Raw genomic sequence first — 72,089 nt, forward strand, 5'->3', positions numbered from 1 at the left:
ATAATTTGTTGAAACTCTAACTGGTGACTTGACAATAAAAACTACTATTCTCTAATCTACACTATTGACTAAGATCTTTATATTAAAATATTTTTAGGTGACCTGTGAATTAATACAGCATTGTGTATTGTCATACTATTTTTCAAAAACTTGAAGCAGTTTGAATGTTCTTATTACTGGTTATTCATCATTAGTACAGTAATAAGTCCAAGTCAAGTATATGAATAATCAAACTTTAATATTTTCATACTTAGAGAATAATTCATATAGGGAAAAAGTTATCCGATGTTTTGTAGTTGACAATTTTAATTAGATGTTTGTAAATTTCGAGAATTCACTGTTACCACTTGTAGCATCATTTTTATTTCGAAAACCACGAGTGATACTCGTTAATACCAAACCTATGGACAAATATTTGCTTCTTCCAAGTTGATGCAAACACTGATTTGTTTAAGTTTCACTTGAGGAAAATTTCGAATGACAAGACATATAACTGGGTATATACAGGTACGAAAATGAAAAAGTTACATGTTCACAAGTTCTATGGATGAGATTGATCAATCTAGACTGATGAAGAAGACAAAATTTGCCCGTTGGTCTATTTTTCTCTTTTGTGAATCCCCTTTTACCTCATAAATGTACGTAGTGTGGATCATTTATACCGTTCTATATCTTAAATCAAGTTAGATAACACAACTCTATAAACAACTACAAATAAACTAAGTAGTCCGTTTTGTATTAATGCCCCTGATTTTACGCAGTAAGAGAATATAGATTGTGAAACAAAATCGACTGGATGATTTTTGACATAAAACTTAAAGCATTAAACTTAGATTTTAGGTAACTTAAATGTTTGATATTTTCCTTTGGGACTTTCGAAATAGAATATTTTAGTAAAAATTCAAAGTTATCCTTAATTGAATCAAATAACTGCACACAACCTACCACAAATTATGGAAATGAATTTGAATGCCAACACTGAAATCTCTTCACATAACTGCACTGATTCTGAAAGTAAGAGAACTGTATAAACACTGACACTTATGTGACTGGCACACAGAAAAAAACTGTAGGTGGAAGATGAATAGAAGTCAAGAAAATATTTATTAGAACGTTTCCGGTTCGGAGTTCAATCAGTTGAGACACGTATTACACAGGCACAACTAATCCCTACTCCTGAGACCCTGAGAGAAAGTTAGAGGCGGCAAAATATGACAGTATAAATCCATGGAGCCACTAAATGTTGGATTGAGCTGTGTTACATGATACACATTATCTAGTTGAGGTTTAAGTGGCAATCGAAATCTATGGTTGTATACTTTAAGTGAAGTGGATGGAGTTTCCAATGAATAATATATACTCGGTCTTTATACCCCACTAAATACTGAGTTTCTGTAATATCACACTACTATCTCCGTGATTACATTAGCCGTATCTTCGACATATACTTATTTATTTCAGATCCTGTGTTGTTAATGTGTGATTGACGCAACGAATTGTCAATTGAACTATAGAAGCAACGGTTCATCTAACAAATAATAATACACTCGAACTTTCATATAAATATATCCTCTGGAATAAATCGATTGAGATAATTACATCTACACAGAAACTCAATATCAAAGAAACAACACCGTTGATGGATCTTGATAAATCCCTGTATGGTGAATTTCCATGTGATTGGGTGGCCTAGAGATTAAGATATTGAGGTTTCAACCAACCAATGGGTTGGGGAGATGGTTCAGTTTCATTAGAATCATGAACCTGTTTCAGGTCTAAACCTCCAAAACAAAATATTTAACTCGATAATTTAGTTACACTTATTGGTTAGAACAGTCAAACTATTGATTTTGCAAATTATATGCATACAAAGAACGATTGATTAACTAGTGTCGGTTCAATACATTCACCTTGAAATTTTGACCGAACGTTTGAAACGACATAAGTAACACTGCAAGTTTTGTTGTGGTCTTGATCATTTGTGAATTAGAGGTTAGTGTATGAATAACTCTTCATCTACAGTCTTGTATTTTTCTTCGCATCGAGTTGTCATTTATGTCCCGTTGAAAGAGTAGTAAATGTAAGCTTATTGCGTAGTCATAACAAACATAAATACAATTAAGTGTCACAATTTTATTTAAATTATTACCATATCGCTTCACCTGCCTTGATTAACAGGGCTGGGTGGTATCACCAGCCGTCACACAGACAGTATGTTTGAAAACCACGTACACAACCACCTACTTGTGAATGAATTCTGATATTGCCAGATCTATAATATTTAAGAAATAAGTGTGTATGTGTTGTGTTCCCATTGAAAATGTTTAGTTTTATGAAATCATGGAGACACCAATCTGTATAAGTTAGTTTAATTTTGTCATCACTTTCAGTCCACTGTCTCATTTATGCTATTAAGTAATGTGGATTGAATAAAGTCGGAAGGCTGCTGTATTCGTCTGATGTACTATGAGAAAAAGTCTCATGAACATTTTAGTTCCAAACTAACTTGACCTTATCTTCCAACAAAGGGTATGAAGAAATCAGGTGTTGTAGTGAACACGAACACCAGTGAGAACAATCGAATGTATTCAACACAAAATTATAGGATTTGTTAGTAAATCTAACAATGAAAAAGTTAATGATTAATTTGCAAAATGTCCATCAGGTGTCTCATAATGACTCAGACTTCATTCTTCCTGCATTTTCATACAAATTACATTCTGTTTCCATTCTTTACTGTTCGATCCTCTTGTCTCTCTGCTGCCAGACATTCTGTTCACGAGTAACGTCATATACTACTTATGCCGATATAAGTAGCACACACCAGTGTAATTTTCAGAAAGAAAAAACAATGCTTTATATTGAGCATTAAAATTAATTGCTTGCTAGTTTTCGTAGGCCGGTTCAAGCTTCGATATCACATAAATCCGATATATGCAGGTTGTAGAAAGTATGAGAAACGATTTCGTCTTTCATACAGAACATTATAACACACAATTGAATTACGTATGTTAGTAAGTTATATACAGTATTCAGTTTTGGAATAAATAGACTTGATAAGAATGTCAGGATATTGAATTTAACAGTGAACTAATTCATATATAGTACATATTCAACGTTGTCAAAATACTAAACTATAACTGTTAGGTTTGTGTAACAGTTTCATTTTACTAAGAAGAACAACGAGAATATTGAAGGACTGATTATTGACTTGCTTATTTAGTTAGTATTCTATGAAATTCTGTTTCTTTTTCTCTTCAAGATTAATTTTACACTTCTATTTATTTATTTGTGGTGTAACAAATTTTCTAGAGAACTGTCCAACAATTCACTGTTTGAGATAAATACTGTAAAATGAATACTTGGCAAGAATTGAATCAAAAGAATTTAATAAACTAACCTATAGACTTTATTTATTGCTTGTTTTTATTCAATGAATATAATTCTGTAGAAATATACAATTAGAAAATTAAATAGTTGAAATCACGAATCAATTGAAGCTAGACCGCCATGGAAAACGTGAAAGCACTGGACGGCCGTTTCGTCCTAGTATGGGACTCCTCAGCAGTGCGCGTCCACGATCCTGCACTCCGCGGGACTCGAACCCAGGACCTACTGGTTTCGCGCGCGAGCACTTGACCACTGAGCCGGCATCCAACGGTGTTAATGACGAACTTCAACCAATCCCCGAAGTTGCGCCACCGTACACCATTGTTTTCAATGAGTTTATATCTCACAACAGTGGAGTTCAACCAGGTCTGATAGGTTCTGGGTTCGAATCTCGCGGAGGGCGGGATCATGGATGCTCACTGCTGAGTAGTCCCATACTAGGACGAAATGGCCGTCCAGTGTTTCCAGGTTTTCCATGGTGGTCTAGTTTCAATTGATTCATGATTTCAACTATTGAAATTTGTAAAAATCTTCACAAAACCCATTCTGATAATTAGAAAATTCCTTTTTATATCTGTTACTCTTCATGGAGCATTGGTTGTTTTGAAATTACATCTAGTCAACTATTTCTAAACTCATACTACAGTTGAGTATTTCAGTAGTTACAATATAATATCATGAGTAATTTTCTTTTCTTTTCTTTTTTTTCTTACTTCTCATCAGACATAATTAATAAATTTATTCCATAGAATTAGAAAATAATTATATTTTAGTTAGAAGAGGAGTTAATAAAGAGCAAAAAGCAATTATAAAATGTAAATTACTTTTAATAAAATGAAATAAAATATATTTTGATAAATGATATTCATACATGTGAAAGTGAAATTATTCAAGGAAACATATCATATTTAACCATGTATTATATGTATATAATTGCATCATAGCTAAAACTGTAAAAGAAGAAAGAAAGAAAGAAGGAAGGAAACAGAAACATGAATTCTTACTCATGCTGAAACATTGAACACATTCATATATACCTGTTCAATGAGATTTATTACATCGTTGAAAATAGATTTGGAGAAAGTAAAATAAGGTCTATGTATGTATGTGTGTGTGTGTGTAAAACAAGTAATAAAACAAAATAAAATAGAAATATTGACATTGTTTAATTTGCTAGAAAGAGATTGAGAGAGAGAAAGAAAGAAAGAAAGAAAGAAGAAGACAAAAGAATCATGTATATTTGAAGAATAACGAAAAAAGGACAATGAGATTCTGTGCTGAAACAATACAAGTTTCATAGAGTAATTATGAATAATTCATCATACACATGAAGAAATAAGTTAAGATGATTGATCTTATAATGTACACAGAAATAATAATAATAACAATAATAATAATAATAATAATAATAATCAAGAGGTAAATTTGATTCACATTATGTTGTTGTTAATGAGTAATACTGAACACCTTTATATAAAGACATGATGAAATTTCATTTACCTGGAATTTAAAGAGCAAAAAAGAGCAATTGGAAAACACAAGCATTACATATGAGTAGTTATTAGTGGTTAGATAAAAACTTTAAAAAATGCCCATTGACTAACTACATAGGATAGAAATAGTGGACACATTAGAAAATTTAAACTCTTAATTTTAACACTAGGTGATCACTAAATTATAGATGACTGAGTGGTGACTGGTCACGACGAGACTGAGTTATTGACTTAAACCTCAGAATGATTTGAAATCAAAGATAAAACAGAAAATAGGTTTTTACAGGTAATAAAATAACCTGCTTTTATACGAATCACTACCATAAAATAAATACAACAAATTGTCATAAGCAATTAGAGGGAGTCGGGTTGTTGATCACTTACTAAAATCAGTTAATGTTTAGATATTAGGATTAATTATAGACCGTCATATCAGATTGGTAATCAATATCCTATTTTTTTTAGTCAATAGAGCTAAACAAATTTTACCTCGATCGAGTTTGAATGTGGTTATAAATCCGAATGACTCGACATTGAGTGCATTGTGTCTTGATGCGTTAGAGTAATGAACTCTCGTCGTGACAGTCGGTGATGTGAGTCTGAATCCAATGAGAAATTAATTTATTCAATACTATAAATACGCCTTGCTGATTAGTACCCACCTACTACTAGGAAACCTCGGCTTAAGTCCATTTACTAATTTATTATTATTTTATGTAATAGCTACAGGAACTCTAAAAATATCAAGATAAAGTGACTTTATTGAATATTGTATTTATCCATCAAACGGTTAATTTAAGGAGTTTCTATCGAATTTTCAATAATACAAGCGATGAGAAATGAAGGATTGAAACAGTGTGATTACGATTATGAAGACAAGGTTTTTCGTATTAACCACAAGCAAGTATAGTATAGTTATTAAACAGATATATAACCAAGACTATATTCAAAAGCAATAATAAGGTGAATAAATAATGCAAATAACTGTCTAATTTGATCAGTAGTTTTATTCTTTAAGACAATGTTAATAAGGCGTAACTATTGTCTGTGAAGATCAGTTAAGCACATGAATCTCAACAACTGAGAAGTATTATTAGCTTTTATTCAAGTAACGGTTGTAGTTCAGATCTAACTAACTAAATATATATATATATATAATTAAGATCAGAGTACTATCAGGGCTATTGGATTAACTGAATATTCCAACAACAGAATATGTCAGAACAACATAACATAAAAACATTGATTTCCGATAAACAAACAGTTTTTTAACATATAAATTCTAGTCCTACTTACCTATCAATGTTCCATGGAATAAAAAACTTAATCAACTGGCATTCTACATTTTGTTTTGTCAATAATATTTTATAAAAGTCCAATCAGTCAAGTAAATAACGCTTCATTATAAATGACCTGATTGTGTTATGATAGTTCCAATTATCAATGCATTTTTTAAAATACTTAGACAATTTACTTTCCTCCCTCAAAAAGGATAATATACAGGTCTGATGTTTCTTAATCACTTTGTTTATATAATTAACTTTGAATATGTTGTCAACTTGAAGGTCAAAACATCGCCTTAATGTAGACTTTGCTCATATTGAATTTTTATTCAGCGAGGCTTACATTAAAGCTGTTAGAAACCTTAATGTTATACAGTCAATTCTTAAGAACATTGATCATATTTAAATGTGAAAATAAAAAGTACTAACCACTTGATAAGCATAATAAAGATGATCCAATGTAACGAAACTCGTTATTAAATGAAGGACGATACACTCAATAGACGTATCTTTATTTATTGGAAGAATGAAACACATAACAACGGTAATTATTGAATATAAATAAACTTCTTTGTTGTGCAATGGAGCTGGGACATGACATAATTGCGCGACGATCAAACGACACTAAGAAAAAACGAAAAAGAAAGTATAAGACATGAAAGTGACATATGTTAAAATATGTATGTATTCATTTATTTAAACACAGGAAAATTGGCACAAGGGGGCACCAAATACATATGAGCCACACAATAAAAAGTAGTACTTAATATTGATTCATGTGAGGGTTGTAATATTGCCCGGGTGCGCGAACCAAAGCAGGGCTAAAATATGCGAATTAAGATGAAATTAAAACTATAATAGGATTAATCAAACTATTAAAAGTTTCACTTGTATCTTCCCATTGTTATTTAAGACTGCAATTGATCAGTCTCATGTTGGAAGATACAAGTAAAACAACACCAAGTGAGTTTAAACTTCACCTTATTGCACAAGAAGGTGGCTATCAGGACTCAGTATCTGAGTGGATAACGCGATGGCGTTTGAAGCGAATGGTACTGGGTTCGAGTCCCGAGGTGAACATCAACTCTGGGATGCAGGTACATCCAGCTGACGAGTCGCGAATAGGACGAAACGCGCATCCTGGATTCCACTGCTAGCCACTATCCATCTTTGCTTATTAAAACGAGAGTTTAGATTTACCAAATCAATCACAAGGACGTTAATAAATAAAGATATATATCTGCATATCGAAAGTTATTCAACGATATTTCTAAGACACTACTCCTGATAGTGAGCATCATTTGTGAAAAATTACATTTTATTTATTGTGTTAACTTCTGGGGAAACAGGTTTATCATGATACACTACATCGACTGATCACTGAGTAGTATCCAATGTTATGCATGTTTATTACGCAGTGGAGATCAAACTTTACTGATGAAATTGAAATGTGGCCACTTGTTAGCGGGACATAGATTGGATTAAAGTATTTCCCGTGCAGGATTGTGTTGGGGCACGCTGAGTGGCTATTTCTTAACTAATCAGAGCTAGAGGGTACTTAGAGAAGATTCTAAGATTTTTCTTATTGCGATTCCTACCTCTATTCAACCTTGCTATTTAGAGTATAACTACGTTGCTGTTCAACGGTGTTCCGACTTGGGGATTTGTCGAATGAAATAGTGTCCAAGAATACTAAACAATAACAGTAGATGGGTCGTGATAAGAGAAACCATAACACTACTAGACCAAGTGATTCAAAATGGAGTATTTTAATTCAGTAGGAAACTATGCATCTAGATTTCGTGTCATCTGAAACTCTTCAGTAAAATGTACCTACAATCTTAAGGGAGCTAATGTTCCGAATAGCTCAATGGCGATGCTTCACACTATAAAGCTATGTGATGACTGTCGGAGTCTTACAGAAAGTAGTAGTTCACCCGATAATGCAGGTGTACCTTTTTGAAAAGGGACGAGAAGAATGAAACATGGATCGAGTATTCTCGCTGATTACTTTTAGCCACCCAACAAAATCTAGTTATTCTGTTTTAGGTCTGAAACTAGGACTAGTCCTTCACTTTATCCGGGAGTTGTGTTTGGTATTCAATAAGCAATGACCTGAAGATTTGAGAAATAATATTCAGGCTTATTTCTAGGCATGTGTTAAAATACTCATATATATGCATAAATATACTCGAAGAACAACATGATTTCTTGTTTAAAGCATTATTCAGATTGATTAGACGTAACACAGGCTTGCCGGCTCGATCACAAATAGGTCTAAAGTGTATTATATTTATTTCGGTTTCGGTAGTTGAATAGTACCATACAGGTAGAACTATAAAAAGGAGTTAAGAGCTCTAATAGATAAGTCCCTTCTTTGGTATGGCATTGCATTATAGCCTGATAAAAAAGCTTAGGTCATCCAAGACAATAGTAACAGTATAGAGATTTTTGAATAAAACAACTGATATAGTTGTGTGATAAACGTTGGATTACACGTGCATCAAAACACAATATTGTATGATGAATAAAACAATACTGAGCGTTAATAGAAAAACAGACTTCTAAACACAATTTAAATCCACGAAGTTGCGCCACTGTACACCATTGTCTTCAGTGAGCCGATATCTCACAACAGACCTGATTGAACTCCACTGGTAACAGCTTCTCTCTAGAACTCCAGGAGTATCTCCTGAAGTCAGTCACTAGTGACTGACCAGGTCTGTTGTGAGATATCAGCTCATTGAAGACAATGGTGTACGGTGGCGCAACTTCACGGATTGTTTGAAGTTAGACATTAACACTGTTGGATGCCGGCTCAGTGGTCTAGTGGTTAAGTGCTCGCGCGTGAAACCGGTAGGTCCTGGGTTCGAGTCCCGCGGGGTGTGGGATCGTGGATGCGCACAGCTGAGGAGTCCCATACTAGGACGAAACGGCCGTCCAGTGCTTTCACGTTTTCCATGGTGGTCTAGCTTCAATTGACTCATGATTTCGACCAGTGAAATTTCTAAATTCTCCACAAAACCCATTCTGACAATTTAAATCGTACATAAATCAAAGATGATGTTAGGCATATAAAAAAAATCAACAGTTAAAAACTGATATGTCATGATAAACAACACAACTCAAGATAATGACAACAACTACTACTGTGTAAAATTGAAAAAGAAAGTAGATATTATGCTTTACTTAAGTTAACTAAACGCCCAAAACTCCGACTTATGAGTTTGATCAGTAAAGTTTGTGTATGTATATCTATAAACATAGAGATGTGTATAAATGTTGTCTTATTTCATAAGAATAATATCAGTAGATGAGCAAAATTATAGTTCACATTATAAAAAAACATTAATTACGTAAATGTTAAATAATCAATCTAACCCCATAGTGATATATATTAAACGCGCGTTGTTGAAAAATCCCAGAAAGTCACTAAGTATATAGTCTGAATTTTAATACTATATTTTAACATCTTTTTTTCATCTACATAATTTAATGATCTTGACAACAATAAAATAAATGATCAACATTATGAAACCATTATACAAAAACAATAATACTTACTGTTACATTTGAAGCAATTGTTCCACAACAAAATAAAAATGTACGTGTATTTTTTTCCAATAAATTTGATGGTGAATAATAAGCCCATATATATGAACTAAATATAAGTAGTCCTGCAGGTATAAGAGGTCTAACTACACCCCATAATCCAAGACCACGATGCCATGGTTGTTTATTTGGACAAGTTCTTATAATATTCCATAATGTAATTGGTATATGAACAAAGTAAAGTGAAGCTATTCAAAATTCATTAATAAAAATAGAAATGAGAGTAAACTAATTTAAGGTTTATTATATTTAAAAATAGAATTACACTTTCTAAAAATATATGAATTTTACAATAGTAAACATTTATCACAATTGAAGAAAACATAGATTTCATTCTTTTTTTCTTTCAAGTTCATTGATTTTTCGAACTTTTCACAAATATGTTTTTAATTAGTAGTTTGGGGTTGTGGAGTCTGATAAACATCATTGAAATCATGCACAGATCAATGTTAGGCCACCATTAAAAATCAGGAAGTACTGAATGGCTGTTTCATTTTATTATGAGACTCTTCAACAATACGCACCCACAATTCAACACGCGGGATTTGGACAACAACGACTAACTACAGGAGAGCTCCTGTTATACTCCGGCCATGAAGAAGAAAATGCACCACATACACAAGGAGTTGCATTGATGGTGTCCAAACAAGCACAAAATGCACTTATAGGATGAGAATCTCATGGACCAAGGATCATCAAAGCCTCAGTCAAAACAAAGAAAGAAGGCATTTCAATGAACATCATCCAATGCTATGCGCCTACCAACGACTACAATGAAGACGCTAAAGATCAATTCTACAATAGGCTGCAGTCAATCGTCGGGAAGTGCCCAACAAAGGACCTGACCATTCTGATGGGAGATTTCAACGCCAAGGTTGGAACGGACAACACTGGATATGAAGACATCATGGGACGACAAGGACTGGGAGAAAGAAACGAAAATGGTGAGAGATTTGCAAATCTATGTGCCTTCAATAAGCTGGTCATAGGCGGCATCATATTTCCACATAAACGCATACACAAAACCAAATGGACTTCACCGGATCACTCTACACAAAACCAAATCGACCATATTTGCATCAACAAAACGTTCAGGAGGACTATAGAGGACGTGAGAACCAAGAGAGGAGCTGATATAGCATCAGATCATCACTTGCTGGTCGCCAAGATGAAGTTGAAATTCAAGAAACACTGGACAACGGGGCGGACAATATCACAAAAGTTCAATACGGCCTTTCTTCAGGATACTAACAAACTCAACAAATTCAAAATAGTCCTCAGCAACAAGTTCAAGGCCTTTCATGATCTACTCAATGGAGAAGGAACTACTGTGGAGAGCAACTGGGAGGGGATCAAAGAGACAATCACTTCAACATGTCATGAGGTCCTGGGCCACAAGAAGCACCATCACAAGGAATGGATCACTGTTGATACACTGGATAAGATTCAAGAAAGGAGGAACAAGAAAGCAGCAATCAATACCAGCCGAACAAGAGCAGAAAAAGCCAAGGCACAAGCTGAGTACACAGAAGTAAACAAACAGGTGAAGAGGAGCATCAGAACCGACAAACGTAAATATGTGGAAGATTTAGCAACGACGGCGGAAAATGCTGCAAGAGAAGGAAACATGAGACAATTGTATGACACGACAAAGAAACTCTCTGGAAATCGCCGCAAACCAGAACGACCAGTGAAAAGCAAAGAAGGCAAGGTAATCACCAACATTGAAGAGCAACAAAACAGGTGGGTAGAACACTTCAAAGAACTCTTGAATCGACCAGCTCCACTGAACCCACCCAACATCGAAGCAGCACCCACGGACTTCCCAATCAATGTTAGCCCACCGACAATTGAAGAAATCAGCATGGCCATCAGGCAAATCAAGAGTGGCAAAGCAGCAGGACCGGACAACATCCCAGCAGAGGCACTAAAAGCAGACGTAGCGGCAACTGCAAGGATACTCTACATTCTCTTCAGCAAGATTTGGGATGAAGAACAAGTACCAAAAGGCTGGAAAGAAGGACTTCTGATCAAAATACCGAAGAAAGGCGTTCTCAGCAAGTGTGATAACTACAGGGGCATCACTGTTCTCTCAATACCAGGAAAAGTCTTCAACAGGGTATTGTTAAACAGGATGAAGGACTGTGTGAACGCCCAACTTCGTGACCAACAGGCAGGATTCCGTAAGGATAGATCGTGTACAGACCAAATCTTAACTCTAAGTATCATAGTGGGACAATCAATTGAATGGAATTCATCACTACATCAACTTCATTGACTACGAAAAGGCATTTGATAGCGTGGACAGAACAACACTATGGAAACTTCTTCGACATTACGGCGTGCCTCAGAAGATAGTCAATATCATACAGAACTCATATGATGGATTACACTGCAAAATTGTGCATGGAGGACAGTTGACAAAGTCGTTCGAAGTGAAGACCGGTGTTAGGCAAGGTTGGCTACTCTCACCCTTTCTCTTTCTCCTGGTGATCGACTGGATCATGAAGACGTCAACGTCTGAAGGGAAGCGCGGGATACAATGGACATCTAAGATGCAGTTGGATGATCTAGACTTCGCAGACCATCTGGCCCTTCTATCCCAAACGCAACAACAGATGCAGGAGAAGACGAACAGTGTGGCAGCAGCCTCAACAACAGTAGGTCTCAATATACACAAAGGGAAAAGCAGGATTCTCCGATACAACACAGAATGCACCAATCCAATCACAATAGACGGAGAAGATTTGGAAGATGTAAAAACCTTTACGTATTTGGGCAGCATCAGTGACGAACAGGGTGGATCTGATGCAGATGTGAAGGCGCGGATTGGTAAAGCAAGAGCAGCATATTTACAACTGAGGAACATCTGGAACTCAAAGCAACTGTCAACCAACACCAAGGTCAGGATTTTCAATACAAATGTTAAGACAGTTCTACTATATGGGGCAGAAACCTGGAGAACTACGAAAGCCATCATCCAGAAAATACAGGTGTTCATTAACAATTGTCTACGCAAAATACTTCAGATCCATTGGCCGGACACTATTAGCAACAACCTACTGTGGGAGAGAACAAACCAGATCCCAACGGAGGAAGAAATCAGGAAGAAGCGCTGGAAGTGGATAGGACACACATTGAGGAAAGCACCCAACTGTGTCACAAGGCAAGCCCTCACATGGAATTCTGCAGGCCAAAGGAGAAGAGGAAGACCAAAGAACACATTACGCAGAGAAATGGAGATAGACATGAGAAAAATGAACAAGAATTGGATGGAATTAGAAAAGGCCCAGGACAGAGTGGATTGGAGAATGCTGGTCGGCGGCCTTTGCTCCTTTAGGAGTAATAGGCGTAAGTAAGTAAGTAAGTTTATTCAATTTTTTCAAGTTAAATGTAATTATGCTGTATTTCGTTGGTAGGTTCCGTAAACAGTTATTTCGTCCACTTGATTTTTCACTTATCAGATCTTCTAAACTTTGCGTATGTGTATTGATGTAACCCAGTTTCACAGTCTACCAGTTCTAGATAGTCCCTATCTTTATGTCTGCTCCCACCCTTACGTTCTCTGCACCACTCTTCAAATGACCTTATATGTAGGGGAGTGTTATATAAATAAGAAGCAACCACCAAGAAATAAAAACAAAAGAGTGATCAAAGTTATTGATTTTGATTACGCAATCTCATATTGTCTCTTAACCCGATTAATACGGATCTAAGCAGCTAATGAGAATCCAAGACGTCCAATTAGGCATGATTTATCGATCCACCATTTCGATGCGTAGAATTTTCTAACTTGAAACACAGGGATTTAGGTGAATAATTATTTACACGCATATGTAATGAATCACTTACATAGTAAATTCTTCATTGACTTGATATGTACCGAACATGCTTTCACCTCTGACCTTAAGTCTTACAATCACTACGTAGCCACGACATGAACACATTTTTGATTTATCATTAAGTTTACTTGAACCTAATAGCCTGAATAATTTCTACACAAAAGTAGAGGTTACTAGCAGAGTGATCCAGAAGGCAAGCTTCTTGATAGTACAAACCAATCAAACGAATGTAATCACGACCCATCTTATTAATATGTCCAATGGTAAACAAACTCAAAGCCCATTATTTGAAAAGTTGGAAAATTATTCGTTAGGTGATGATTATTACTTTTTACTTAATAACTGCTTGTTGTATTTGGAGCTCGTAAATTTCATTTGTTGATATTTTTAACGCTGAACCAAGCAGTCTTTTTAAGTATACAAGCACTTTATGCGAATGACGTTACATTAGATATTTCTTGGCTACGTCTCTGACTATCAAGCTCGATTACTGCACGGATCCTAAAAAGGAAGTCTGTACCATTAGACGTGAATTAAGCCAACATTTGATAACTTCGCAGACTGATTTCATGTTTTGGTTTGATCGTCTCTAGCTTTCAAATCAATCCTATTCCCATGAAATATGTTAGGCACATATCAATGACTACAGTTTGTGAAAATTTATGGCTTTTTCAATTGATTTATCATCTGTACCCAATACTTTTGCCTAACCTTATCAATCCAAGGCTGAATTTTAATAGTAAAAAAAAATACTAATCTTTCAAAAAGTAAGTTACATGTTTGAAAAATGATCTATTATATCGGTTAAGACAGCCAGATAGTATTAATAGCACTGAAATATACATTGTGATTCAAAGCTGGGTAAGAATATGCACTTGATTAACAAGTTACACAATAAAATTCACCATTTTTCAAAAAGCTACAAAAGCAAATAATTCAAGCATTTCTCGGTATTAAGGAGAAAGAATATATATGTAAAATCTCAGCGATTTTCAAATTTAAATGGAGGCTGTTATATATTACAAGTCATCCTAGAAACTAATCGTAAAATTTAGATATGGAATTTCGATTTTAATCACTCGGTCGTCGATTAGGAAACTAATTAACTGCCGTTTAAGTAATTCAAGACCATTTTAAAACTTAGTTATGGGAATAATACACGAACAAACAACTGACTACTCAATTACACTGGATATCACAAATATGCTGATTGATGATGAACATACCTTCTAATCAAAGAATCAACTAGCAAATAGAACTTATACATCATAACTAGAAATATTCTACTAGTAATAGGTCTCTGAAAACTTGAAACTAACTGTTCGATTAAGCCGAAATTCTATAAAATAGATACATAATTAGCTAAGTAAAATCAATTCGTAGAAATCAAGTTGCACGTTCAAAAAAATATATAAATTTTTACATTTGTGTGTAAACTTGGCCAAAATAAAATTCATCTATATCTAATGTAAAGTTTGCACAGAATGAACAATAAATAAAAAACAAGGTCATACACACAGATCAGTGAGTGTACATGAATATTGGAACTAGGCTATTAAGCTTGTTTACTACCGCATAAACATAAACCCGTGAGTGACCACGTTCCAATGTTGTGTACGATATTCATATTTATGAACAGCTGTCTTGAAATATATATATAAACGAAATTAATTTTTAACGCTACTTACAAAAGAGTGTGAACTTGAAAATAGCTGCACTTGACCAACCAAATAAAAGTGGCTTCATAAAAATAGTAGGTGATCGCCAATAGGCGAGTAAGAAGACCAGAGCAACCATCTAAAATTTGAAAAGACAATAATAATAACAACACGTAATAGAATATTCTTTTCCTGTCCTCAAATTTTACATGTGTATCATAGTTCTCTAACTAACTCAATTGAAATAAACAAATAAATCGATTAACTGAATAAATAGATATGATCTTAATTCAAACGAATATATACACAGCAACTATGCCGAACGTTTGTAAATTCAGGCTGAAATACCGATAAACAAATTCTGTTTTTAATTCAGTTTACTTATTGATAGCGTTCCAGAAATTTCAGTCTAGTTAGAGTGATAGGTGGTAAAAAGACTCGATTTCGAATTACAGTAACATATGACTTAGATTACTGAAGTATGGTTGTGAACACAATTAAACACTATATTTTTTAAAATGATCTTATGATCGATAAGACTGATCAGTCATGATAGTGGGACATTCACGAAAAAGATTGATCTAAAAAATTCATATTAATGTGAACAAGCAAAATTTAAAATGTTCACAATTATTACAATCACATGTAGTATATTCAAATTTAACTGGATCATTATGTCGATCAGAAAATATCCAAACCAACCAACTAGTAGAAGTCTTACTAACCATGTACAAGTACTCAGTTTGTAGCTCTATACTATGTATATGAGTTATAGATACCATGTGGTTACTATGATCGAATTAAGAGGACCACGGAACCAACTTGTGACATGCTGGTTAGAAATCAAGTGTTTAAGGCACTGTAACTAAACGAACAAACATATCTATGATTACATAACCCATAACCAGTTGAATAATCTATAAACGTACATAATACAATTTAAAATGATATAAAATAGATGTACAAAAGGTTTAGCTAACGAAAATTTCAAGTTCACCGGGAAAACTTTTAATTTAGCAAAGAAGAATAAGGGCAATTTTAGTGAAGAAAATTTTCACTTCGATGACATCATTGTACAGTTGAATTTATAGTTTATTTATTTACTAAAATAGTAGTCTACAGTGATATAAGTGTTATGTAGTCCTATAAAATTAAAGTTATATCTTGTCATAGATTGTTCATACAGATCAAATCATTGAAAGTAATTCACGTAATAACCCATCAAATAATTAAAAATATATATATTAAGATGAAGATGGTCTATGAATGAGTGATAATTGTTCACTCAATAAATATCAAGAACACAATAACTAAATGTAATAATAACTAATTAATGTTTGCCAAGAAAATAATTTAAAAGGAGCCAAAAAAAAGATAAAAAGGAAGATTAAGACCACGGTAAAATAGGGGACTGAATACACTGTTTTTGTATACAAAAATTACATTTGAATTTGTGGATATCTAAACCCTTTGCCAAAAGCATAAGTTTTCAATATGTATTCCCATCAAATCAATCCTTTTAAATATATGGATGATTATGAAAGAAGGTTCTGGTGAACCAGTATGGTCAGAATTAACTAGAAGTTTTGAGATTGATTTTTTCTGTCCTTTCAATAGCCAAAAATGTGTTTCAAAAGAGCTTGTTTTATGTGGTCAATATGATCTGCTTCAAAATAGGAAATAAATTGATGAATGTACATTGGTTTGGTTCAAAACAGAAGCTTGTCTTTCACACAAGTGCGAATCGAAGGCCGACTAGAAAGAGACAAAGTCTACCTGAATAGAATGTTTTTTTTTCAGAGATCTCGAAAGTCTGTTGCCCAGAATCTCTGGTGTATGATCTTCAAACTGAATATTCATGAAGAGGATCTTTCTTAGTGTTAGAGACACGCTTTCATATTTTTGTTTTTGCTTCGGATTTTTCTCAATGAATCTGGATAGATATCTGTTTTTGGCAAGTATGTGCCGTAGTCTATCAAGTTTGATGTCAATTATATCATTTGCATAGACTTGTCTAACTTTCGTAAATAGAAAGTGGACCAGGTTTCTGTTTTGATTTAATGGGATCGAACTTTGAAAATTCGTGTACGAGCTACTCCAGGTAAACTTTTCATATAGATTTTTGTAATAGACTATCTAGTCTCTTTTTCTAACAAAGCAACCAGGTAGTGGAACTTTGGATTAAACTCGGATTCCACTTTGAAAATAAATAACTGACGACAACGATTGAACTTTTCTAGGATGTTGAAATCAACATTTTTGTCACAAGTAATGAAAGCACCATATAAATATCTTTTTTATGGACAGAAACTGTTGTCTGTTGTTTTGAGTATGTTTTCAGGATTAGGAACAAAACAGTCAGCTAGATGTGAGCAGTTGTGACCTCATCATTACGCTGTTGGTTTTGCATATAAAGCTCATAACTAAATGTCAACTGGACGTTGAAAGTGAATCAGAGTAGTAATTCCTTCAAATGGCATGTTGGAACACTGATATCGAGGCTTTTGTTTCCAATATAATTACATAGTAGGCAGATTGTTTCCGTGAGAGGCCCATTTGTAATAATAGAAGAAATATCCAATAAAATTACTTTTTTTTAGTTTCGTTGACATCGGGCATTGAATAAGTAAAGTCAAACAGATCAGCAGTGATTTGTTTGTTGAGTTAATTTTTGACTGATCATACAATCCCAGTCAGCCATTTAGCAATAGTATTAAATAGTGAGTTATTCATATTTAATGTAGGACGTTAAAGAATATCTTTCTTACGAACTTTAAAAGTCATACAATCGTAGAATAACGGACTCAAATGGTTTACGTTATTCATAGAGGTTTCCACAGATAACTGATTTACTTTTCATCCTAAGGATTTCGGTTAATTTTTGCTCTACTTGCTCCGCAAAATCTTCTTGAATATTTTTTCTTTAAGAAATTCGTTGGTATCAGTTTAAATGAAAGGGTGCCTCTCAAGTTTAGTCTATTCGATTCGTGATGAAATGCCAGTATCCTTATTCACATTTAATTGGTTCTTTGAATAAGTTAATACATACATTTGTGCATGGGCATGCATGATTCTACTCAAAAACACATGGATTAATACCATAAGGAAATTACAATTATATAGGTATGAGAATTATGCGTTACCATTATTAAAGTTCAAATTTTGAACAGATATATTTATATTTTAAGGCTGTTCCTTTTAAAATCCAGTAATAATAACTAATCAGTATATTACTTCGCTGTTTTAAGAAGTAAACAGATAACGATTTTGAGGGTAGAAAATTTTACGTAAACAAATTTGCTTAGCGCACTTACCCATGAAAATGTACTTTTAGAATATTATTATTTTGTCACCAAACATCAAATTATTGTAATTAAATAATTAGTACATGTATACTTGGATTTATGAGTCGATTAAAGCTAGACCACCATGGAAAACCTGGAAGCACTGGACGGCCGTTTCGTCCTGGTATGGAACTCCTCAACAGTGCGCATCCACGATCCCGCACGAATGATTCAACCCAGGACCTATCGGTCTCGCGCGCGAACGCTTAACCTATAGACCACTGAGCCGGCATCCAACCGTGTTAATATCTAACTTCAACCAACCCACCATAGTCTTCAGTGAGTAACTTCCTCACAACAAAAACGGTTTAACTCCATTGTTCACGGCTTCTCATTAGAACTCCAAGAAACACCTCTTGAAGCCAGTCACTAGTGAGCACATGATGATTATGATCAGATTAAGGGTTTCTTGGAGATTGTAGTAATTTAATAGTTGAATTCACGAGTCACAATAGAAAACCTGGAAGTGGTCTAGAGGTTAGGCGCTCGCGCGTGAGACTGATAGATCCTGGGTTGAACCACGCATGCGGGATCGTGAATACGCATTATTGAAGAGTTCCATACCAGAACGAAACGGCCGTCCAGTGCTTCCAGGTTTTCCATGGTGGTCTAGCTTTAATCGACTCATGGATTCAACTACTAAATCACAATCTCCAGTCAGTCAGTTGGCTACAACGAAGGACCAGGCACATATGTGCATCGGTCCACGTTTCCATACCTCATTAGCATAAGATGAACACCGGATTCATAGAAGTAGTTGATTCAGTGGTGATAATATATAAAAACCACAATCTCCACAAACCCTTAATATTTGATCAAGGTCTACGACTACATGACTTAAATGAAAAATGAAATAAAAAACAAACATTAGAAACAATTATTGACAGCACGATCAATATTACGGTATGGTATTTTATTAATTGTGAATTTACACAACAGACCGGTAGGTATGCACATGAAGTATCTACTGTAGACTCAGTTCATACCGTTTACTTAGCTGTTAGTTTTTGAGAATATGCTATCTTAAATTACAACTTACAAAAATCAAATCAATGTTGATTAGGTTAAAATTCTTTTACAGTAAATTATCATTTCGTGTGAACATTATTTCTGGAATTTTAATAGATTTTTAAGATAGTTCGAGTTAATGATAAATACTCAGTTTAAATATTTTAATCATTTTTTTCACCGATATATAATCGAGGAAATTTTATGTCTTTCTGAGTGGTTACACAAAATCAACATCAAATAGCTTCATCTACAAAACTGGTGTTTTTACCCTAATGAGGAAGGGAAAAGAACTACAAGGAGTTAGTTTTTATTTCATGGTATTAAAATTGAAGTAACGCGAATGATTACCACAGTGGACGAACGTATCATATTTAATGACTAAACCATGTTGCAAAATAAATTGAGTTTACTCAAAGCTTTTCATTTTAATGTATCGTTATTGGAGAGAAAGTGATAACAATTTAACCGATGCTTTAACTTGTTAGTTGTAAAACACCCAGTAATTAAAAATCTATTAAATAGAGTGATGGGAGCTTACAAGTTGAAGCATTTTACTCCCAATGATCTGGTAGTAAAATCGAACTGCATTTCATCAACTTCAGCCTCAGTACCCAGCCAATACATATAAAAATGTAAATTAATGAGTACCCGGTAAATCAGAGACACGGTAAATAGATAAACATATGAAAACATATAGATTACTTACTATTTGACTTGTATCGAACGTCCAAGGTAGAAATAAGGTGCCCGTGATGTATTTTTCCCAATGGGATAGAAGAAAAGTGATAATTAATACCCACTGCCCCATAAACATTTCTCTCACAGTATAAATATTACCTAGCAATGAGAACATTGATCCAGCAAGAAAAAGACACACCCACGAATCGCATCCATGGTCAAATAATTCGCCAAGAGCCGATGATGACCTAGTTCGACGAGCCTGTTTTCCATCTGTACCATCTAAAGTGAAAAATTATTTTTCAGTTTACAATGTGAGGCGAACCTAAAGTATGGGCAATGAATACAAGGAAAGCGGTAACGAGCCAAACCCAAGTAGGAACATTGACTGTTGAGAAGAAAGTGGGATTATAGCAGCACAATAGGAGATAATGGGCCACAGTCAGAAGGAAACCAGTGAATGTTATGAGGTTTGGAGCTAGCCAAACAGGGTAAAACTACAAGCAAATATATGGACTTGTTAATGAATAGATAAACCATACATTTGCCAACCAATTCCAGAAGGGATGCATAACATATATTGAAAAAGGTGAATTGTCCACACACGAGTATTTATAATTTTTCAATCCGGATACCATTTGATCAGTTAGTTGGTGCATTTTTTTCAATTTTGTAATTTGTATCCCAGTGACTTAATCGATAACAAAGACTAAAATACATAACATTAAAAGAGCTTATTACGTATGTATACATAATAAAAAGATTTCTTACAACTAACAAAACAGAAAGCAACATACTAATCAAGAGAGGATAAACCTTTTTATTCTTTATTGGATTCTAACAATATCACAAGATGCAAAATAGAAGGTAACAAGAAAGGAGTGCCACACTTGTTTGTGACACAACTTGTAGTCCATATGAACTTACTACTTAATTACACCTGTTACCCCGAATGGAGGACCATAGGTCACCCATCAGCATTCTCCATTCAACCCTGTCCTCGGCAATCCTTTCCCGTTACTATTCATTCTTTTTACGTCTGCTTCGAATTCTCGACGCACTGTGTTTCTTGGTCTTCCTCTTTGCCACGCATTCATTGACTTCAGGATTCCAAGTTGGCGCTTGCCTTGTGGTGCAGTTTAATGATTTCCTCAATGAATGTCCTATCCACCTCCAGCGTATTTACCTAATTTCTTTTTCAACTGAAAGCTGGTTAGTTCTACCCAATGTACTCTGTTGCTGATGGTATCCGGTCAACGGACACTCGATATTTCGCATGGACAATTATTTATAAATACTTGTACAAATTCGATGATGGTTGTTGTAGTTTCCCAAGTTTTAGCCTCATTCAGCAGAATTATCTTGATGTTTGTACTGAATATTGTGACTTTGTTGTTGGCTGACAGTTGTTTTGAGTTCCACATGTTGTTCAACTGTAAGAATGCTGTACTTACTTTGCCGATCCTCGCCTTCACGTCTTCATCAGATCCTCCTTATTCATCGATGACGTTGTTATCCAGGTACATGGAACTTTCCACCTCCAGAGTTTCACCATAAAGTGTGATTGCGTTAATTTTCTGTGTTGCATTTGAGGATCTTGGTTCCTCTTCTGTGTATGTTGAGGCCAGCTGTTGCAGAAGCTCCTGCCACACTAATTGTCTTCATCTGCATTTCTTGGTATGTATGGGATAAAAGAGCTAAGTCATTTGTGAGGTTCACATTGTTTAGCTGCATCCAAACTGTCCATAATATTTCGTGCTTCCCCTAAGATGTGGAGGTTTTATTCATTCACTATTAGGTGGACTCCAAAAGAACGTTAAAAAAGTGGATTTTGTGGCATCCCAGTGAATGTTCACAAGTACAACCTAATTTTCAAGTTGTTGTCTAAGGTGATGAATACGAGTAGCCCCTTTCAGAAATATTGAGCTAACTGTTTTCATAACTTAACATCAGAAATGGTGCACGCACCATGGCCATGTAGACTAACGGCTACATTTGGACATCATTGATGGAATTACGTCAGTAGGAAGAACTAAATAGTGACGATGATTATTACCTAGTGATCAACTAATGTATTTCTGACGTTACCAGTGACCTGAATAGCTAAATGGAAGCATTTTAGCTGAAATCTCACATCTCTTCAAAACTCCGTGCACCTTTCATCGTTAAGTGCCAACTACAATGAAATCTAGGTTCAGGGTTTTCTCCTAACCCCCGGTTACCACCCGATACACGTTATTATTTTATATAAAGCCGATGTATATTACGTCTTATTCAGAAATGCAGGCAAAAGTATCAAACGGGTTGCAAAAAGAGGTTTGATAAGTGTTAGTCGTAAACAAGTAATCAGGATTTTCACATTATAGATGTCTGATTACTCCATAAAGTTATCGACTATTGAACTGGATCGTAAGTTGAAATTAAGACTTTTGAGTACTCAGGTTGACCAAAACTAGCAGTAATAAACCTTGAGAAGGACGTGTTTCGAAATCTACAGAAATGACGCTAATGAACTTACTACCATTTATGCTATTATGAGTAATATATCTTCGCAACACCTATCTTATATGGTCATTTTTCTGATCCCGAGTAGTGTGATGACTAGGACTTATAAATACTTAGTATCCCGCGACGAGACTATAATTTATGAACAAACAAATCACGTATATAACAGGCCTTGGACTTTGGCGCGAAATCCACTTACTCATTTGGATAAATAGAGTTTTGGCTTTATAGCTGATGTCAGTTCGTGAAAACCCGAAATTTAATACCTAAGCTTAATTTTCAACTGTAAACTATAACTCTAATTTCTCACACAGGTTAATAACCATCATTTGCCCCTGGTTATTAAGTGAACACTCCCAAAATCAGTCTAGCGTTGCTCAAAGGTCGTCCATGAATAGTCTCACTGGGAAATCCCCAAAATGTTCGGGGGATATTCGGGTTTTCCTCAATATCTTCACAGAATCTTATAACTTCGAGGGAAACTACACATTTTTACAACTTTTGGGAAAATCCCGAAACTTACTCGAAGTTCTCCGGAATTTTCTCAAGACATTGAGATTGGGATATTTGAATCACAAAACTAGATACGTTTCACAAACAGTTGCATGGCATGCTATAAGGGTCAGTAAGGCAGTTAGATTTATAAGTTAAATGTCGCCTAATAATATGAACCAAAAACTGACCAAGTAATATTGGAAAGTCTTTACTGGTATATTTAAATTCAGTTGACGCACTCGGTTAGCGTAAAGCTTTCAGTTGTATGCCAACTTAGTTGCGAGATATAATTGATGAAGAAAACTTGAAATGAGCTTACAAATAAGCGAGAATCCGGCGAAACCCAACCTATTACAACTGCACGGACACTAGCACGTTCCGGCAACACTGAAACTGCGCACTCCTACTGTGACCTTGACTCGCAGTATTAAAAATAATTCGAATATTTTCACTGAACAGTGATGAAAAGAAACTTGTTTTCATATTAATATATCACTATTGGAACTATAACTTCTATATTTTTATATGAGAAGACGGTACCACAATGTTCAAATAATTTTTATACCTGAAGTCGTAGTCATTGTTTATGCCAACAGTACTGCTTCTATGCACCAGGCGAGTCATGAGAAGCTATTGTAATGTTGAACTTGGCTCTAAAGCATATTGGCAAGCTCAACTCCACTGGACCATTTGGAGGAAACTGATGATGCTTTGTCGGTCCATCCACAAATCCATATCTATTCGACTTTATCAAGATTAAAGATGATTGACTCATGTAGATTGAAAGCATACGGACTTACTGCAAGATGGTATGTTGAATATGAGTACCTCAGGAAGCAGATATCGAGGGATTCCTCTGTACCTCACTATCTAAATAACGACTGTCAGAAAACAGTTAGCAATCCTATTTGTAATACTTGGTCTCTTCTTAGAAAGCAGAGTAATGGTAGGTAGTCTAACCAAGTAAGACATTTAGCATTCTCTAGAATTTCGGAATAAGTGTCGCACAATAATATTTGAGCAAATGAGCGTCTACTCAACTAACTAGTTCTTCAAGATATCTCTGCGGTCACTACCAAATGTTTAAAGACAAAGTCAACATAGGACCAGACACACATATGTATCGGTCCAAGTTGCCACACCTCATCAGCGCAACAAGATAAACACCAAATTCATAGAAGTAGTCACTTCAATCGTAGTAATATATAAAAAAAGTTTGTGTATAAGGATATAATACAAGAAAGAATTAGTTCGTAGAAAGAAAGATATGAAATAATTTTAATCTCATAGTTAAGGGAAGACAGTGTATACACCTACGCCATTGTGATCGATTCTGAGCCATGTCACCAAGAGTCGCCAAACATTGGTTAAGATAGTAATGCGGACCCCAACCATGTTGTCTGCATCTACCAACATGGCTCAGACTAGAAGTTAGTGACTTCAAGCACTGATGACATGTTTTGATTTGGCCGTCCTTAAATTTCTTCCAACCATTCCCAACATTAGTCAGCATTGCGCGTCGTGGTAATCGGTGTTCAGGCATACGCAACACGTGGCCCAACCATTTCAGTCGATGAAGATTCACAACCTCATCAACCGATTTACCATCATTCGCTAATACCCTGTGTCTGACCTCACTATTACTTACCTGATGATCCTACCGGATGCGTGAAATATTTTTAAAGCATCTGTGATCAAGTACTGGTAACCTACGTATATCTTCGTCTCTTGATGTCCACTTTTCACAGCCATAAAGTAGAACAGAACAAACTGCCGCATAGTATACTCGCCCCTTAATTGATAGACAGATATCTCGCCTTCTCCATATGTGACGTAAGTTGGCGAAAGTCAAACGAGCTTTCTGAGTCCGCGCAATGTTTTCGTCGGATATCAACCCTTTAGGGTTGATCAGACTTCCAAGATAAGTGAAGCTGTCGACACATTCGACTACTTCAGACGATTAGAACGATATTTCCAGCAGTAAGTCTATGATGAAGCTGAACAAAGATAAAGATGGTAACCAGCCTCTTAGAATATCATTTGAGGTTGTTAAACCAGATGACAGTTCACCATAAGCTCTGACTCGACTAGTAGTGTTCGAGTAAACAGCCTTTACAAGATTTGTCTATTTTTAAGGTGCACCTCTCAATGACAGATACTGCCACAGAACTTCTCGTTCATCAGTGACAAATGTTGCCTGTATGTCAGGAAAAACTATCATTGTCTGACGTCGGTAAACACTTCTGTGTTTTAATACCTGATGAACAGTGAATGTGTGGTCTATGCAGCCACGACCAGGTCTGAAGCCGGCCTGATTTTCTCGTTTTTGATGTTCACGAGTCTTAGTTAGGCGTCTGATAATTATTGATGATAGTATTTTAGATGCCATGTCAGTCAAACTAATCCCTCTGTGGTTATCACAGGATGATTTCGACCCCTTCTTATATATTGAAACAATAAGTGATTGTGACCAGTCAGATGGGATTACGTCCAACTCTCAGATTTTAGCTAAAATATTAGTCAACCTAATCTCTTAAATTGGAATATCATCCTTAAAGACCTCTGGAGCCAATCAATGTGAACTAGCTGCCCTTCCTCTTTTCAGATTAACCGTAGCCTTTTGAACTTCAGGTAGAGTCGTGGGGCTTACTTCAACGTTCCATTCACGCTGTCTGGGAATGGGGGTAGTTGTGGTGTGGATGAAGACCATCTGAACTGTTCGTTAAAATGTTCCACCCATCGTTTTAAATGTCTGGGCTGAGAGCAGATAAGAGTCTCGTCTTTTTCAGAGATAGTCTTACTTACGACTGACTTATTAATCCCGGTTTTTTCCATGAGCCTGAAGAGCTGTCTTGTGTTACCTACAGCCGCCGCTTTTTCCATCACTTTTGCTTTTGTTGCCCACCACTGCCCACGGTCGTTCCTTAGACTTTTGCTTAACCTAGATCTGATATGTTTACGCTCTTCGTCGTGTTCAGAGCCTGATAGGATGAGTTTAGGAGAATCAATCAGCTCAATAGACTTAAAAGAAATCCATCGGTTTTTTGTAATCCTCTGGTTTAAATTACCAACAGATATCACTGCTGTTTACACAGCTATTCGTATATGTTTCCAAGCAACATCTGTGTCAGCCTGTTCTCGGAACTACCTAAGTGTGACCTCAGTTGTTCCTGGAATCTACTTTTCGCTTTCTCGTCGCTGAGTTCAACTCTAATTGGTCTTCTTAATAAGGCTTCTCTGTGTATAGCAGCGGACAATCACTATTATCTGTTCGCTGTGCCGGAATACTAAAATACCTACTTAAATGTATTTCAGTTTGGTTTAAGCTACCCACTTGGGTATTAAAGTCACCTACTACGAGACTATATCTGAGTGTTTGGCTATATGAAGATGTTCAGAGATCTTTCTGCAGAATTCATCTTTCACTTCATCCGAGCCGCAGTCAATGGAGCGTAGGCAGAAACGACGAATCGGTAACGATATGTGCCCCTATCCTTTCAAGTTCTTACGGAGCTGTTTAGTTGAACAACACATGGGCGACTGTTTTCAAGTATCCATTCCATAATCGTTTGTCCTGCCCTCATACATAATGCTGCGCCTACACCCATCAGATCACGGGAAACTGCCGTCGAATCAGCAGGAAAACGGAGAGCATATCTCATCAGCTTCCTGTTTCGGCAAGGTGAGGTGAATTGAATGACAACACTTGGATCCTGTATGCGTGTTCCGGAGACACAGAATACATCAGTGGTACGAGATTCTAGAGTTTTAGCCAGGGAGGCCTGCTGATCGATTTGATATACAGTGCGTACGTTGAATGCTCCAATGTGTAGTTTCGAGCGAGGTTTCAGTAAACCTGGAACAATGTTTCGCGTACTAGATTTGTTGGCCATGGTGACACGTGAGGAGAGAGTTAAAAGAGTAAGCTTGGAGTTGAAAGTGGATGTAAAATGAATCACAGGAGTTGAAGAAGGATATTGATTATGAATACAGTGATCTTGAGTGCTGTTAGAAGTATGAGGGTGGTTATCACTTCCGGGTTGCTTACACCAAAGAAGGGTTCCTTTGGAAGTATCTGAGAAGGAAATTGGTTTGGGAGTAGTCTTGGTGACCTGAGGGCGTGACCGCAGTGCCCAAGGGACATTTATTCGATGCCGATCATGCATGACCTTTTTGTGAGTGTTCAGTTAAATTATCTGGGAAAAATCAAATCAGTATTCTAAGGGGACTATTTGAAACTTAAAATAGAATAGACCTAATACTTTATAGTGAGCATGAACTAAAGACAAAGTGAGTTTTGTCTGAAAAATCTTGTCGGTCTCTGATCGTAAGGAGACTTGGAAGCTAAAAACGGATCAAAACTAAGATTTTGTGCTGGTGAAAAGGACCTTAGGGTTGTAAATTTTTTTTAGATAGGTTTCAAAATGGAAACATGTTGGAGACATTTCAATGATTTTTGGGTCTATTACATAAATGTCTTGAGTTTGATAACGAGCTGCGCTTTCACAGGCCGGTTGTAATCACCACCACGGAACATGGCTGACCAAGACTATAGATAATATGGAACTTGAGTTTCAAATTGATTGATCACTGGGTGGTGATCAATCTCATGCTTGTCTAGTCCCTATTAGTGCAGATCGAATGCTATCGATCATGTTGCAATGTGGCCACCAGTCTAGGTGACTCGACACTGCGGGCACTATGTATTGAGATTAGATGGTGGTTGGAGGTAGTCAACAGGAAACCCTGGACCCGGGTTTCGTGCTACTTGGCACTCGTCAGCAAGGTGTACCTGTAATCTTGAGGGAACTGGTGCTCCCTGGCGGATTCGATCTCGTGTCACCCAGCTTCACAGTCAGAGACGTTACCACTGAGCTATCCGAGCCGTGACTAACCTCCTGTAGGACTGAGAAGTAATCACAATTGATCGATCATTGGGTGGTGATCAATCTCTTCTTTGTCTAGACCCTATAAATGCAGATTACATCTCAGTCCTACAGGAGGTTAGTCACGGCTCGTATATCTCAGTGGTAACGTCTCTGACTGTGAAGCTGGGTGACACGAGATCGAATCCGCCAGGGAGCACCAGTTCCCTCAAGATTACAGGTACACCTTGCTGACGAGTGCCAAGTAGCACGAAACCCGGGTCCAGGGTTTCCTGTTGACTACCTCCAACCACCATCTAATCTCAATACATAGTGCCCGCAGTGTCGAGTCACCTAGACTGGTGGCCACATTGCAACATGATCGATAGCATTCGATCTGCACTAATAGGGACTAGACAAGCATGAGATTGATCACCACCCAGTGATCAATCAATTGTGATTACTTCTCAGTCCTACAGGAGGTTAGTCACGGCTCGGATAGCTCAGTGGTAACGTCTCTGACTGTGAAGCTGGGTGACACGAGATCGAATCCGCCAGGGAGCACCAGTTCCCTCAAGATTACAGGTACACCTTGCTGACGAGTGCCAAGTAGCACGAAACCCGGGTCCAGGGTTTCCTGTTGACTACCTCCAACCACCATCTAACTTGAGTTTGAAACGGTCGTATTGTTAAGCCCCGACAAAGCTATAAGTGTAAAGGGAGAACGGCAATTTTATGAATTAGAAATAAAATCCCACTTGCCATTTTCAAAACCATATTTGATGGAGGCGCGGTATAAGGAGTAGTTAGCTGATGCTTGGAAATCAAAAGACGAGAGCTAGTGATTGATGTAGTCTACCGATTTCAATACTTCATCTTCAAATGGTCGATATTTATCGCACTTGCTTTAGACTTGAAAAGTCTGAAATCTTAGTTGCTAGAAAACTGGTTGTAGAGATTATGGCCTCTACCCCAGTGTAAAATGTTAAAAAAAACAACTGGGTAGGAACCGGACCCTGAATCATCTTTATCAGATACCATATTGACCCATTGTGAGAATAATGGCATAAACCTAGATCGCATCACACACTACGCGAATGTGACTATGCAATTTGAACTTTCGACTTCTTTGTTGTTCTGAACAGTGGCTTGTTAGTTCGAGGCAGAACAAAATTTGGAAGGTAGATCTACGAGAAATTATGCACTCAGCGTTTTCGGCAGATTAAATAATTAAAACAAAATCTACCATAAAAACGGCTTGTAAGATCTTCAGGAGATTGTGTTCCTTTAAATACACCTAGAGATAAATAAGTTCTCCGCCATATTTGAGTGAGGAGGGTCGTACTCTTTATTATAAAAGAAAGAGATTGTGGGAGAGTGTAATAACTATAAGTATTCGTCCTCAACCTAATTTAATATTTAAAGTACTACGTTCCATTAATATACTATACAGACTACAAAATACGAAAAACCCAACCTAATAAATCCCAGTCATAAAAATATAGTAAGGATTGATCAAGTTATGAGTTAATTATACGGGTCATCATAAATAGTGTGTTCTTAGGGGATAAGTGAGAGAATATTTTACGGGCCAAAAATTACACACAGAGTCTCCAACAATAGCATAAGCATTGTTAATTCTTTATATTGTCCCCGAAACTTTATAAATATAACCGATGTGCATGTTTGTATTCAAAACAAAGCCTTACATGAACCTAGACTTAAAACGCTGAATAATTTTATATTATTATAAAATGCCATGAGAACATTTCTTACATGTCTGCATTACTTATTTACTTGCTCACGTCTGTTACCCCTTCTGGAAGAGCATACGTTGCCCATCAGCACTCTCCATCGAACCCTGTCCCGGGTAATCCTTTTCAGTTCTTTCCAGTTGCTATTCATCTTTCTGATATATGCTTCCGATTCTCGATACACTGTGTTCTTTTACCTTCCTCTTTTCCGCTTTCCTTCAAAATTCCAAGTTAGGGCTTGCCTCGTGATGCAGTTTGATGATTTCCCTAATGTATGTCCTATCCATTTCCATCGTCTTTTCCTAATTTCCTCTTCATCTGAAACCTGGTTTGTTCTCTCCCACAGAAGACTGTTGCTGATGGTATCCGGTCAATGAATGTAGAGTATTTTGCCTGAACAACTATTTAGAAATACTTTCACCCTCTTGATGATGGTTGTAGTAGTTCTCCAAGTTTCAGCTCTGTACAGTAGAACTGTCTTGACGTTCATATTGAAGATTCTGACTTTGATATTAGTATATATATAACATCATCAAATGATATTTTTAGCTGTTAGCGTAGTTGCACGGATTGCATATCTTGTAACAGCTTATTCCCATTTATTTTATTAAACATTGATAAAACGTCATCTAATTTATAGTTATTATATTATATCATTTAGAGCTTGAATATATACAAAAATGATTTGAAAGCCCTTAGGGTAATTTACTTCAATAACTTAACATATATTTCTTTATCATGAATTCCTCTAAGGAAACGACAATAAAATCGATTTTTCTGGAAAAAAAACAAAAAAATGAAAGCCGAACAAGTATAACAAATAGATCAATAAGTAAATAAGAAAACTCTATAATAAACAATAAACTTCTGACAAAATACTCAATTTCCCTTCACAAATAAAAAAGAAAACTTCATCAAGAGAGAAAAACAGAAAGAGAATAACATGGAATTCATGTAAATAGCTAAGTGGATTGATTTAAAGAAAACACCATTATTCTATCCATCTTACTGACCTTATTTACTATTTATGAACTATGTGTATTGAAATGATAATCTGTTGTTTATAATCAATAATTTTGATGATTTCCATTAGGATCAGTAAATAGCATGACAGAAAATCATGAGATATATAAACTTTATATATTTAAATAAAATTATTTTCAATTAGAATTATCAAACATTAATATAGTAGATTCACTTGTTATTGTTTGACTTGTATCTTCCCATTAAGGTTTAAGACTGCAGTTGATTAGGCTGTTATTGGCATATGTGCATAGTGTGAGTATGCCTCAGTATTGCCTTAGTTCACAAGCCTCTATAAGCAAAGATGGATAGTGACTAGCAGTGGAATCTAGGATGCGCGTTTCGTCTTATTTGGGACTCGTCAGCTGGATGTACCTGCATTTCAGAGTTGATGTTCACTCTGAGACTAGAACCCAATACCATTCGCTTCAAACGCCACCACCATAATAGTATTTATATCATTCAACCTCACTTATAATGTCAACTTCTATGTTGGAATGAAATGAATTGGCATTGTTGTTATTGTTTGTTTTTATTGCTACAAATCCGAGTTATTTAACAAAACAGAATTTGAATAAGAAAAAGAGAATTCAGTGAAGAAATTTTTCTTTTCGACGAAATCATTTATTTAAAGCTGTACATTCGTATATATAGTTATATGGAAAATGTATGTCTATAGGACGATAGAAAAAATTGCATCACCAAAATGGACTCGAGGATAAATAACAAATGAGGTTACGTACTAATCAAGAAATAAGGAAGATGGATAGTGACTAGCAGTGGAATCCAGGATGCGCGTTTCGTTCTATTCGCGACTCGTCAGCTGGATGTACCTGCATCTCAGAGTTCATGTTCACTCTGGGACTCGAATTCATTACCATTTTCTTCAAACGCCATCGCGTTATCTACTTAGCTACTGAATCCTGATAGCCACCTGCTTGTGCAATGAGGTGAAGTTTTAAATTCACTTGATGTGATCTAAGGCAATATTAAGACAGTTCGCACACGATGCACATACACCAGTATGAGACTGATCAGTTGCAGTCCTAAATAACAATGGGAAGATACAAGTAAACAACATCATGTGAATTTAGGAATATTATTATTTTGGCATATCATTTACTCGTACATTTTGTGAAAAAAACTCACTAATTTTCGTCTGGTTGTCAGCAGAATTTTCGTAGACAATAAGTTCATTTGACATCTATTTAAATGAAACTATGCATTTAATTTTAAAAAATGTTAGTGCCTGTAAGAAACTCTACTAGTTTCGGTAATGCTGAATTCTCTGAATACTATGAATAATAGAGCATTTAAATGATGTAGTCATAGCAAATAAGTAAATAATAATCAATGAATGAAAACTCTGTATGCTATTTTCTCTAAGATCAGAATAAAATCTTTATCATGTATTTATTAGTGAGATCATAATTTATGGACAATCTTTGAGTGACTTTAAAGTGGCTTTGATGATATCCACCTACTGAATGAGAGTTATAAACCTGTGTGAAGAATAAGGATTATGATTTACAGTTGATGGTTAGGGTTATGAATTAGATTTAAAATTTTCATCACGAACTGACATCAGCTAAAATCCCAAATCGCTCTTTAACCGAATGAATGAATGAATTTCGCGCCAAAATCCAAGACTTGTTATCTTATATCTTATTGGTTCGTCCATAAATTATAGTCTCGCCGTATTTATTGAACACTTGTTTCATGAGATTTTCGTGTTCTCCTAATTATATGTTTATATTTGACTCATTATATGTTGTTTTATCTTCATCTGTTTCTAGATCGTTAGAAATTCATTATAAGCTTGTTGCTCAGATTTGTACGGTTAATGTCTTGATAAGATACATGATATGATAACTTAGTTATGGTTTTTTTGTAGCCCTTAATTTATATTTAAAATCATATGATGTTTTGAGAAAAGAAACAGAAAGTACTTCAGCTACTTTTCTCGTGTTCTGACTTGGCCTTGGGGATAGAAATTAATTGTAACCTAGTGGGTGCTAACATATCAGGTAACTGGGTCGGGATATGAGTATTATTAGTTCAAGCATACTAAACCAAGACCATAATTTTACTGCTATCGGCTTATACTTTGTTATACATTCTAAGAAGTTTCCTTCAGTAATACCCGAACAACATACGCCTGTCTTAGTAATAGCTGATATTTATTGGCCGTAAATATCAAGGTTCTGCTTTGTTTGTACTCAATTCGACACTCCTTTTCTAAAAGGGAATATTTGAAACTGGAAAATTATGTTGTATTTCTTTCGACCAATTTCAACCACTTAGTTTTATGCAAATTCTTATCACTTGATATCAAGCCTAAACTATGATTCTTTGGATATATTCTATTAAGTGAGCTATCACTAAAAGAATATTTATGCTTAAATTATTCTTTACATGAAGTGAGGTAAATAGTGAACATTATTTATTTAGTTTGGTGAAGTAAACGTTTTCTAATTATAGTTGTTATATGGTATGAATAACCCTGAAGGAACAAATGGCCTATGAACCAATCGTTGTTAGCCGGTTACCATGGGACTGAATCTCCTGGCGTTGCTTCACAGCCTTATGGATCAGACCTTTGTGTCGAATGCTCCGGGTGTGGCTCCCTAAGAAAACCACCTGTTTTGGTTTGGATACCCGGGCAGTATCATAGCTCACACATAAACCAAGTGACTTGTGTGGCGCATATGTATTCAGTGTCCCTTTGTAGCAATATTTATGTGTTCAAATAAATAAATAAATAAATAAAATAAACACATAAGTATTCAATTTATTCCGACAGAAAGTGAATGACCAGAAAAAACTTCCAGTGAACACGACGACGGATGCCTTAAAAATATTGTTCTCATCCGGTGGGATCATCAGGTAAGTAATAGTGAGGTCAGACACAGGGTATTAGCGAATGATGGTAAATCGGTTGATGAGGTTGTGAATCTTCATCGACTGAAATGGTTGGGCCACGTGTTGCGTATGCCTGAACACCGATTACCACGACGCGCAATGCTGACTAATGTTGGGAATGGTTGGAAGAAATTTAAGGACGGCCAAATCAAAACATGTCATCAGTGCTTGAAGTCACTAACTTCTAGTCTGAGCCATGTTGGTAGATGCAGACAACATGGTTGGGGTCCGCATTACTATCTTAACCAATGTTTGGCGACTCTTGGTGACATGGCTCAGAATCGATCACAATGGCGTAGGTGTATACACTGTTTGTCTTCCCTTAAACTAATTCTTTCCTTCTGTACTATATCCTTACATAAAATCTTTTCTTCATATTTTACACCATTGAGTTAACTGCTTCTGTAAATCCGGTATTCGTCTCGCTGTGCTAATGAGGTGTGGCAACTTGCACCGATGCATGTATGTGCCTGGTCCTACGTTGTAGCTGACTAACTGATTTCAAATGTCTTATTATTTCCAATGCTACTTCATTTATAAAATAGTTTTCTGTTATCATTAGATCGAAAGTTTGGATTTTTAAGTATATTTAGTAGAAAGAATCTAATCAAATGCCCAGCAGTACAGTACTCTTAATATATATGAACTTAAACAATTAAATTATCTAAACTAAAGGTTATCTAATGTCCTTAATATCCTGTTTTCCTAGAGCAATTGAACTTATATCGATTTGTTATTAAAACCGATTTCAAATCTGATTAAATTTGTCTTATGTTAACAAGTATAAAAGTATACTTGCTTAAAATAGTCAGCTATTTAGCTTCTACTATTAGCTTCTAGAAAAGCCACCTTACATTTATTGGTTCACATTAAAAAGGGCTGAGAAAAAGGGTCTATTGAAAAAGAGCTAACATTAACAGGGGCGAGCATTAATAAAGTTGATCATCAAAATGGCGGGCATTAATGAAAGTGGGCATTGAAAGTAAGAATAACATTTTTAATGGTGTGAAATATATCCGATTCACTCTTTGTCTCTTAGCCCTACAACAAATTTAAAAAAGTGGTTTCCTAAGCGTTTGATGAAGAGTCTGCTTTCAACAAATACTGTAATCCTTAGCATCCAATATCAAATTGATATTTTTATTACCCATGTTATTTTGTATATCTGTTTCGAAGAGCCAGGGGATAGTCCGTTTAAGAGAAACGTTTCGAAAAGCTTTGAGAAAGGTTTGTTGGCGTCACCATTAAAAACATTATTCTTTCTTTAAATCCTCACCGTTTTGATGTACGCCGTTTTTCGATCCCCTTGAAATAGTCACTCTTTTGTTCTCACCCTTTCGAATGGAAACCTATTTATTAGTTTTCATTAGCAAGTAAAAAGCTTATACTATTAAGTAAGCTCGTAACGGATGACTGAATCAATAACCGTTCAAACCCCTAATCTCTATTTTAAATGACTTGGACTTAGATACAAGAGTGGTGCAGTTAATTATAGGAAGTTTCATGCTTTTTATCCACATAATATTCTGATCTAGTACTCAGTAGTAGTGTGGTGTATGCTACAAATATGAGTAAACAGATATAAGCAGTATGAAGCAGCAATCTGATGTGGAATGCCTGTCAGCAGAAAATTGAATTGAAGAAAACAGAAAGGGATACAGAGAGCGATTGTAATGACATCAGAATTGAAAGAATCATGAAGCATGTAGGGGAAAACTTAAGGAAGATGTGCCAATAATGTATCTATTTTATGGTTTTCATATTTTATGAAGGCATTCAATAATACTTCTTGGTTATGTGTGGACATTATCTTTTCTAGATAAGCATAAATCATGCATAAGTTCATAAGTTCACTAGTAAGAAACCTAGATTGCTAGATATAGATAAAATGAATGAGAACATCGGTAAGATAACACGATTAAAATAAGTGATAATCTCTATAAAAACTAATTACATTTTCCAAACTACGTATCAGATATCTTTCTTTCTTCATCTATCAGTTTCTTATTTTCTTAATGCGTTCATTTCTCATCCAAACTATTGTACAATGACATTGATTATCTAAAAAACTGATTCAGAATGACAAATTTCTCATCTAAATTTTAGGGAAAACCTTTCAAACATGAAATGTTACCGTGTTTAAAATTAAATTTTTGTTTCCATTAGCGATTATTTTCTTGATCGTAGTATATATGTGTAACTCTTTTCTTTATTCACTTTTTACGAAAGTATTTTATGAGAAGATTTGCATGGTCCAAAGATGATTTTCACTATGAATTAATAGGATATAGAGAAAAATTTAAAAAAAAAACCAGAAATCACTAGACAAGCTTTTATTCTTAGTTCGGTTCTTCTAATCAATGCCCATTAATGTCGTCACGCAGCATTTAGTTCAGAACAATCAGATGTTCCACTCAATAAATATTAGAAATTCAGATCATAATGCACATTCCCATTTTTAGTCAATTGGTAATTCAATACTATGATAAGTCTGTGTGATTGATGAGTTATTGTTACACTTCCAACTTTAAGTAATCTATTCTAAAGCCAGTCACTACTGGGTATCCAATTACTATTCTCTAGAGCACTTTAAAGACATATATCCAGTTGATATAAAGGAATGTTATCAATTCGAACTTTTAACTTCAGTCAGTTTCTAATGGTTTTTAACTTATTGTCAGTTTATAATAAAAATCATTGCCAAAGCGTCATTTCAACTTCCTTTCTTCGATCAATTTATTTCAAATAACAAATAATATTTAATATGCGGAAATGTTCACAATAGATAATTAGATAGTATCAAATGGATGTAAAAAGAATGACAGTGAAAAGATAGTATTGAATTGTACTTTTAAACTGATGTGACCACTAAAGTTCAGAATGAGAGTTTATCGAAAGATCGTTTTTTAAACTTCCAATTAGAACCAATATAACACAACTGATCGAATTCAGTTCTAAAACATATGCGAATGCAAAACAAGCCGATACGAATAATAACGATAATAATAAATTTTAGTTATATATTAATCTCTATAAAACTATATTCTTCAGCTTATTAAGAAAGGAATATTTCAGTGGTTAAGATCATGAGTCAGTTGAAGCTAGACCACCATAGAAAACTTGAAAGCACTGGATGGCCATTTCGTCCTATTGTGGGACTCTTCAGCAGTGCGCATCCACGACCTCGCTCCCTGCGAGATTGGAACCCAGGACTATATTTGTTAATTAAAGTCATGGAGAGTCATAGGGAAGATTTATAGTTCAGGGAGAAATGTTCAAAGTGACGAGCCAGCAAATAATGACGTTAGAATTGATTGATTGCTCATTAGCAAACGACGTCATGTTTGTCTAGCCCTTAGTTGTGATTTTATTCAGTTGATGAAATATAATGTGATCACTTATTTAAGTAGACCGACAATTTGTACACTATGCTTTCAATTTAGGTGATGAGTTATAATTGACAGGGAACCTTGAACTCTAGATTTATATTATATGGCGCTTATCAACAGAGAGTACTCGTAAAACACAACACTGGTTATTACTCAGTGATCATTTAGTGATAAACTACCACAATCTTACAAAGGGAGTCAGTTAACACTCGAACAGTTTATTAGAGAGGTTATAAACTGTAAAGCTATTTGACTGGAACTAGAATCTCACAGACGACACCGATTCACTCAAGACTTTAGGTACATCTTGCCAACTAGTCCCAACCAGTATGAAACCCAGACTAAGTTTTCTACCCGTTACTCAGAACTGCGCAAAATCAATCACAAAACGATAATGAATAATAATCAATCGAATCTCATATCTACTGGACAAACCGCTATTAATTGTTAGATTAATTTCTACAATCTACATTTTATGTAGCATGTGCTGATATTGTCCATAAAGACATTGAAAATCTTAAGATTGAACCACATCACTTACAACGTACAATGTTTTTGGGATTCTGTGGCTTTCTTTACCAGTAAGTGTAGCTGAAAAATTTTTGATTTCATGGATTTTTTTGGCATTTATTTGTAAGCTATTAACTAACATTCATAAAAATGACAGTTATCATTAGTGTTATGAGAAAATACGTACAATAAAAAATCAGCTATCTACAATTTCACTATCGTTTTAGAATGGTAGATACTGTGTAAAACTCAGCAGTTGGGACCAGTATATTTTCAGTTAGAGGATTGAGACTTCATAGTTGAGAACAAATAGTGTAATAAACAGTTATTACAGATCTTCTCAACGTATGTTCAGGAAATATAAAGTAAGTCTTGATTGCGATTCTACAATTATTATCATAAAAGTTGCCCTTATAATTCGTGCCTATTTTTTAAGATCTATTTCATTTAAATTGTTTAAAACAGTAGGCATACCATTATATGCAAAGATGGATCGTGTCTAGCAGCGGAATCTAGGACTCGCGTTTCGTTCTATTTGAGACTCGGCAGCTGGATCTGCCTGCATCTCACAGATGATGTTCACTCTGGGACTCGAACCTAGTACCGTTCACCTCAAACGCCATTGCGTGCTCAACATCAATGGGAAGATTCAAGTAAACAATACCAAGTGAATAGGCGTACCGGTTATTTCATAGACTAAGTATACATTATATATACATAAGAAATACGTTTCATACATATTGGTCTGTGTCTCTATCTTTACTCATTTTCGTTATTATTTTCATTCCTTATATATTTGTATTTAAAAATATCCTCATTCAATAAATTACTTTGATATTTTACTGATATTTCCTTTCATAACTATTTCCGATTTCATTTCATTTCATTCTTTTTTTTTCTTCAATGCCTTCAGTTATTTTTAGCTATAAGACCGAAAAAAAATTGTCTAAATTAATTCGCTATATTTTTATTACATAACATTTTTATCAGAAGAGGTTATGTGGAGATTTTTAGATATTGCACTGATTGAAATCATGAGTCCATTGAAGCCAGACCACCATGGAAAACGTGGAAGCACTGGACGGCCGTTTCGTCCTAGTATTATTAGTTATGCATTCACTTAATTATGTATATCCTGTGAACCATATACAGCCTTGATTATGATCATTTCCATCAAATGACAGTATTAAAATCAATATTATTAAGTTGATGATTATTTGTTTGCACTTCTTTACAGAATTAGTTCATATATATGTATATGAAGGTTTAGACTAATTATAAATTTACGGAAGTAAGGAGGACTGTGAAGATTAATTTTAGTACGAAGGGAATTTTCATTATAAGCAGTTACTAACTTACTTCACTTACGCCTATTACTCCTAAAGGAGCAAAGGCCGCCGACCAGCATTCTCCAATCCACTCTGTCCTGGGCCTTCTTTTCTAATTCCATCCAATTCTTGTTCATTTTTCTCATGTCTATCTCCATTTCTCTGCGTAATGTGTTCTTTGGTCTTCCTCTTCTCCTTTGGCCTGCAGAATTCCATGTGAGGGCTTGCCTTGTGACACAGTTGGGTGCTTTCCTCAATGTGTGTCCTATCCACTTCCAGCGCTTCTTCCTGATTTCTTCCTCCGTTGGGATCTGGTTTGTTCTATCCCACAGTAGGTTGTTGCTAATAGTATCCGGCCAACGGATCCGACGTATTTTGCGTAGACAACTGTTAATAAACACTTGTATTTTCTGGATGATGGCTTTCGTAGTTCTCCAGGTTTCTGCCCCAGTAAACAGTAGAACTGTCTTGACATTTGTATTGAAAATCCTGACCTTGGTGTTGGTTGACAGTTGCTTTGAGTTCCAGATGTTCTTCAGTAGTAGATATGCTGCTCTTGCTTTGCCAATCCGCGCCTTCATATCTGCATCAGATCCACCGTGCTCATCAATGATTATGCCCAGATATGTAAAGGTTTTTACATCTTCCAAATCTTCTCCGTCAATTGTGATTGGATTGGTGCATGCTGTGTTGTATCGAAGGATCTTGCTTTTCCCTTTGTGTATATTGAGACCTATTGCTGCTGCTACACTGATCGTCTTCTCCTGCATTTGTTGTTGCGCGTGCGATAGAAGAGCCAGATCATTTGCGAAGTCCAGACCATCCAACTGCATCCTAGATGTCCACTGTATTCCGTGCTTCCCTTCAGATGTTGACGTCTTCATGATCCAGTCGATCACCAGGAGAAAGAGAAAGGGTGAGAGTAAGCAACCTTACCTAACACCGGTCTTTACCTCGAACGAGTCTGTCAATTGTCCTCCATGCACGATTTTGCAGTTTAATCCATCATATGAGTTCTGTATGATATTGACTATCTTCTGATACACATCGTAGTGTCGAAGAAGCTTCCATAGTGTTGTTCTGTCCACGCTGTCAAATGCTTTTTCGTAGTCAATGAAGTTGATGTAGTGGTGAATTCCAATCAACTGATTGTCCCACTATGATACTTAGAGTTAAGATTTGGTCTGTACACGATCTATCCTTACGGAATCCTGCCTGTTGGTCACGAAGTTGGGCGTCTACGGAGTTCTTCATTCTGTTTAATAATACCCTGTTGAAGACTTTTCCTGGTATTGAGAGAACAGTGATGCCCATGTGGTTGTCACAGCTGCTGAGATCGCCTTTCTTTGGTATTTTGATCAGAAGTCCTTCTTTCCAGTCTGTTGGTACTTGTTCTTCATCCCAAATCTTGCTGAAGAGAATGTGGAGTGTCCTTGCAGTTGCCGCTACGTCTACTTTTAGTGTCTCTGCTGGAATGTTGTCTGGTCCTGCTGCTTTGCCACTCTTGATTTGCCTGATGGCCATGCTGATTTCTTCAATTGTTGGTGGGCCAACATTGATTGGGAGGTTCGTGGTTGATGCTTCGATAGTGGGTGGGTTCAATGGGGCTGGTATTATAAGCAGTTATTGGCTGGAAAATCACTAAAACTCAGTAAGATTTAGATAGCCGTTCTATCCTCATTTGGAACTTTTCAACAGGTCTCACTAACAATCCTACCAGAAATAAAATTCAGGAATTTCAGGTTTATCCATGAACTCTTTACTCATGGAAGGATGATTCCCAATCTAGTAATTGACATTTCTAAACTTAGTCGGGTAACTCTAATTAAACTTACAGTACACCAAAAGAGAAAAACCTGAAGTTACAAATGTTGTATTCAGATGGTTATCACGCAAAAAAATGTATGAGACACACAATATTCTAAAAAAACACTGATTCCTGGAAAAAAATGTGAAGCATGTGAACATTATTTGTAATTATAATTATACACTGCATGTTCAAGAGAAAAATTGAGATGAAGCTAGATGTAAGCCAAGTAGTAAAACATGACCTTTTCAAAAAAGGAGTCTTATGGTCAGTACAATGTTTAACCTTTAAGAAAATAATCACTACCATATAGAAACTACCAAATACAGCGTTTCAAAATTAATATAACTTATCAAATTTACTATCAAGAGTCCATCAAAATGTTATAACAAAAATGATTAACGACGAATGGACTACTGTTTTAGTCAATTTTCTAACTTTACGCTTATTTTATTTGAATGATTTTAAAAGATTTACAAATGCGGATGAGATTTTATGGACAGCAATTTGTGCACAGCGATTCATCCATACTTACTTACCTATGCCTGTTACTCCCAGTGGAGCATAGGCTGCCGACCAGCATCCTCCAACCCGCTCTGCCGTGGACCTTCCTTTTTAGTCTTATCCAATTAATGTTCATTCTTCTCATGTCTGTCTCCATTTCCCGGCGTAATGTGTTTTTTGGTCTTCCTCTCCTCGTTTGGCCTTGAGGATTCCAAGTGAAGACTTGTCTTGTGACACAGTTGGGTTTATTTATTTATTTTAACACATAGATATTGGTACAAGGAGGCACCAAATAAATATGCGCCACACAAATCTCATTCGATATGTGTGAGGGCTGTGATACTGCCCGGGTGCCCAAACCGAAGCAGGTGATTTTCTTAAGAGGGCACTCCCCGAGCCTTCGACCTGAAGGTCTGATCCACAAAGCAGTGAAGCAACGTAAGGAGATGTAGTCCCATGGTAGCCGGTGACCAGCAGTTGGTTCATACGCCATTTGTTCCTTCGGGATACTGGAGCCCATGTGCACCATTGGTTTGAAGTCAGGGTTTTCCAACTCCCGTAGGTGGACTCTCCATGTCCACTAACCTGGTTAAAGCGCCGAACATTTGCTTTTCGTCCTCTCGTTTTCGTAAACAACACCCTCGCCACGATAAGGCAGTGAGTAGGACTTCCCTGGCAGAGGCTATATACGCGTGGCCATGTGAGAGCATTTTGCGAGGGAGAGCGGTCTTTCCCAACTTTCGGCCGTACCAGGGCATTTGGAGGCTTTCCTCAAAGTGTGTCCTATCCACTTCCAGCGCTTCTTCATGATTTCTTCCTCCCCTGGGATCTGGTTTGTTCTTTCCCACAATAGATTGTTGCTGATAGTGTCTGGCCAACGGATCCGACGTATTTTGCGTAGACAACTGTTAATAAACACTTGTATTTTCTGGATGATGGCTTTCGTAGTTCTCCAGGTTTCCGCCTCATACAGCAGAACTGATTTGACATTTGTATTGAAAATTCTGACCTTGGTGTTGGTTGACAGATGTTTTGAGTATCAATTAGATCAATAGTGAGATAGAAGGGATCCCCTTTCGGTATTACGAGTATTGTACAACTAGATATAATCTGAACAGTTAATCCTAAATACTTGAAAAGATTGCAACTTATGAAAAATCATTTGTTCATCTTACAGGGAATCTCAGTTAATTTTCACTTACTGTTTATATCACCGACTAAGTTTAATTAGACAATTATTAAAAAATTCAAAGCAGACATGTTTTTTCCCTAGTATATGATCTCATAACAATGTAGCCCGTATCAGAAATCGAACCCCAGATTCTCAAGTACCCCTACGAGTACTCAATCTATATATTAAATTTTAGAACAAAGTAACCATCTATTCCCCTATTGATTTTAAATAGTTGTCTACTTCAAATCAGTGTATCATACAAAGTGTAAATTGATCAAAACTCTATATATCTACTCTAATTCAATTAAATTTTTATTTATTTCATTCTATCTTCCTAAATTTAATGTAAAACAAGATTCAATAGGTTTGACTAGAAATAAAAATGATTTACTCAAATAAAAATTGTTAATTAATTATTCCAAAATACTTTTTTTTCAAGAACAAAAACTAAGCATCGAATACAGAACTGATCACGTTTATGTACTAAAATTTTGTTATTAAGTTGTTAAGTTGTTTAAGATAGACTTTGATTTATTATTTTAAACACGGATAACATATTATATTACATGCCAAAATATCTACACTGTTCAAAGAATTCGGCACTCGAAGACGATACATATATACATATATATGTTTCAACAGTTGGGATCATGAGTCATTTGAAGCTAGACCGCCATGAAGAACCTGAAAGCACTGAACGGCCGTTCCGTCCTATTGTGGGACTCCTCAGCAGTGCTAATCCACGACTTCGCCTTGCGGGACTCGAACTCAGGATCTATCAGTCTCACGTCAGACGCTTAACCAACTAGACCAATGAGCCGGCATCCAACGGTGTTAATGTCCAACTTCAACTAATCCACGAAATTGAGTGACACATCCACCATTGTCATCAGTGAGTTACTATCTCACAACTGACCAGGTTGAACTCCAATGGTCACTGCTTTTCACTAGAAACTGATAGATCCTAAGTTCGAAGCCCGCAAGGCGGGGTCGTGGATGAGTTTTGCTGACGAGTCCCACAATAGGACGGAACGGCCGTCCAGTGCTTTCAGGTTCTTCATGGTGGTCTAGCTTCAACTGACTCATGATCTCGTCTGTTGAAATTACTACAATCTCCACAAAACCCCTTCTGATATATATATGAGTTAATTTTCACTAGAAAATTGAAGTACGCTAAAAAATTACTTGAATTAGGCAGGATTTTTCCATTTGTTTCATTGATTTTTGAAAAACTTCGAAAATGCTTATTTACAATCTAATATTGAGTTCTTAACATAAAATTTAAATAACTAGAGATAAATGTACTAGATATTAAGGAGTGAAGTCAATTTTCGATTGCTCATATTCCTTAATTTTAGTTTATTTAAGTTAGAACAAATACAGTATTCGGTTTTATTCATTAGGTCATTGTTATACTTATTCACTTTCTTGAATAAAATAATTCTACTAAAAAAGAAATTGAGAAATTAGGAGACTGAGTTCTATGGTCAAATAAAATCATGATTGTACATTACCATAGATTTCAAGTTTAAAACTTATAGTGACCTACTTTTATGAAGAGAATGCGATTGATATAATGGAAACAATTATTATTATAACCAACTCTACCGGTGATTGTTTTACTGTACCTGTTTGTTCAAGTGCATTAAAAACACACTCTTTCGTCGTTTGTGACCTTGCACGCTCAGTAGTCTCGCTTGTAGATTTTGGCACGATCTCGGTATTATTTCGATACCACGAGATCGCCAACAAATATATCCTAAATACAACCTTCAACCACCTGATATTTGGCCTACCGATAGATCTAACCTGGTAACTGGCACGTAGTCGATCTGTAGTGGTGATCATAGTCAACCGCGACTCGACAACTACTACAAATTAAACAAATGTTTAGTGTTTTTTAATTGTTGTTCATATCCATTTGAAATGAAAATTCCCATTCAAATTACAATAAGGTTTATAACGTTGATTGAAACAAACAAAGAAATGATATTGTAGTGAACAAGAACACGAGTAGGGGACGATCGATTGTATTTGAATATGAACTTACAGAATATCTCACTAAAATCTGAGAACCAAACAGTAAATAGTTGATTTGCAAAATATTAATCAGTTGTTTCAAACTTGGCTGTTGTTTTTGCACCTTTCAGTCCATCGTCTCAGATTTCACTGTTCATGCATTTTCATACCGATCGCTTTCCGTTCCCGTTGTTTCCTTCTGGATATTCTACTGACCATCGTTATATACTACTTATGTGGATATAAGTAGCTCGCACCCAAATATGATTAATAGTTTATGATCCATTTTCCATTCTAATGAAACAAATGAATTGATTCAATCCATCTATCATATTAATGCTATTGAATAACTAATGAATCATTTCATATAAGATAACTAATTTCAAGTTGGATATATATTCATTTTGTTTAATTTTCAATAATTATTACCCGAATCAATAATGATTAATCTGTGTATAATTTAAGAAATATTTGATTGAATCAATTCTATAGGATAAAGTAGGTTGATACAGGTTCGTTTTAATCTATGACTATTGTTAGTGCATTACATAAAATACATTTATGTAATAACAATATTATATATGAATTATCTAAACTATTAATAACTTTACTTTGTCGGATATCTAGGAAAATTGATTATAAACGAATGCATAGATTGCCAAAAATTACTGATTTCCTTCATTAGAATTAAATGGATTTATTAGATTGACCAGATAAAAACAATCCTAGACATACATTTTGGTATGTTTTTGTTTTGTTTATGTAATAGGTTTGTCTTTTAAGATGGTGGAGATAGTTTGTCTTCTAAAATAAACTTTTGATTTTGTTCCCCACCTCCCTCCCTCCCTCTCTCTCTCTCTCTCCCACACACACACACACTTCATCTGTAATCTCTATAGCCTATTTAGACAATATCAGTGGCAAATTTAGAAATAAATAGCCTGTTAATATCATTATCAAAACATTTTTTAATGAATGCCAAAATAAGTTACCTTTATGATCTTAAGTAGATTTAATTGTTTCGGAATGTTTTTTTTTGTTAAGTATTTATTAGTTATCTTGCTTGTTTTTATGGTTTACTATGTGAACATTTATTTCGTAATTTTTCAATAAGGTTTATATGGACTTGTTTATTGATTATAGTTCCATGTGAATCTAGAGATGTAGATTTTCTTGAAGAATTTTTTCAGTTTTTTTTTTTTTCAGACGAATATCTGTGCATTTTTCTCATTTCTTTTTATGCATGTAGTTTCGAATACATTTTTATAGAATAGAATGTAGTTTAATAGACAATGTGCAATTGTTAGTACAAATATTAAGTTATAATATAATGTAATATCTTTTTTAATTACAACAGGATTCTCAGAACAAGTATGTAATATTACAACAAATTCCTCATTAACTGTGTAGATTTGTAATATTTTTTTATTATTATGAAGATATCCCATTCATCCTCTATCACATTTTTTCTCCGAGCATTATTCTTAATATCTCTCGTTTCTATAAATGATAGACCAGAAGGGAAATATAGCAATCATTACTTGAGATATATACTATTTAGCATTACGATAGTTTCTAAGTCAATCACAATGACGTGTGTATAAACTGTGATTTTGACATCCATGTGTAATTACTCAAAACAAATCTGAAATTGCAAATGGCTATATATATAATAGATGGCTCAGAAGAATTAAAATTTTCGCTCTTCATATCTATGTAACGCCATTCAACTCAAAACAGTGAATACTACAGAAATCATATACCGAAGCTAGTCATTTAATATATAGTTAAGAAATAATAAAATGTAATAACATTAAAATTAACAGATCACATAACACAATAAGTGCGTTAAGTTAAACACATACCTTTTGAATGACTTAACTGAATTCTTATGATTTATGGAAAATTTGTGAAACTAGTAACTAAAAGTACTCAATCCATATTAGAATTTCTTAATAACTTAAATGGACTTTTAACATTTAATTTATGATATCTACTTAAAAACTATGATATAAGCATGTTGAATAATACATTTATAATATACATTTATTGTATAAATAATCTGGAGATAGATTTATTATTGTTAGTAAAACCTATTCGTAATGTTTATATTGATATCATGAATGGATCAATGTTAAACCATCATTGAAAACTTGAAAACAATGGACGGTCGTTTCTTCACCTCAGCAGTGCGCATCCACAATCCCATACACGGGACGCGAACCCAGAACCTTTGATCTCGCGTGCGAAAGCCTAATCTCTAAACCACTGAACCGGTATCCAAAGGTTTTAATATCTAACTTCAACCAATCCAAGATATTGTGCGACCGTCCATCATTGTCTTCAGAGATATGCTAATAAAATCTCACTACTATTATTATTCATTCATCTAGTCTGTAATTAATTTAATTCGAATGATTATTCTAATGTAATATAACAACAAATAAACTGACCTTGTTATTATAATAAATTGTGCAGATGTGTATAAATACTGTTATTAATTAGGTTTTCATTATAAATAATTAGAGCGACACTAATTAATAATTGCTAAAGCTATTTTAATTAAAACCTAGTGACGTTTAGAGTAGTTAATTTGTCGGTTACCGTTCTGCCAAATTTTATAACAGATTTTTTTGTTCTTTCATATTTTCAGGTTTATCTCAGTTTGTTTTTTTGGTGTTTGTTTATAAATTATCTTAATCGTGAAATGATATCATTAAGAAAACTATTAAAATGATAGTAACCATGGCGAGTTGATTTTTGTATTGTTCATGAAGTCGGAATAATATATACACCCAATTTTATATAAGATTGTAACGAAGACTTTTGGATTATGAAGGTCTAATGAAAAAAAACATTGGTGACAAATAATTTTAATCAAGTTTAAATGAAGATATAGATCAATAATGACCCCAAAGGATGGTCATAATCTAATATGAATATTTAATTTTATCTCAATTATTCAACTATTTATATATATATATATATATATATATATATATATATATATATATATTTCTGAGTCTGATGAAATCATGGAAACTTGTCAATTATTTATTGCTTTTAGATGAACAGGATTTATGCTCAATATGCACATATGCCAATAAGAGACTGATCAATTGAAGTTCTAAACACCATGGGGAAGATTCAAGTAAATAATACCAAGTGAATTTAAACTTTACTCCATTGCACAATCAAGTGGCTATCAAGACTCAGTAGTTAAGTAGATAACGAGATAGCGTTTGAAGAGAATGGTACTGGGTTCGTGTCCCAGAGTGAACCTGAACTCTGAGATGCAAGTACATCTAGATGACGAGTCCCAAATATGACAAAACGTGCATCGTGAATTCCACTATTAGCCACTATCCATCTTTGTTTATAATACTCGTAAATTAAGATAATATTGAGGCACAATACCCATAGTATGCATTTATGTCAATAAGAGACCGATCAATTGCAGTCCTAAACATCAAAGGAAAGATTCAAGTAAAACAATACCAAGTGAATGATCAAAATTGTCAATCCTTATTTTTCATCAATTAGACATGTATACCAATCTTCTATCAGTAAAATCAGAACATATTTAACAGATATCTAGAGAGTCTATTCAAATAAAATTTATTGAACTGACAAATACAGATAACCTCATTTTACTCAATTCAATTTTAAGTTAATTCAACACAATACACTAAAATACGATTGATGATATTGGTTTTTTTGTTTTCTTTTTGTTTCTTTCAACTGAAATCTAATTTCTTTTCTTTAATTATATAGAATATTTATCCTGTCACATTGTTCACACACACATATATATATATATATACACATACATAAATATACATTTATGAAAATTGATTGAAGCGTTAATGAACTATATATAATCATTCTTATTTATAATTAAAATAAATTTTGTTTCTATCATGAATATATGCTTATATATACTACTCATTTCATGTAAATTACATAGTTCATTTATTCATGATATAATAAAGTAAAATAAAGAATCGAGTAAATAAATATTTTCTAGTGAGTATAACGTTTTGTAAGGAGAATGCGATACAGACATAAAGGCAAAGATTGGTGAATCAAGGATAGCATTCATACAGTTGAATAACATTTTGAACTGAAAACAACTATCAGCTAACTACAAAGTCACAATCTTCAATACGAATATCAAGACAGTTCTACTGTATGGAACATCAACGTAGAGAACTACTACAATCATCATTCAAATGATTCAAGTATTTATAAACAATTGTCTATGCGAGATACTCAATGTCCATTGACCGGATACCAACAGTAACAGACTAATGTATGAAAGGACAAACCAGCTTACATCTGTAGAAAAAATTAAGACAAGACATAAGGAGGATGGGTAGAACATCCACTGAGGAAATCATCAAAGTGAATCACAAAGCGAAAGCTAACTTGGAATCTTGAAGGGAAATGGAAAAGTGGAATGCCAAAGAACACAATACGTCGAAAATCGGAAGTAAATATGAAAAGGATGAATAACAACTGATATCAACTGGGAAAAATTGCCCAGGAGAGATTCGGATGGAGAATATCTATGATGCACCATGAAGGATAATAGGCATAAGTAAGTGAGTAAGTAATAAAAACTTTTAAAAATGACTGATGTTTTATATTAATGCAAAACAAACATATACATTGTATTTTTTCTGATTAAAATCATGAGTCAATTGAAGCTAGACCACCATGGAAAACCTGAAAGCACTGGACGGCCGTTTCGACCTATTGTAAGACTCCTCAGCAGTGCGCTCCCACGATCCCGCACCCTGCGAGCTTCAATTGACTCATGATTTCAATCAGTGAAATCTCTAAAATCTCCACAAAACCCCTTCTGATAATATACATTGTGTGTAAAAATATAATAATCCTATTGTAAGATTGACGACTATATTTTAAAAATTGTAAACTAATTTACTAAATCATTAATTAATGATGTAAAGTTATTTGAAATTTATTTTGAAAAACATACATGCAGTTGAAATTCAAGAAATGTAAAAAGGTATACTTACTTACGGCAGTTACTCCTCGTGAAGAAGTATAGGCCGCTCATCAGCATTCTCCATCCAACCCTATCCTGGCCAATACTTTCCAGCTCCTTCCAGTTGTTATCCATCCTTTTTATATCTGCTTCTATTTCCCGACGTAATGTGTTCTTTAGCCTTCCTCTTTTCCGCTTCCCTTCAAGATTCCAAGTCAGGGCTTGCCTCGTGATGCAGTTTGATGATTTACGTAATGTATGTCCCATCCATTTCCATCGTCTTTTCCTAATTATCTCTTCATCTTCCAGCTGAAGAAGAAATTAGGTATAATATTCATGAACGAAGTAGATCTCTTTGTAGAAAATAATAAAAGTTTATTTTTGAATTATCATAGCAACTTTAAATGTAAAGATGATATTCTTCATTGATTCCTATATCAACTAAAGAATCATTAAATCCTGTAAATGTTGAATAATCGTTTTTATCGAAAATTGAGACTTCTTAAAATTTGCTACATTTAATAATGTATGATTTAATAACAATATATTTCACTGATAAAGAGTGGTATTAATTAGTGGATACAAAAGTGTTACAAATACATTTTGTGTTTTTTTTAAAATCTTCCATTGATGTTTAGGACCCAGTAGCTGAATGAATAATGCAATGGCGTTTGAAGAGAACGATATTGGGTTCGAGTTCCTGATTGAACATCAGTTCTGGGATACAGGTACATCCAACTGATGAGTCGCGAGTAGAACAAAACGCGCATCTTGGATTCCACTGCTGCCTGCTATCCATCTTTGCTTATAAAAATGTCAGTTGAATATTCTTACATAAGTAAACATCAAAAATCTAGTAATCCTTCTTTCAGAGTTGTTAATGAATTATGGAGACAATTTGCATTTCATATGGATAATTTTGTAGGTATTGTGTTTTTTAAAATGAATAGTGTATCTGTGAAGAGATCTTTATTTTTCTGGAAATCATCAATATCGTTTACTTTAAAAATAGGTGTAATTACAAAATAATTCCACAAGTGGTAAAGAAGTCCATTGTAATGTTATTTTGATTGGTTGTCTTTACAGATGTTATTCTATAAAGGAACTTGTGAAAAGTCATTTATAGATAAGATGATGAATATTCCGTAAATGAAAACCAATAATTCATTTCTCTGTACATGTAAACAAAATTTTTCTATAGTGCAAAATTACAAAGTGTCTTCACAGAATATGAAAATCATACATTAAATACATCATTTGTAAATCATTCTTCAATTATCCTTTACACAATCTATTATTTCTCTAATTCTGTTGTTATTTCAATTCTTCTCCGATTTTCTTTCTATTCTCTTCAAATCAATGTTTTGTTGCTAGGCATTCTTTTTTAGACTGCCGCTAGATACTACTTATATCTGTCAGCATAAGTAGTATATACCAAATTTATACTGGGAAAAACTTTATCTATATTTGCCAACTGGTTCAATTGAGTCCGTTTTTGCATTTTTTTTAAAAAATATTTAATTATCCTTTGTTACTTTTCTGTTCTCTTATAATTTACTAATTATTCAATCTTCTTCTTTATATCCCTTTTGTAATATCATCATAATTTTTTCTTACATTAATTAGGCATTTTTATCCAAACTGTATTATTTGAAATATGCCGATATCTTCTATATAACAGACATTGAAAAATAAGGATTATCTTCTTTTATGATGAAATGAATGTTTTATTTTAATGTTAAATGCATTGAATATCTTTTCCACTACGACACCATAAGAATAAATTTCCTTGAAAGAGATTCATGCATCGAACTATCGGTTAGTCTTTTTTTTTTAAATGTGTAAATGAACATTTAGGATGGATATTTGATATTAAAGAATACAGAGGTTCATTGTTGTACCACTGCCTTCTTTATTATTATTATTATTCGAAATAATTAATTTGTTTTTCTTTTTTAATCCCTTTAATCAATTTCAATAATTTAAACATAAATATTTAATTTGCAACAAGTGTATACTACTGAAATAGAATGTCAGAATATGATTTTTTTTTCAATTATGATCAAGTAACCAGATTACCTTCTAGTGAATATATTATTTAAAACACTTTAAGTTTTTATATGCAAAGATGGATGGTGGCTAGCACTAGAATTCAGGATGTACGTTTCGTCCCATTCGTGAATCGTCAACTGGATATATCTGAATCCGAGTGGTCATGTTCACTATGGGATATGAACCAGTATTGTTCTCTTCAAACACTATCTCATCATCCACTTAACTACTGAGTCCTGATAGCCAATAGCTTGTGCGATGGGTTAAATTTTAGATTCATTTGGTATTGTTGGCTCAAATTGAACATATAAATAAAATAAACAAAATAGTGATAATAATAATAATAATACTATCGGTTTAGGGGTTGTGAAGATTGTTAAGTTTTTGATTGAGATCATGAACCGATTGATGTTAGACCACCACTGAAAACTTGAAAGCACTGGACGGCCGGTTCGTCCTAATGTGGGACTCCTCAGCAGTGTACATCCACGATCCCGCTCGCGGGATTCGAACCCATGGCTTTTAGTCTCGCTAGTTTGTTTAACAGTGATCCATACAGTCAAATAACAAACATTTTTCTTAAATCTTAACAATACTATCTAAGAGTTTATTATTACTATTTCATTGATCTTTTATCATACTGTATCTATAAATACTTCAACTTTTGTTACTTTTACACAATCACGACATTAAATTATGCAATCTGATAGTAATATAGTCCTTGAAAAAATAATAATAAATACCTAAAATGTATGTCTCCATAGAGCATATAATTCAATTGTGATGGAAACAAATAAAATAAATAGGATAGCATAAATGAACAACGAGTAGAATTACTTCTTCGTAAGAAGATAACATCTGGTCTGTGATGGTAAACATTAATCCTTTCATAAAATGTACAAATATTTATATGTATATTTATTTAATACAAAATTACAATGAGAAAATATATCGATATGTATAGAAATCTGAAGTAGATAATGCTTATTTCAACTTATATCTGTACCTAATTAAGCCTTTTTCTATGAATTCAAATGTATTCAAGAATTATTGAAAGAATTTACACCAAATAAATATCGATAATTTTTACTATTGAACATGAGACGAATTAATATTTGTCAATATAAAAGTTGATATGTGACCACTGTATCACAACTAAATGATATATACAAAGTATACAAAATGTTTGTTCGATTTCTAGATAACTTATTTATGACTGGTTTCAAGAGGTATTTCTTGGAGTTCTAGTGAGAAGCAGTGAACAGTGAAGTTCAACCGGATCTGTTGTGGAGACAGTGTGCAGACAATGATGGATGTGTCGCTTAATTTTGTAGATTAGTTAATGTTAGACATTAACACCGTTTGATGCCTGTTGGCTTAGTGATCTAAAGGTTAAGCGTTCACTCACGAGACCGATAGGTCCTGGGTTCGAATCTCGCAAGGTGAAATAGTGGATGTGCACTTTTGAGGAGTCCCACAGTGAGACGAAACAGCCGTTTAGTGCTTCCAGGTTTTTCATTGTGATCTTAATTTTAATTGGCTCATGAATTCAACTAATAAATTATTATAATATCCACAAAACCCCTCTCTGATTATTTATGATTATGATAAATTCAAGAAATATTTTAGTAAATGAAAAGTAGTGACTCGAAACTTTCAAACAATTTCAATGCATTGTGTTATACTGGATTCGTTAATACATTGAAATTTATGAGTATCATGATTTTTGTGATTATCAGTTTTCTAATAGTCAGTTAAATAAAACTAATCTAGTCATACATAATATTTACTTCAATATGAAATATAATCGTATTTTCTAGTGGCTTTTAAAACCTGGCTGATGAATAAATGTGTTGCTTGATAGATTACGTTGCTCCACCAGGGTGCATGGTACCTGTGTGGTTGCGCCACAGGATTGAGCTGTACTATTCAGATTGTAGCGTTAAAGCCTATACGGTGTCTGGTTCTCCTGCTAAACAGGGTTGAGCTGTACTGTTTGGATTGTCACGTGAAAGTCCGGATGGTGTCTGGTTCTCCTGCAAACCGATGTAAAAATTACCCTGGCCCACAAGGTTATATTATATAACTGTGAATAACTTGATAGATTACGTAATATTAGAGTTATAATTGAATCGCATGAATTCGATTTATGACATTTGGTAGGAAAAACAAACAATAGTACTAATAAATACTACTTATTATATTCATTCATTCTATGTCATTATTTTTTTCTAAACTGATTAATATTTCAATAGTTGAGATCATGAGTCAGTTGAAGCTAAACCATCATGGAAGACCTGGAAGCATCGGATGGACGTTTTGTCCTATTGTCGGATTAATATTTATTTAGTAGATTGATATAACATTTGAAGTCTTTCTGAATATCAGTTACTACATATTACTACCTCATATAAAATCTCAAGGTTTTAGTTTAGACTAACAACTGTTGATATAAAAATAATTAAGACTGAAATTGGAAACATAAATAATCAATATCATTTATAATGACCGATGACACTTAGTTATCAGTTAAAACTAGATCCCTTGCAATTTAATTCCGAAATACAATTGGCTACTCTATTATTAAATGAACATCGATACATATTCATACGTTTGAACTAACATTTTACTTTAGCAAAAAAATAATGAACAAAACCAACATGGTATTTAGTTATTTATACAAATCTCATGCTAAAAATGAATAGATATAAAAAACTATTATATAACTTTGATGAGCTACTATTTGATTATTTGACTGGGTTCGAATCTCGCGAGGCGGGATTGTGGATGTTCATTGTTGAGGAGCTCCGTGCTGGGACGAAACGACTATCCAGTGCTTCCAAGTTTTCCATGGTAGTCTAGTTTCAAACAACTCATGAATTCAACAATTAAATTATTATTTGATTAACAAGGCATGAAAATAACTTTCAGACCTCACTTCATTACTAATAGAATAACTAATGATTAAACACATGGATAGAATTCAGTATTTAACTCATATTCATTTTTAATCTATTGTCATCTTGTTGTTGTATATTTTATAAGAAAGATTAGTTCAGCAAAGAGTTCTATTTTCGGCGAATTCATTTTCAAAGCTGTACAATCGCAAATATTTGCCGAAAAGAGAACTCTTCGCTGAACTAATCTTTCTTATTTAATGTCTTAATGGTTGTATGTTTCGACCTATTGTGCTGCTGAACAATGTTCCCCTGTTATTATGAATAAATTAATGATTTAATCAGTAATTATTTTTGTTTGTTTGTTTGTTATATGATGGTCAATGTAATCATTTCAAAAACTTCAGATAAATTACTGGGATACATGATGAGAGAATAAAGATTAACCTAAAATTTGATAAACAATTTCTAAATTTTAAAATAGCTATACTTGAAAGATTTATGTCCCAATTAAACTGAAGTATTCAGTCATTCATAATATCACGGTAGTGTCATTAATGAGTATTTCATTTGTATTAGAAGGATTATTGTGGATATTATTAGTAATTTTAATAGTTGAGATCATGAGCCAATTGACACTAGACCACCATGGAAAACATGGAAAACACTGGGCGGCCGTTTCGTCATGATATAGCAGAGACAATTAATGATGTGTTATTAATTCAATAATAAACATATTTAACTATAGTAAATCATCTATTGTTTGATATGTATCACATAGTTATGCTGTTTTGACTAAAGATATTTTAAATATATTCTAGTTTTATAATTGATTGATTACTGGGTGGTGATCAATGTCCTGTGCGTCAAGTCCTTATTTAGTTCAGATCGAATGCTATCGACCATGTTGCAATGTGGCCACCAGTCTAGGTGACTCGACACCGCGGGCACTATATTGAGATTAGATGGTGGTTGGAGGTAGTCGACAAGAAACCTTAGACCCGGGTTTCGTGCTACTTGGCACGCGTCAGCAAGGTGTGCCTGTAATCTTGAGGGAACTGGTGCTCCCTGGCGGATTCGATCCCGTGTCACCCAGCTTCACAGTCAGAGACTTTGCCACTGAGCATGGTCGATAGAGTTCGATCTGCACTAAATAAGGACTTGACACACATGACATTGATCACCACTCAGTGATTAATTAATTGTGATAACATCTCAGTCCTACAGGAGCTTGGTCGCGGTCCGGATAGCCCACTGGTCTCTGACTGTGAAGCTGGGTGACACGGGATCGAATCCGCCAGGGAGCACCAGTTCCCTCAAGATTACAGGTACACCTTGCTGACGCGTGCCAAGTAGCACGAAACCCGGGTCTAAGGTTTCCTGTCGACTACCTCCAACCACCATCTAATCTCTATATTCTCGTTTAAATCAAGCCAGAATGAACATGAATGCAGAATAATATGAATTCATTATATTTCATAGTTTCTCTTATCAGCTGCATACAACCAAATATGTAATAAAATTTTACATCGACGTAAGATATAATGTGAAACCATTGACATAAGTGAATGTAAAGAGTTGGAATGACAAAGGTTATCAATAATAACTATATATATATTTGTGTGCAAGAATAGGTCGGAGGTCATTCGGTGTTAGAATCAATAAACATGAGGGATGGGTGATGTAATAATTGAGTGAAGTTCAGAGATAGATAAAATAAATTATGTAGTAATTTTAGAGGTAATGAAGTGAGTTTGTACAAGATTCTTAGAATTAAAAAAAAAACTGATAAGATGGGTTGCGTAATAATTAAACAAGATTTGATGAGTTCACATAATTTAAGTGAATTGAATAAGTGAAAATGTATGAGTGAAGTGGGGTGATTGTAAGCAGCTGATGAAAGAAAATATAAAATATAATAAATTCATATTATTCTGCATCCATGTTCATTCTGACTTTATTTTAATTCATAAAGAGAATTAATTGCATGAAATAATAGTTTGGCAGTACTGTTCTCAATGACATGTATGGTTTCATTGGGAAGTATTCATTACCATTCTGGACAATTCAATAAGCGTCTACTCATAAAAAAGTTTTTCAGTTCAGTCAATAAATTCACAGAATACGTATACATTATAGAAATAGTCCTATTGAACTAAAACTTCTTTTATTCTATTTCAACAATTCATTTGTTCAATTATATCAGTTATTCTGTTAAAATAAACCCTCACATTCAAATTCATATGTTGGACGAATTACAATAAACAAACAGAATTCTTCAAATATTCATTTTCTGAAATAATTTATATACTACTATCACTACTGCTACTACTACTACTACTACTACTACTACTACTACTACTATTACTACTACTACTACTATTACTACCACTACTACTACTGTTACTACTATTACCACTACTACTACTGTTACTACTATTACCACTACTACTACTGTTACTACTATTACTACTAGTAAATATATCGTAAGGATTTTGATAAGTCAATAAATCATATGAATATTTCAACATTCACGTGTACTAAAATTGTAATATAAACAGATTATTCACTATTAGATATTTTCAATTTCCGTTGAAAAAAATACATTCGACATTACATGAATCAATACAAGTTACTATGACCTATAATTGAAGTGTTACTAATTAAATAAAACGAATTTATCCTATAATATTCTGCTCATCTATGCATGACATTAAAAAACTAAACCTTTTTCAAACCCATTTTTTTACAGATGAAAACATAATTATGTAATACATATATACCGGAAAAGTTGAATCAAAGTTATATCAAAGAAAATTTCTATATTCATTTGAATATTCTAGAGGTGACAACTGAATAGTGAGATAGATTGTTTTTTAAGAAAAACTTCTTGTCAATAATTATTTTCAGAAGGAGTTTTGTGTAGGTTGTACTAGTTTCAATAGTTGAGATCATGAGTCAATTGAAACTAGATCACTATGGAAAACCTGGAAGCACTGGATGGTTATTTGGTCCTAGTATGGAGCCCCTCAGTAGTGAGTAACCACGGTCGCACTTCATGAGATTCGAACCCAGGACCTATCGGTGTCGTGCTCAAACGCCTAACATTTAGACCACTGAGCCGACCGTCATTCAATGGTGTTAATGTCTAATTCCGAACAATTCACAAAATTGCGTCACTGTCCACCATTGTCTTCAGTAATTTTCTATCTCACAACAGACCCGGTTGAACTTCACTAATCACTGCTTCTCACTAGATTTCCAGGAAATACCTCACAATAGGACGAAACGGCCGTCCATTGCTTCCAGGAATTCCATGGTGGTCTAGGTTCAAATGACTCATAATTTTAACCATTAAAATTGATAATTATATCTTCAAAAATATTGAAAATTTTATAGTTAAGATTCTTAAAATTTTCAACATTAAACAGTCGTAGAGTTATTTAGACATTTAATTTGGTTAATAATTTATCATTTACTATTGTGGTATGTGCTGCTGATGTCGACAGATATAAGTAGTATGCATCATCAATTGAAAGTGAACTACCTGGCAACCGAAGGTTAAGAAGATCATAGAAAATAGAACAAAAACAAAGAATAATTAGTGTGAAGGCGAAAGAACAATGAAATCTGAGACGATGAATGACATGTTGCAAATGAATTATTTACTGTATGGTTCTCAGATTTTACTAAGATGTTCTGTAATGTTGTGTTCATATACATTCGATTGTCCACGCTTGTGTTCCCATTCACTACAATATGACTACAGATTACTGAAATCTTTCTAGATGTTTGCTTACTGAATTAAACTGAATAAATGTAAATTGTACAATTGAATCCAAGTGAATCAAGATAAGTTCATTTCAGTTGTATCTTTAATGAAATTTAATCCACTCGTGTACTTTTATTGAATTATTGAGACTAAGTAGCCTAAAACTTGTCAAGTGTTTTAGTTGGGCTAGATAAATGTTCAAATTTATATGAATAATACTTAACTATTAAGTTTTTTCTGCATATTCGGATTATTTCTCCCGCGAAATAGAAAATAATACATATACCACCGAAGACATTAGTCAGAGAATAAGGAAAAAAATGGTTCATGGAGAACAATAATTCCATCACTAAACCCTAGGACAAACATTGTTTGGTTTTCAGGAAGAACATCTGGTTTAGACAACTGATGTCAAACATCATTATAATTAATGATATTATAATAAACAAGAAATCCCAAAGGGAAAACCAATTTATGCTCTAATGCAAAATTGTAGAGTATTTTCCTAAATTATAAAAACCATACATCAAAAATATATCATTTGCACAACTTTTTCCAATTTTTCTCGAAAACTTTATTGTCCATTCATTTCTTTTGTTATCTTGACTGCTTTTATTGTCCTTCTCTCTTTGGTTCATTTGAAACTTCTCAACCTTATGTTCGCAGACATTCCACTTCCGATCGCTGTTACTTATTACTCATACCTGTACACATAAGTAGCATACACCACAATATCATCAATGAGATATTTGTGATTAAATTAATCCCAGTGAAGTTAGAGCTGGTAGGGTTATCTATCACTGGTTAGGGTCAAACTCCCGACTTTCAACTTTGATAAAATATTATTGATCTAGTTTTTTATATGATCTTCAGTTTAAGTCACTGAAGCTATAGCATAAGGCATCATCATGATATTTGTATAATTTGCGTTGTATCTGTAAGTGTAATCCATAAGAAGCTGCATACACTGATGTTGATGTTGTTGTTAATACACATCACCAAAATCTATTCAGATACACATGCAAGTTTTTATCTCTTTAGAAATTCAGACAAAACCCAGCTAATCGCCCAGCTACATCAAACATTTTTGTTAATTACAAACATTCCGAAAGATCAGCTTTTCACGACATTGGAACCAAACGTTTTCTGTAGATAGTAAAGATAGTTAAACTTTCTGTTGTTTTAAATGTATCTTTCTGTAAAGCACGAAGTAAATTAATCTCAAATTAATATGACGCCGATAACCTGACATTCAGTTTACTTCAATGTTTTATCACAAATATTTACAAAAACAAGGAATATAACCTTCTTAAAGAGGTGACGAATGGTTTCAGTACTATTTGAAATGACATTCATCTGTTTAGATTTAAAGGTAGATTGTATACTTAAATTAGTAAGGGTATATTTTTCCCATTGATTAAACGAACTAATAACTTCTTATTTAAGTCATACTGGATTCATTATACAAGTTTAGTACTTTTATAGCACAAAAACGTTTATGCTATTTTCGAGAAGCATTTTCGAATAAAGAAATTATCCAGTTAGTGTCGTTTAAAGGCTATTTTCATTCTATAGTGATGTTGTGCAATTGAGCAAATGTTTGAACCTAAATATCTATGTGTTCATCAATTTTCTTTACCAAAATAAGAATCCAAACTGCTTCAAAAATTCTACAAATGTGCAGTATAATTTTGATAACATCTTAGAGCATCGAATTAATGGATTTCTCTTAATAAGCCTTTGTAGTTCTACTGTCATAGATTTTTATCAAAGGCAAGTGAATATGAACTTTGTTGTAACAGAGCGAATACTGAGAATACCGTGACTCTAAAAACTATTTCTCCAAATATCATTGTTTATATATTTATAGTGTAATTATTAGATAATTAGATAATTATATTTCAGTATTCCCAATATTGTGAGCTTTCGTTGGACATATCAATTATTGTTGTATGTTTTATAATCGAATAGTCATTATTAATTCACCATACACCGTTTGGTCCATTCTCTGCCATTTTGGCATGACTGTGTGTAGAGGTTGGCTTTTTGAGAAGTTGATCGTGATCTGATTATTCATATATTTAAACTGATGAGGGTCCGCAGTAAATATACTAGGCGTCTGAAACATGGTGACAGCAGCTTGTTTACTGTTTTTGCTTATCGGACTCAAGACTGACGATAGAAAAAGGCCTGCGCAATCGTAAATCAATAGGAGTTAAGATTGTTTGGGCCTCTGCTAGAGAATAAGTCCAGTCAGTCTGATCGTATCACTGACCTAAACGTAGAATATTAAACTCCAGAGAAATACTACAATATTGTTATCAGAGAATCTCTTCTCCAAATCAATTAACATATCGCAGTAATAAATCCATTCATCAGTTGAACTTTACACGACAATAAGAATATTGACGTGGAAAATGCGATTGTTTGACACATCACTTTTAGGATTGCCAGTAATATCAACCAACTTGTCAATTCAGAATTCAAACAAAAGTATTCGACGAGTAATCTACTAGGCTTATAAGGATAGACAAATTACTTCTTAGCTAAAACAGTCGAAGAAGGTTTTATCTCTTATTTTACTGTTAACTGTATCCATCAATTATTTACCTATACTAATGGAAGTCTCTAAATCCCGAAAGAACATAAGGGAGGTTATTTTCATATTATCAACTGTATTCAAAAGAATTTATGACTAATAAATGTACATGCCTTCAATGCTAAGAATCTTCACTACTTATATAATGAATAAACATTACGTCAATGTCATAAAATTATTTATGTTGAATAACAATACAAACTGAATAGATTACTCGATTGTTATTTAAGGATTAAAATTAGATTCTTATCGTTTCATCAGTAAAGTGATTTCTTTTTTAGCCAACATTTCATCTACATTAAGCATAATTTAAAAGAAAATATTGAATACAAACTAACGTGTTTCAAAGCTGAATAATGAGTTTTCATATTATAATTTATACTTGATCTTTTTATCTTTAACAAATACATCATTCAACTTATGAACAACTATATAATTTTTCACTCATAATTCAACTAAACTAACGTTCTATGACGTATTTAATTATTATTAGATAACAAGTTATACTTAGATTTTGGATATTGATCCGAAAGTATAAATGCTAAGAAATACATAGATATATAGATGAAACACTAACAGAAATTGTTCTTGATTGAGATCATGAACCGATTGATGTTAGACCACCACTGAAAACCCGGAAGCACTGGAAGGCCGTTTCGTCCTATTGTGAGACTCCTCAGCAGTGCGCATCCACGATCCCACTCGCGGGATTCCAACCCAAGGCCTTCAGTCTCACGCGCGAACGTTTAACCTACTGGACTACTGAGCCGGCATCCAATGATGTTAATGTCTAACCCAAACCAATCCACAAAGTTGCGCGACCATCTTCCATTGTACTGAGGTAGACACCTATTTCTACCCGACACGGATTAGCTCCACTGGTCACGGCTTCTCACCAGAACTCTGAGAATTTTCTCACGAAGCTCTTCACTAGTGAGCACATGGTAATTATCAGTTTAGGGGTTGTGGAGATTGTTAAGTTTTTGATTGAGATCACAATAGAACAAAACGGCCGTCCAGTGCTTCCAAGTTAGTTCATGATCTCATTCAAAAACGTTACAATCTCCACAACCCCTAAACTGAGAAATTGTTCAGTAAAACAAAGATCAAAACTTATATTGTGATACTAGTTTAAAACATAATCTACAATTACATACTTCATATTTTAAAAAAAAACCAAACAAAATATGACATTAATTATTCTACTAATCGAATTTTGTTTACAGTTTATTTACCAATCTAATATGTTGGCTTCAATTGAAAGTTAAGCATATCCATAGTAGAGTGAGTCAGTAAATAGAAGTAAACAAACATAAGTTTATTTATGTATTTAGTTATAAGAATGTTTTCATTAGAGAAAATAATTATATAAAATTCTTATCACGAAAATCATTTTGACTATAATTTATATAATGAAATGACATGAAATTATCAAAAACTAGAAATAGTTAAATATCTGTTTCATTTTTGTATAAGACTTCTCAAGAAAAGATGTAAGCAGAAGCTAACCAAGTTATCGATTTCCGATATTATTTGACTAGTAGTTAATAATAATGATAATAATAATAACAGTTTTCAAATTATAGATGAGATGAAATTTCACTATTTATGGATTATCAGTAAAACCTCAAATGTTATTCTTAAAACTAGTTAATTTTGAGTGCGTAAATATCATTAAGATGAAAGATTTGTGAGAATTTTCAACTTTCCACAATGTGACTTATAGTCATTAATTATGCCGGAAGTAAGATAGATATCATTGATGACAGAGGGTGATGGTCGTGTAATAAAGATAATTGATGGGAGTTGGAATATCAATTCAATAATAACAAATTTCTTGTTTACTGTAAAATGCGATATTATTGGTATAAATCTAGTTAAAACTAGTGAGTGCTCACTTATGCAAAGTTTCATATTCATATGAAACATACAGTTCTTACTCGATGTATTTCAGTGACTCTCCATCATATACCGATCAATATTGGAAACCACTTACAAATTGAATATAATCTCAATAAATAATCTAAGTAGGTAATTTCACTAAGATCATGTTATACCTGTTTTCAACTTATCAGACTTAACTATACAAATTTTATGGGATAACTCAAGGAATATTCTAATCAAACGATACCATCTGAGATTGTATCTATCAATTCAACTGCTCCTGGGGAACAAGTTGTGTTGGCAGATGTTCTAGGAATTTGTACATTCGGGCTCATGAGCACCTCCCCGTGTGGTTAGGCAAAGGTGTAGTCAAAACCGTAAACAGCTCCATCTTAGACCATCTAGTTCAAACAGAACATACAACCAACATGGAGCAATCTTTTGCAATAATATATCGTGTTAACAGCAATCTACCTACTTATTATTATTATTGTTGCTATTGTTATTATTATTATTATCATTATCTTTACACTTGATAACCTTTTGAGGGATTTGCTCAATATCCACCCCTAAATCTACTATATCTGATTTAATTCATATTATTCTACATATTACGTAATTTGATTTTATATAACAAACAACAATTCTCAATTCACATATTACAATTTCCAAATGATGTACTCTGCCTCAGGTCTGGCCAATTTTATGGTTTATTAATTTCGATTTACAACTGTAGAACCTGATGAGAAATTATTGAAAAGAATATTCTTCGTCCATCTGGGATTGTTTGATATTACTCTCAAGAAGTGTTAGCTGTAATATTGACAAAAAAATATTCATGATCATCCTTCACAAGTATTATTAATCGTACTCATACTTACTGGGATCAAACGAGGATTAAAAAATAGCGTGAAAAATTAGGATTAGGAGTTAGAGTTGTAATTTAGATTTAGGGATTAGAGTTATTGTTTTCATCACAAACTGAAATCAGCTATAAAGCCAAAATTTTATTAAACCAAATGGATGAAAGCATTTCGCGCCAAAATCCAAGACTTTTATCTTAAATCTGACTGGTTCTCTCAGAACCTATACTCTCATCTAAAATTAATCGTATAATTTTATTATTTTTTACAATCAGTAATAAGCTAAGAATGTATAATATGTCTAGCAGTTTTCATAATTTGTAATTTAAGTATCAAGAATTGAATAAGTGGTTTATTGCGTTTTAGTATGACATTAATAGAAGGTATTATGAGGTACAATGTTTATAATTTTGGTATCCAGTATTCTATAGGAAGCCCAAATTTGTTATTTTTCTAAGCATAATGGTTAACATTCATAGTTCAACCATTACCGATAGTAGGAAAGCATTTCGTTCTTGAGTTGATAGCCAGTTTCATTAGTTTTCGATGATTTTTGGTTGAAATCCTACCAGAAAAATAAACAGTTATCAAAATCGCACATTGCATATATCTGAAATTAAATTTCAGTTAATAGTCTTCCTGTTAACATAATCACATTAAAAGAAATCCAAATTTTGCTATAATAGCGAATGTCGATTTTATTTCAGGAACACAGGTTTATGAAGCACAGGATTATAGATTGAAATAAGGATTTTGTTAATAGAAATGAGACACTGATTACATAGCATATTATGTAACAATCATTGTTCACCCCTTTTTTTCCGTTGAAAATATTATAGATGTCTATAAGTTAAATATGAAGTATATATTGATATGTAGTTGACATGATGTAAACTGTTTATTTAGCAGAGGTTTAATTAATTGCATTATGCTGAATAAAATCTCTTAATGAAAAACTATGAGTCCTTTTTTTCTACTAATTATCAAGGTATTTGTTTACAGTCATATAAAGTATAAAGTTTTAATTGTTTGACTGTCAAGCAAAAAAGGGAAATCATTACTGGCAAATAGTTGCAATTTACATATTTCTATCTTAAATCATGTCACTTCAAAATCTTTGAATAATCAATATATCCAGTCACTTTATTGAAGCCGTATATGAGTACAAGTATTTGTGAAGGGTGATCATGAATGTTTTTTTTGCCAATATTACAGCTAACACTTCTTAAGAGTAACATCAAAGAAGAATCTCAGATGGTGTTGTTTGATTAGAATATTCCTTGAGTTATCCCATAAAATTTGTATAGTTAAGTCTGATAAGTTGAAAACAGGTATAACATGATCTTAGTGAAATTACCTACTTAGATTATTTATTGAGATTATATTCAATTTGTAAGTGGTTTCCAATATTGATCGGTATATGATGGAGAGTCACTGAAATACATCGAGTAAGAACTGTATGTTTCATATGAATATGAAACTTTGCATAAGTGAGCACTCATAAATTATAGTATCACCGTTTAATACTCTTAATACATATAATAACAAACATTCTCCATGATGATTATTCAGTTCAAGAGTAGATTTCCATGTATCAATAATTTTCTATAATGAAGTGTTCAAATTTCGCCAACAAGATAAATGAATTTGAGGGCTTTTTGTCTGCGACCAGTTTTAAGAACTATACACTGACATAAATTTCAATCAGGGAAAGCAAAATTAATATTGTGTAAGAAACTGAATAAAACCATTCCTGTTGAATATCGATAAGTACATAAATTAACTTAGCGACATTTAAACAATCACTTTAGCTGGATGCATAATCCGTTTACTAAAGCTACACAATAATCATATCCAGTTGACAGTGACAGTTTGAAACAATGCGAGTTTCTCCCACTTTTTCTTTGTTTATTGAATTTGAAGTGTTTACTTATGAATTACAAGTTGTAAGGTTTCAGTAAACAAGTTATTTTGTTCATAGTGTTATCAAACAGGCTTATACTTAGTAGTTACATGTTAATCAGTTGGATAAGGCAAAAAGCATCAAGATACTGACAATTTATTAATTTCTATATGAATATTTCTGTTTATAGCTAAATATAAATAAACAAAAATGAATTCAGAATTCACTTTATTTTTGAAACCTTTATAGTTTACTGTTTGTTATATGATAATAATGGAATTCTCATGTCAAGTTACAAACATTTTAAGGTGTTTTCTTTTCATTATATATATATATGGGCTCGACTCGTGATGCAGTTTGATGATTTCAGTAATTTATGTCCATATCGACTCAATCGTCTTTCCTAATTTCGTTTCTAACTGAAAGCTAGTTTGTTCTCTCCCACAATACACTGCCACTGATGGCATCCAGTTAGCGAATATTGAGTATTTTGTGTAAACAACTGTTTATAAATACTTTTACCATTTGGATGATGGTTGTGGAAGTTCTACAAGTTTCAGCTCCATTCAGTTGAACTATCTTGATGTTCGTATTGAAGATTGTGACTTTGTAGTTAGATGATGGTTGTTTTGAAATTCATATGTTGTTCAACTGTAGGAGTGTTGTCTTTGCTTTGTCGCTCCTCGCCTTTACGTCTGCAACTGATCAAGTAAATTTGCACCGAAAAATGTAATATCACTATTTGAACATAATGTTTAACAATCAGTTATGAAAACACCCAAATCGGATGAGATTTATAAAATGGCAATACTGTCAACGTTCGTATTGAATGCTATAACTTTGTTGTTGTTTGACAATTGTCTTGATTTCCATATGTTGTTCAGCTGCAGGAATGCTGTCCTTAACTGGTCGCTTTGGTTCGCCACTAAGTGATGATGTGAAGCTATATCAGATTTTCTCCTGGTTCTCACATTTTCCATTGACCTTGTGATTTTTTTCATACAAATAAGACCTATCCAATTCTCTGTTGTCTGGTCCAGTGAGACCCATGTAGCTCGTTGTATATGTTTGTGGGGGAATAGTGATCCACCTATAACCATCTTGTTAAGTGAATATAAATTTATAAACTTCTCATTATTCTCGTTCTGTTCTCCCGGTCAGTCCATGTTGTCCCATGATATATTCATACCCAGTGTCGTTTCTCCCGACCTTGGTGTCTAGATCTACCAACAGGATGTTTAGATTCTTTCTTGTGCACTTCAGTGTGATTGACTGCAGTCTCATAAAATTGACCTTTATCGTCTTCCGTGCTGTCATTGGTAGGCACATTTCACTGGATAACAATCATTATGATCCCTTTCCTCTATATTTTTAAGAATGCCTTGATGATTTTGGATCCATGAGAATAGTACTCTTCTTGCTTCTTTGGATGGCACCATTGCAACTTCTTGTGTATCCGAAGCATTCCCTCCCTGATTACCAGAGTGAAACAGCATCTCTCCCGAATCTAATCTTTTCTGTTCAGTTTGCGCCCTATTGTTTTCACTTATTTTGAGCACCACCATGTCGCATCTCTTTTCTGTAACCATTTGATTCGTTCTCCCGGCACCCCACATTTTCCGGACATTCAGTGTACCTATATTAATTGTTATTCTGGTTGTAAGAAGGGACATCGACCTCGTGACTTCCGAAGTATCTCGGCTTTCACCGTAAGGCGCCATAATTCTTCTGAATAAAAATCCTTCAACTAAGACAGCAGAGTTTAAATGGCTAAAATGATTTTTCTCGTCAACGTCTTTTTAGCAAGGTTACCTTCTACGGGATGGGATTGTGACTGCACGTCCAACTGTCCTTCTTTATCCGTGCTTGGGATCAGCATTAACGCTAGAAGAGCAACAGACGGAGTTGGAAAGATTATTGTAGATGTCAATTACCAAAGTAAACATGAGTTGGTATGCTAACTACGAGACGTGAAGGTTTTAGATTTATCCCTGATGTACAATGTGAACTCAGTTTAAAAATTTATTGTGTTCATGAGCATTTTCAGTAGTTACTTCTCTATTTACTGTAATTTTTCCATAAACACTGTTTAGGATTCATGTAATCTTTTAAAAACAGTACACATAATGATTTGTGTTTCGTTTCTTGTCTTATTCTAAAATATATGCATACAGTAATAAACTATTTACTGAAGTTATATTTTTCATGTTATTTTATATCTTACTTTGTGTTTTTCACCAATTCATAATAAATTATTTGTTCAGTCGAATTAACAATAATTTTTCCAAGATCATTGACTTATCAACATATTCTTGCATAGTTCATTGCACAATAAACTATATATGGTTGATAAACTATATGATTGATTAACTTGTCAAACTTTATAACCATCTTTTATCTAGAAAATTACTTCATGAGTCTCCAGATATCAGCATTGATAGATATATAACGTTTGACAAGTTAATAATAAAAGCTTCTAATTTCAATGCTGTTGGTATACATTCAGGAACTAAATGATAAACTGTATCAGTAAATCATGAAGTAGATATATTCAGGAAGAGTTAACTAATATCAACGTCAATAGTTGAAATCATGAGTCAATTGAAGCTAGACCACAATGGAAAACCTGGAAGCGCTGAAAGGCCGTTCCGTCCTATCATGGGACTCCTCAGCTCACCCACGACCCTCTCTTGCGGGATTCAAACCCAGGGTCTATCACTCTTGCGCCAGGCGCTTAACCAACTAGACCAATGAACCGGCATCCAATGGTGTTAATGTCTAAATCCAACTAATTCACGAAATTAAGCGATACATCCACCATTGTCTTCAATGAGTTGATATCTCACAACAGACCTGGTTGAACTCCACTGTTCATTGCTTCTCACTAGAACTCCAGGAAAGGCCTCTTGAAGTCAGTCACTAGTGAGAAGATGATTGGCAAACTGATCTCTTAAAAAAAAGAGTGTTCAACAGCTCTTCATATTCATTTTGATAATCTTAAGTATTACTTGAAGTTAGAGTAATGAAAGTTAAGCTGTAGTCCGATGAGATTCTTCTTCTTAGTCCACGTCATCATTTGCTATATGATGCCACCTTGATAGAAAAACTTTTGTAGCCCCAATGTATATAATACTTGACTTATCAAAGATTTTGATACAGAGAACTGTTTGCCGAGGCTGACTTCTGGTAAAAAAATTTGAAGGGTGATCTACTTTAACGTAGAGTTTAGGAATGAAATTTTTTTGCATTGATAATGGGTCTATTGATAAGTCACGATTCTCTGTAGTGAGTGTCAGAGATAATCTATCTGGATCACATCGAACCCTACCATTTATGTCGTAGAAAATAGACCTCCTTCTGTGCTTTACATCTTTTTATAAGCAGTGATGTGCAATTTGATGGAGATAGAATTTATTTTTGTTTTTAGATATTATTACCAAGGTTTGACTTAATAATTTCAGATAAATTGATCATTGGTTAGACTGTTATAAATCAAAATGTTCAAAACTATCCTGAAGATCTCTCCAGAATTCTCAACGTACATCATGAATACTTTTGCGAGAACGCATTCACATATATACATACTTAAAAAATATCGTGAACGCATCAAAAACCTAGATGATCTAAAAAAGGACATTTATTCGTTCAGTTCTGTTTTTGATTGATCGCAGCTAATATTCTTGCTTTGTTCCTTTGTACTATTTAAACTTGGATAAATTTTAATTTGATAATTTGTTCTCTGAAGAAATGGCTTACATTGAGTCACGAAACGTCAGAAAGTCCAATTTTTCTATTCCTTGGGATATTACAAATATATTATTTGTATTTATTTTCGTTTGGTTTATCAACTGAGATATATTAATAATTACATTTTTTTGTAGGTATCTCCATTTTATTTTTCTTCACATTACTTAGTTCCCCTTGGTGCGTTCCATGTTATCACACTGTCCAAAGTAAAAATCCTAATGTAGTTCATTTGCTAAGCACAGGTTTCTTTACACATTTTGATACATATATTTTATATGATGATCAGTGATACTACCTGCTTACCTTGATCGAACTAAGTGAAATAGAGACAATTTTCTTCTCAATTGTTGAAAATCGAAAACTTTAACCACTATATTGTAGCTCCATCAATTGAACTAAACGGTTTAGTGAATGTTTAAGAAAAAAGTAATCACTTCGACTAATCGACTCTAGATTGGGTGGATTTTAGCAAACATATTTATAAACCATAGATCACAAAATGATAATGGAACTTTAAAAAGTTCCTTATTTCGACTGAATTGCAAAATTTCCTCATCTTTACAATCAAAATCCAATTATATAATAAATGTAAAAAACTACTATACAAAATACACAAAGCATACTTCCTATTTGACCTCGAAATTTCCAACAAATTTACAGACCATATCAAACCATATTAGAATTCTAAATTAAATAGTTAATCATAATAATAAGAAAAAAACTATTCGGTCAATTGGTCAATGATCATAAAAATAATAAAATAAGATCGTTTCATGAAAAAAATATACAACTGAAACTGATACTCATATGTAAACACAATTTGACTGGAATTCAAACTACCCATGTTTACCTATTTTATATGTAAATACTTCAAATGTGACCCAGATACGTTATTATTTCTTTTTTCCCACTACTTGACAAATTCAAAATAATTCACACGGAAAACCTTGAACTAATTCAGTTATTTATATACTTTGTTATAATGAATTATGATTAACTATTACTTTGATGAGAAAAATCGGTGGAATGAAACACAATATTTTGATTTCCATCTCTTGCAAATACAAACAACAATATATTGAGTGTTACTGACTGATATATATATATATATATATATATATATATATATATATATATATATAAGTATCAATTTGAAGTAACAGTATATAGTTATGGTGATTAATAGAGAATAGTCGTTAGTTAAGAAACAAACAAACGGTGGAACCTATAAAAAGAAAAATGAAAGACCATTGATCACATTCAATGTGATTTATAGCTATTTTCATTTTGTCTTTTTGTTTGCCTTTTTTAAGAAAGAAACAACTAGGAAAAACACGATTGTATCATAAAAATAACTGACCTTACGAGTATGGATGGATAATTATTAGTGTTGTGCAAATCTCAGTGGAGGTGAGAATAATATCATAAATAATAAATTCAAGGTTATGATATAGAAATCATTATATTACATACCGACTAAAAATAAATATATGAGATCATTGATCTAAAGAGGTTGAAACTAACTACTATGATAGAGGACAAACCAACTTCCAACTAAGGAGAAAATTAAGAAAAGACGTTGGAAGTGGATAGGTTATATATTGGGGAAATCATCAAACTGTATCACGAAGTAAGCGTTAACTTGGAATCCTGAAGGGAAGCGGTAAAAAGGAAGGCCGAAGAACACATTTCATCGAGAATTGGAAGCAGACATGAGTGGGATGAATAGTAACTGGAAAGGATTGTCCAGTGTTAGATGGAGAGTGCTGGTGGGCGGCCTATGGTCCTCCACGAGGGTTAACAGGCGTAAGCAAGTGAGTAAGTAGGTAAGTAAGTAAGTAAGTAACCGATTTGTAAAGTTAATTTTAAATGAATTAGCTTGGTTGACGAGTCTAAAACTAGAATGAAAGGAAAACCTCATGTTTTCTAACTTCCAGTAGTTTACTAGCTACTGTTATTTCATAATGAAAACTATTTCTAATTCATTTTAGTATTTAGGCCAACAATATAAATTTGCAGTTGTTCAATTTTCAAATTAATGCGAAAAAATAATTTTATATTCAATTTTTGTTTTTATTCATGTATCTTAAACATAATCTTGTTGGATCATTTCAAATGCTGATTAATAAATAAATAAACAAATAAATCCTATGCATGGAATAATCTCAGAATGTATAACAATTTACAGGCATCATTAGGTTGATACAGAAGACAATGTTACGTGTAAAGAAAGGATATTCAATATTAATTTTTTGGGGGAGATTTTGTTTATGAGTTGATTTGAAAGAACATTTATCACAAGAATTTTATTAATTCGATTCAGTAGTAACACTAATTGTCAATAGGAGAATCAAAACATTCTAATGTTTATATTCATGATTCTTAGCTTTATACAAAATTACTTAAAGACAACCACTTTGAAATTCATGTATGACTCCTTTCGATAAAATGTTCAATACTTAATTAACTATTATTTAAAAGTGAACACGTTAACATTCAGTAAATGTATTTAATCAAACAAGATGTTGCGCATCTGTATAACGCTTCTTGTAAAGCGTGTACTTCAAAACTTATCTCTACAAATTAGTTTTTCGAATCCAACCTCTTATGTGGGTATATCACATAATGCTTCCTAAGACCTTTCAGTAATTTTATGATAAATGTAATGTTCAAGGAAACTAAGTTTTCCTCCCGACATTTTAAAGTTAAATATCTTATAATGAGACATGTTTACAGATTAAATTCATGCCAGAAA

General features: G+C 33.9%; 1 protein-coding gene across 1 annotated transcript; it reads right to left on the reverse strand.

Annotated features, from left to right (window-relative positions):
* Positions 1 to 4,131: 4,131 nt before the first annotated feature.
* On the reverse strand, positions 4,132 to 23,736 carry MS3_00004008 (uncharacterized protein). Its single transcript, XM_051211890.1, has 8 exons — positions 23,631 to 23,736; positions 20,854 to 21,020; positions 20,637 to 20,808; positions 20,340 to 20,593; positions 15,309 to 15,417; positions 9,731 to 9,966; positions 6,596 to 6,790; positions 4,132 to 4,890 (listed from the first exon to the last, which is right to left on the reverse strand). The coding sequence occupies exons 2-8, from the start codon at positions 20,968 to 20,970 to the stop codon at positions 4,837 to 4,839; spliced, it is 1,137 nt and encodes a 378-aa protein (XP_051072008.1). The 5' UTR covers positions 20,971 to 21,020; positions 23,631 to 23,736; the 3' UTR covers positions 4,132 to 4,836.
* Between the last annotated feature and the right edge of the window lie 48,353 nt (positions 23,737 to 72,089).

Source organism: Schistosoma haematobium, chromosome ZW, assembly GCF_000699445.3.
Source record: "Schistosoma haematobium chromosome ZW, whole genome shotgun sequence".
NCBI lineage: Eukaryota > Metazoa > Platyhelminthes > Trematoda > Strigeidida > Schistosomatidae > Schistosoma > Schistosoma haematobium.

Excerpts from the sequence above, each read along its gene's own strand:
- MS3_00004008 (XM_051211890.1), bottom strand. The coding sequence starts at position 20,970 with ATGCACCAACTAACTGATCAAATGGTATCCGGATTGAAAAATTATAAA. Across the intron at positions 20,594-20,636 it reads ATTCATTGCCCATACTTTAG|ATGGTACAGATGGAAAACAG; the intron begins GTTCGCCTCACA and ends TTTTCACTTTAG. Across the intron at positions 6,791-9,730 it reads CAATTGCTTCAAATGTAACA|TGTCGTTTGATCGTCGCGCA; the intron begins GTAAGTATTATT and ends GTTTTTTCTTAG.